Below are 62,003 nucleotides of genomic sequence, written 5' to 3'. Positions count from 1 at the left end.
GGTCATAGAGTCTCAAAACTCCAGCCTGTCGCGTTAGCCACTAGACCAGCTAGCCACAATAAGATTCGTCCAACTAGGTATATTTCTACACCATAGGAAGGTTAGCACAGGCACCACTGAGATCTGTCTATTTGATGCTTTAAAAAACTTATCCCAAAATGATCCTCAGGGATATATGCAGTCAACCCATTTTTTGCATTAATTTGCTCTCATATCACTTAGTACTGCTATGCTTTAACCTTAAACATCACTCTAAATTGGTTATAATGACCTTTTTCTGAAAGCAGAGGAAAAAAAGGGAAAGTAGAGGAAAAAAGGGAGAAGTATTATAATTGAATTTTGTACATGTATTTAGTTTTTCTTAATATTTTTGGATCAATTATATTTACCTCACCTCTGGAATCTGGCAATTTGGTGCCTAAATTTGATACAGTACACTCACAATTTTTTGGTAGTAAAAATGTCAAGAAATGTGGAATTTTTTCCCATTTTATAATGTATAAAAATTATGATTCAATTTTGGATATTTCTTTTCTGAGTTTTTTGTTCAAATTCATTTCTTTTTGTATGTGACCGTTTGGTGAATGTGAAAAATTTGTATGTTTTTTGGTAAATATTAATCAAGAAATGTGGAATTCAGTCTCTCGGAACATATTCCTATTGTTTGTGTGTTATACTGGGTTCACTCTATGTGATTTCATCTTATGTCCCATCAGCCAAGAATCCACGTGTTGCATACAGTGAGGGATTCTTGCACTAGAATGCCAAAGCTTTGATGTTGTCATATGAACTGGGTACATAAAAATGAACATGCTTTCATAATTCATCATTCATATTACAGTATAAACATCTTTATGCAAACAGATTAGCATTAAAACAAGCAGTTAAAATGAATAAGCAATAAGGACTGTTTGCAAAATACCTCTGGAAATGAATCTGAGACATGCATCAACGCTTGTTATTAACACTTATTTCCATATTAGACAAAATGAAGGTTTCAAATAAGGAAAATGCAAAGCTTAATGCAAAATAAAAATGATACACAACAAAAACTTAGTCATGTGCACTTATTGCTAGCAGTCTGGGACTGTATAACTATTTTCATAAATAAGAGCAAAGCAAAGACATGGACAACAACTTCATTAATTTATTAATTTATAAGCATTTTTTCATACAAACTGTATATACAGGTATATTTTTAATATAAAAATATTTTATGATTTTTAACTTTAAAAACTGTATATTAACAAAACAAGGCAAACTGACTCAAAAAGAACAATGTTATTGTTGAAGGATGTAGATGGGTGTAGAGGGTCAAGGGAAGACTACTGTGGGATGTCACATTGTTTCTTGCCACCTCACACCAGTCTTTGTTCAGCTAGTGCAGGGCTTCCCAAACTCAGGGTCAGGAGGGAAACCTGATGGGCCCCTGGATTGAGTGACCATCCATAACGTTTTTCAAAAAATTTCTTAACTATTATGCTATAAATTTACTGCAATTTGTTGGGGTGTTCTGTAGGTCCCATTAACATTTAGATTACATTAAAATAATTTCAAGTTTTGAATCATGGAAAGAAATGCTTGGAAACTACTGATCTAGAGGTAGGTGGGTAGGACTGGGGTGTGTGTATATGTGTCAGCTGAGAAATGTTATGTACAGGAGATTGGCATTCATTTCTTTTGATAATATACCTTTAATTAATTCCCTATGAAATTCAAATGTTGCATATCTTTCTGACTGCTAACATTAATACTTTATTTTAATACTGAGACTTTGCTGGTTTCTGCACACATTTACATCCTATTAAAATTATGTCCAGCAAACGACTTATTTCTATTTATCATAATACTCTTTTGTCTAAATTTTAAGCCCGTAATAATTCCAAACAAAAACCTCTTCTTTCAAGCGGTTTAATTAGTACAGACTGACCACAAAAAAACAAAGCTGTTTTGAAAATTCTCATGGGGAGTATAATTAATAATTACAGATTAAAAATTTTTGTTATTGAGCTCATCAGTAAAGTTTTTAGTGAAAATAAAGATTAAAATCTAGTAAAGCCATTTTGACACTCATTATATGAGCAGCTTACGTAATATTTATGAAATTTAAATGCCTGTGCGTGTTTAATATCAATACCCTGGGCATCACAATGGGGAGAGGGAGTGTACTTAAACTCTTCCTGATGATGAATATGCTCAACATCCGAGTCTCCAAAACAAGCTTGTTCAGTACAGTTATCCCTTTCTAGTCCAAGCTAATTTCAACAACTACTAGCTTTATAATCACAGTATTATAAAATGGATTCCAGAGAGAGAGCACATAATCAATATTCATAAAACACAATAATTTTTTAAATATATGAAGTTACAAGGACAAGGATGTTAAATCTGTGCTGAATCCATAACACAAGCAAACAAAATTCCAAATTTATACACTGTAATATAGTAACCATTGCAGCTGTGTTAATGCTACATTAACAAAAATCTGTATATTACATAATTCTAGTGGATTCAATTTTTCAACTTAAATTACAGTAGTAAAAATATTTTGACTAAAGACCTTAATCTGGGCACAAAGTCAGGGCTTACTGATTTATGTCAGCCATTTCTTTCAAAATGACAAAGACAACAGTTGGTTGAATCTCCAGGAAAATATCAGTATAACTGGGAAATATGCCAAGAACCATTAGTGCAAAATCTTACTTACAGATGTACATCATTAGCACAAATTTCCCAAAATACAGTTTTATAAATATGTGAAAAAGACAACATGTCTCTTTCCTGAATGCATATTGCTTTAGAGTATTTTATTCTTTTTCCCTCTTCCAACACTGTTACACTATATAAAACTTAAAAAAGAAAAAGAACACAGAGAAAGCATACGACTTCTGGATATTTCTGATCCTCGATGGACACAATGGGAATATGTTCTGAGCATTAAGAGCAGTCACAGTATGTCCCATGCATAACCTGAGGTCACTGCCACCAAGCTACTCAATACTGAATCTTAATACTCTCTGATGGTGTACAACAATCAGGCTCCAACTACTGAAATTCTCACTGGGATAAGATTGCTGCTTAATTCTTGTTCCATACCTTTGAAGTTTTTGAATATACAGTAATCTAAAACATTAACTAGTACTTTTGTTCAGGTTTTGACTCATTAAAACACCACTAGTTGTTTGGTGAGGTAGAGGTCAGTGCTTTTGCTCATGACTGTATAAAACCATTATATCTACATATAAAGTTCTACTCAATACCCTATATACAGTTAGAATGTTCACCTGCTGTTTCGCGCCTTCCAGTTTTCAAACTTGGTACTGGCGATCTGAAACATTTCTGTAAGGTGGTCTAAAATGTCACTTTTGCAGTTATAATCATTTACGGCCATTTCCTGAAATAAAAAGAAAATTTAATTCAAATATTTTTTAAATGAACAGAAATTTCGGGTACTTGAATGAACAGCACTTTTTTTGTTGAATGTTAACCTTGAGCCATTCATCACCTTTAAAAAATGCATAATTAATACTACAGCTAGAAAGTTATTTAATATATATATTATGAACCAACCTCTGCAACTTCTGAAGAGAAGTTGCAGAGGTTGGTGGATGAATTTGGTAGGGTATGTAAAAGAAGAAAATTAAAAGTGAATACAGGAAAGAGTAAGGTCATGAGGATAAAAAGATTAGGTGATGAAAGATTGGATATCAAATTGGAGGGAGAGAGTATGGAGGAGGTGAATGTATTCATATATTTGGGAGTGGACGTGTCAGCGGATGGGTCTATGAAAGATGAGGTGAATCATAGAATTGATGAGGGGAAAAGGGTGAGCAGTGCACTTAGGAGTCTGTGGAGACAAAGAACTTTGTCCTTGGAGACAAAGAGGGGAATGTAGGAGAGTATAGTTTTACCAACGCTCTTATATGGGTGTGAAGCGTGGGTGATGAATGTTGCAGCAAGAAGGCTGGAGGCAGTGGAGACGTCATGTCTGAGGGCAATGTGTGGTGTGAATATAATGCAGAGAATTCGTAGTTTGGAAGTTAGGAGGAGGTGCGGGATTGCCAAAACTGTTGTCCAGAGGGCTGAGGAAGGGTTGTTCAGGTGGTTTGGACATGTAGAGAGAATGGAGCAAAACAGAATGACTTCAAGAGTGTATCAGTCTGTAGTGGAAGGAAGGCGGGGTAGGGGTCGGCCTAGGAAAGGTTGGAGGGAGGGGGTAAAGGAGGTTTTGTGTGCGAGGGGGCTTGGACTTCCAGCGGGCATGCGTGAGCGTGTTTGACAGGAGTGAATGGAGACATATGGTTTTTAATACTTGAAGTGCTGTTGGAGTGTGAGCAAAGTAGCATTTGTGAAGAGATTCAGGGAAACCAGCAGGCCGGACTTGAGTCCTGGAGATGGGAAGTACAGTGCCTGCACTCTGAAGGAGGGGTGTTAATATTGCAGTGTAAAAACTGTAGTGTAAAGCACCCTTCTGGCAAGACAGTGATGGAGTGAATGATGGTGAGTTTTTCTTTTTTGGGCCACCCTGCCTTGGTGTGAATCAGCCAGTGTGCTAATAAAAAAAATAATTATGAACTTGGGAACTGACTTTAAAATTCTTTGTGTAAACTTAAAAATGGAGAAAACATTTTGTGAATCCTCAAAATGCAACATTTAGCCAGAAGAGTTCTGTGATAATACTATGGCAGTCTCTCTCACATCTTACAGATCACCTACCTCTAAACAACTTGGGAAACTGACAGCATCTCATTCAGCTTAAATCTATAGCACTTATCTGGAAAAGTCTCATGGTAACATTGAGACACCAGTGCTAACAGCAACCATAAAATTGATACCATTTGTGCTAAGAAAAAATTAGCCTTGGGCTGATTTGAATGCGATTCTCATTATTGTTATATTAATAGAGTAGTCGTAAAACTGTAGAGGTCATGCTGTGCTTGGGGACTACTTATTTGGAATGGTCTCATGGTGGCACTGAGGTATAAAGAGTTTCACTTTACACCTGATCATCTAACTGCTGTGCTAACAGTAACTGTGAAATTAATACTATGTAGGGTAAAAAATCAAGAGTAACTCTGAAATTAACAATCTAGGGTAAAAACTCAACAGTGTGAAATTAACACCAACTTGAATAAAAAATCAATCGGAGGTAGGCTTCATTATGAGAACTTACTTGGAATGGTCTTATAGTAACATTGTGGTATCGACAGAGTGTCTCATGCATCTTGTGAAGCTTCTCTTGTAACTGAGGAGTTCTTGGAGGAAAACATGACCAGAAGTGTCGCAAAAGTTCCCCAGCACTGCTATAAACCTGGCCCAGTTCCTTATGCAAATTTCCTGGTAACTGATCTCCTGAAATTTGTCACAAATACGTATTAACAATACAAGTTTCTGCACCAATAACATGATGATAGTAGTAAAAAATGGAGGATGGAACTCCCCAAAAAAGCATCATAATAAATGTTATTCATAATTACAAAAATGAAATCAGTGATATTGTAACCAGCAGCTCTATTTAAAATACTGGAAGATAAAGTATCTACTACAAAGTGGGAGTCATCACAGCTGCTCTTTGCCTATGACACAGTGCTTTTGGGAGATTCTGAAGAGAAATTGCATGGGTTGGTGGACGAATTTGGGAATGTGTGTAAAGGAAGGAAATTGAAAGTGTACATAGGAAAGAGCATGGTGATGAGGGTAACAAAAAATTTAGGTAATGAAAAACTGGATATCAGATTGGAGGGAGGGGGAATGGAGGAAGTGATTGTGCTCAGATATTTGGGAGTGAACTTGTGAGCAGATGGGTTTATGAAAGAAGAGGTGAACCATAAAATTAACGAGGGGGAGGGGTAAACGTGAGTGGTGCATTGAGGCATCTGTGGAGACAAAGGATGCAATCCCTGGAGGCAAAAAGGGGAATATATGTGAGTATAGTGGTACCAGTGCTCTTATATAGGTGTGAAGCATGGGTTGTGAATGTTGCAGCAATGAGGATGGAGGCAGTAAAGCTGTCATGTCTGAGGGCAATGTATATATGTGTGGTGCAGAGGATTTGTAGCTTGGGGATTAGGAGGAGGTGTGGGGTTACTAAAAGTAATATCCAGAGGGCTGAGGAGGGGGTGTTGAGGTGGTTTGGACATTCATAGAGGATGGAACAAAATAGGATAACTTGGAGGGCATATAAATCTGTAGTAGAGGGAAGGCAGGGAAGGGGTCATCCTAGGAAAAGTTGGAGGGATTGGGTAAAGGAGGTTTTGTATGTGAGGGGCTTGGACATCCAGCAAGCATGTGTATGCATGTTTGAAAACAGTGAATGGAGGCAAGTAGTTTTGTATGAGTTCACAAGGAGTGTGAGGTAAGTAACATTCAGGAAAACTGGTTAGCCAGACTTGAGTCCTGGAGGTGGAAAGTACAGTGCCTACACTATACTTAACCATCACATTTCCAGTCTTACTGAAACTAAAATAATTGTTACCATTCATCAATTAACAGTTTTGTATTGTAACAATAACTGGTGGTTTCTGGATAAATTTAGAACCTGATCCTCTCAATGTGACTTTTTCATTACTTGTTTTCTGAAAAAAAAAAAAAAAAAAAAAAACTTTCTCCTTCAAATTTATCTTAGCCTTTCTAAAGCAATATAGCTTCCAGCCTCACATAATAAATGCTAGATTGTGGCAGTATAGATAAAAAGTAAGCTAACAATCAAAAAGTGTCAATTTACTGTCACCTTCGTTCTTTTAAAAGCACATAATGCATTTAGTACGAGGCCTGGTCACAGACCATGCCGCGGGGGTGGAGACCCCCGAAACCCTCCAGTACACCTCTACGAACCTGTGTTAACCCCTACACTAGATCTTCCTTTACGACACATTTCACTGAAGTGCTGAAGAGACCGATACGCAGCCTCTGGATCCTGGCTGATGTGTAAGTTTGGACACCAAGAGTTTATATTATCTGTCAGTTGCTCATGAAGGACAGTCACCTGAGAAGAAGAGCTTTTTCAGAGATAAGTAGGCCTAAAAAATCACACTGCAATTGTGTATTTAAAACTATATGTTCAAGAAAACCTGCTTAGCATGTAAACAATTACAACAACCCTTAACAGCAATAGTGAATATCGTTCACTAGTGTACTTTGTGTGCAGACATTCCTAAGCACTGCATTGGTCATTAGTAAGAAAAAGAAACTGACACCAAGATATTTAAAAGTCAGATATTCCTCAACACAGCAATGCACATGAAAGAATACATAAGTTTTTTTAGTAATTTCAACAGGGACAACAAGAGACCACAAACATAAATTAAGTCTAGATTAGTCTATGGTCCCTCTTATCCTTCATACATACCCATCCACTAACATGCCCCCTCCCAAATATCTAACTACATTCACTTCCACCATGCTCTCTCTTACCAATCTGATATTCATCCTTGCATTGACCAGACTTACTTTTTTGTTACTCTCGTTACCTTGCTCTTTTCTATGTTCATTTTTAACATCCTTCTTTCACAATGTTCCCAAATTCCTCCACCAACCTTTGAAACTTTTCTTCAGAATTGCCTAAAGGAGTTGCTGCATTTGCAAAGAGCAAATGTTACAACTCCCACTTTGTAGCAAAGGTGACATTACATTCCTGTTTGGAGCAAACTTTTACTGGAAAAGTCCTCTTCCATACTACATACCCTAACCTGAGCCTCAATCTTTACATATAAACTGTTTACTGCTTTTAGTAACCTATTACCTATTCTATACATTTGCAATATATACCACATCCACTATCCAGGGAGCTATCCATGATAACCTTCACCACACTGCTTCCCTATCCACTCCATCGAGTGCTTTTTCTATGACCAGAAGTGCAACAAACAGTTCCTTACCCTTATCTAAGTATTGTTGACATTTATGCTTCAATGTAAATACCCTCCTACCCTCCTAAATCTTCACTATTCCTCTTCCATAATATTCTTTGTCTTACCCATTATACCCTTTTGTTTTACCTATAATTCTTACACCATCTCTTATCCCTTCTTCCTTATACTAAGAGGCTATGAATGCTCTCTGCCAATCCTTAGGTACCCTCCCTTCTTTCATGCACATACTGACCAACACCAATCACTTCAAAACTATATTGCCACCTGCTTTTAGCACCTTGGTCTTATTCCATCTATCCCCACTGCTTTACCTCCTTCATTCTACCCACTGCCTCATTCATTTTTCCCAACATTTTCTGGCTCTTCTTTACTCCAACAAAGTGGTAATCCTCCTGCCCCAATGCATGAAACTGTTGGCCCCTTTATATTATCAACATTTAATAACTCCTGAAAAAATCCTCTCCATCTTTCAGGTACCTCAACCTCCCCATCTAACACCTCCCTTTATTATTTTTAACTTAAAAGTTCATTTGCACCTCAGGCTTTCTTAAATTATTAATCTCTCTATAAAACTGCTTTTCATGCTCAACAAAATTTGCTGATAAAGATTCACTAACTTTCTCACTGGCTCTCCTGCACTTCTTCATCACTCATTTAACTTGTCTTTTCCTCTCTTTATATATTCTGCCTCCCATACATCATTTTTACATTATAAAATCCAGTCATACGCTAACCTCTTCTCCCTTACCATCCTATTTCCATAATCACTACTTTAATCAATTCCTCTTCATACCAGCACCTACCTTCCTATAACCACAGACTTCTGTAGCACACTCTAGCACAGCATTCTTAAATCTACCTCATATCTCTTCAACCTCTTGATTACCTGTCCACTCTCTAGCACACCTTTCTTCCAACAGTTGCTTTTATCTTCCACCGTCTCCTATAGTTTATTCACTTTTGCTTTTCTCCGAGTATAAGCATACATTTATATACATGTATAATGTTGACTGAATGACAAACCTGACGTGGTTGTAAGTTATGAATGGCACTGTATTCTGTGGGTCCTGTTAGATAGCGATCTCTCTGGTGGATAGTTAAAGATGAGGTCTCCACTTTGTTTGAGTTCTCCAGATCCTCATACACTATTTTCTCCTCTAATCTAGCCTGTAATGTTAAAAATACTGGTAATATAAGGGCAAAAAAAGGTCTACATTCAACATTATTATGCTTCAGTTAAATCTGTCATTACTACACAACCCTCCATCAATGTATTATAAAATATTTTTGATAAATCCCTGACTATATATTTGATACTGCATCTGTGGAATAAGTAGAAGCTTGGATTCTCCACTCCATACAATGAAAAATTTTTTTTTTTTTTTTCAACAAGTCGGCCATCTCCCACCGAGGCAGGGTGACCCAAAAAAGAAAGAAAATCCCCAAAAAGAAAATACTTTCATCATCATTCAACACTTTCACCACACTCACACATTATCACTGCTTTTGCAGAGGTGCTCAGAATACAACAGCTTAGAAGCATATATGTATAAAGATACACAACATATCCCTCCAAACTGCCAATATCCCAAACCCCTCCTTTAAAGTGCAGGCATTGTACTTCCCATTTCCAGGACTCAAGTCCGACTATATGAACATAACCGGTTTCCCTGAATCCCTTCACTAAATATTACCCTGCTCACACTCCAACAGATCATCAGGTCCCAAGTATCATTCGCCTCCATTCACTCCTATCTAACATGCTTATGTACGCTTGATGGAAGTCCAAGTTCCTAGCCCACAAAACATCCTTTACCCCCTCTTTCCAACCCTTTCGAGGACGACCCCTACCCCTCCTTCCTTCCCCTATAGATTTATATGCTTTCCATGTCATTCTACTTTGATCCATTCTCTCTAAATAACCAAACCACCTCAACAACCCCTCTTCTGCCCTCTGACTAATGCTTTTATTAACTCCACACCTTCTCCTAATTTCCACACTCCGAATTTTCTGCATAATATTTACACCACACATTGCCCTTAGACAGGACATCTCCACTGCCTCCAACCGTCTCCTCGCTGCTGCATTTACCACCCAAGCTTCACATCCATATAAGAGTGTTGGTACTACTATACTTTCATACATTCCCTTCTTTGCCTCCATAGATAATGTTTTTTGACTCCACATATACCTCAACGCACCACTCACCTTTTTTCCCTCATCAATTCTATGATTAACCTCATCCTTCATAAATCCATCCGCCGACATGTCAACTCCCAAGTATCTGAAAACATTCACTTCTTCCATACTCCTCCTCCCCAATTTGATATCCAATTTTTCTTTATCTAAATCATTTGATACCCTCATCACCTTACTCTTTTCTATGTTCACTTTCAACTTTCTACCTTTACACACATTCTCAAACTCATCCACTAACCTTTGCAATTTTTCTTTAGAATCTCCCATAAGCACAGTATCATCAGCAAAAAGTAACTGTGTCAATTCCCATTTTGAATTTGATTCCCCATAATTTAATCCCACCCCTCTCCCAAACACCCTAGCATTTACTTCTTTTACAACCCCATCTATAAATATATTAAACAACCATGGTGACATTACACATCCCTGTCTAAGACCTACTTTTACTGGGAAGTATTCTCCCTCTCTTCTACACACCCTAACCTGAGCCTCACTATCCTCATAAAAGCTCTTTACAGCATTTAGTAACTAACCACCTATTCCATATACTTGCAACATCTGCCACATTGCTCCTCTATCCACTCTATCATATGCCTTTTCTAAATCCATAAATGCAATAAAAACTTCCCTACCTTTATCTAAATACTGTTCACATATATGCTTCAATGTAAACACTTGATCTACACATCCCCTACCCACTCTGAAGCCTCCCTGCTCATCCGCAATCCTACATTCTGTCTTACCTCTAATTCTTTCAATTATAACCCTACCGTATACTTTTCCTGGTATACTCAGTAAACTTATTCCTCTATAATTTTTACAATTTCTTTTGTCCCCTTTCCCTTTATATAAAGGGACTATACATGCTCTCCGCCAATCCCTAGGTACCTTCCCCTCTTTCATACATTTATTAAACAAAAGTACCAACCACTCCAACACTATATCCCCCCCTGCTTTTAACATTTCTGTCATGATCCCATCAGTTCCAGCTGCTTTACCCCCTTTCATTCTACGTAATGCCTCACGTACCTCCACCACACTTACATTCTGCTCTTCTTCACTCCTAAAAGATGGTATACCTCCCTGGCCAGTGCATGAAATTACCGCCTCCCTTTCTTCCTCAACATTTAAAAGTTCCTCAAAATATTCTCGCCATCTACCTAATACCTCCCTCTCCCCATCTACTAACTCCCCTACTCTGTTTTTAACTGACAAATCCATACTTTCCCTAGGCTTTCTTAACTTGTTTAACTCACTCCAAAATTTTTTCTTATTTTCATTAAAATTTCTTGACAGTGCATCTCCCACTCTTTCATCTGCTCTCCTTTTGCAGTCTCTCACCACTCACTTCACCTTTCTTTTACTCTCCATATACTCTGCTCTTCTTATAACACTTCTTTGTAAAAACCTCTCATAAGCTACCTGTTTCTCTTTTATCACATCCTTTACTTCATCATTCCACCAATCACTCTTCTTTCCTCCAGCACCCACCCTCCTATAACCACAAACTTCTGCCCCACATTCTAATACTGCATTTTTAAAACTATTCCAACCCTCTTCAACCCCCCCCACTACTCATCTTTGCACAAGCCCACCTTTCTGCCAATAGTCGCTTATATCTCACCCGAACTTCCTCCTCCCTTAGTTTATACACTTTCACCTCCCTCTTACTTGTTGTTGCCACCTTCCTCTTTTCCCATCTACCTCTTACTCTAACTGTAGCTACAACTAAATAATGATCCGATATATCAGTTGCCCCTCTATAAACATGTACATCCTGGAGCCTACCCATCAACCTTTTATCCACCAATACATAATCTAACAAACTACTTTCAATACGTGCTACATCATACCTTGTATATTTATTTATCCTCTTTTTCATAAAATATGTATTACTTATTACCAAATTTCTTTCTACACATAGTTCAATTAAAGGCTCCCCATTTACATTTACCCCTGGCATTCCAAATTTACCTACTACTCCCTCTATAACATTTTTACCCACTTTAGCATTGAAATCCCCAACCACCATTACTCTCACACTTGATTCAAAACTCCCCACGCATTCACTCAACATTTCCCAGAATCTCTCTCTCTCCTCTACACTTCTCTCTTCTCCAGGTGCATACACGCTTACTATAACCCACTTTTCACATCCAATCTTTATTTTACTCCACATAATCCTTGAATTTATACATTTGTAGTCCCTCTTTTCCTGCCATAGCTTATCCTTCAACATTATTGCTACTCCTTCTTTAGCTCTAACTCTATTTGAAACCCCTGACCTAATTCTATTTATTCCTCTCCATTGAAACTCTCCCACCCCCTTCAGCTTTGTTTCACTTAAAGCCAGGACATCCAGTTTCTTCTCATTCATAACATCCACAATTATCTCTTTCTTATCATTTGCACAACATCCACGCACATTCAGACTTCCCACTTTGACAATTTTCTTCTTCTTATTCTTTTTAGTAATCTTTACAGGAAAAGGGGTTACTAGCCCAAGAAAAAATATATCACCCACAAAGAAGCTAAACTATAAAACCAAGCACTGTAAAATAAAGCATCCAATGAAATGTAATCATGTTAAGTAACACAACTAGATAAGTGATCACACACAAAAGTTTAATACAAGTGATACAAGTCGTGTATATTTTGAAAAACATGCAAGTAAACACTAGGACATATTTATTAGAAAATATTTCGGTCCTGGGACCTTGATCACTTCTAACCAGGACCGAAATGTTTTCTAATAAATTGTCCTAGTGTTTGCTTATGTGTCTTTCTAAACCAATTTGTCCGTATCTATTACCAATGTTTATACCACAAGAAGTTAAAAACAGAGTAGGGGAGTTAGTAGATGGGGAGAGGGAGGTATTAGGTAGATGGCGAGAATATTTTGAGGAACTTTTAAATGTTAAGGAAGAAAGGGAGGTGGTAATTTCATGCACTGGCCAGGGAGGTATACCATCTTTTAGGAGTGAAGAAGAGCAGAATGTAAGTGTGGTGGAGATACGTGAGGCATTACGTAGAATGAAAGGGGGTAAAGCAGCTGGAACTGATGGGATCATGACAGAAATGTTAAAAGCAGGGGGGGATATAGTGTTGGAGTGGTTGGTACTTTTGTTTAATAAATGTATGAAAGAGGGGAAGGTACCTAGGGATTGGCGGAGAGCATGTATAGTCCCTTTATATAAAGGGAAAGGGGACAAAAGAGATTGTAAAAATTACAGAGGAATAAGTTTACTGAGTATACCAGGAAAAGTATACGGTATGGTTATAATTGAAAGAATTAGAGGTAAGACAGAATGTAGAATTGCGGACGAGCAAGGAGGCTTCAGAGTGGGTAGGGGATGTGTAGATCAAGTGTTTACATTGAAGCATATATGTGAACAGTATTTAGATAAAGGTAGGGAAGTTTTTATTGCATTTATGGATTTAGAAAAGGCATATGATAGAGTGGATAGAGGAGCAATGTGGCAGATGTTGCAAGTATATGGAATAGGTGGTAAGTTACTAAATGCTGTAAAGAGCTTTTATGAGGATAGTGAGGCTCAGGTTAGGGTGTGTAGAAGAGAGGGAGAATACTTCCCGGTAAAAGTAGGTCTTAGACAGGGATGTGTAATGTCACCATGGTTGTTTAATATATTTATAGATGGGGTTGTAAAAGAAATGCTAGGGTGTTCGGGAGAGGGGTGGGATTAAATTATGGGGAATCAAATTCAAAATGGGAATTGACACAGTTACTTTTTGCTGATGATACTGTGCTTATGGGAGATTCTGAAGAAAAATTGCAAAGGTTAGTGGATGAGTTTGAGAATGTGTGTAAAGGTAGAAAGTTGAAAGTGAACATAGAAAAGAGTAAGGTGATGAGGGTATCAAATGATTTAGATAAAGAAAAATTGGATATCAAATTGGGGAGGAGGAGTATGGAAGAAGTGAATGTTTTCAGATACTTGGGAGTTGACGTGTCGGCGGATGGATTTATGAAGGATGAGGTTAATCATAGAATTGATGAGGGAAAAAAGGTGAGTGGTGCGTTGAGGTATATGTGGAGTCAAAAAACGTTATCTATGGAGGCAAAGAAGGGAATGTATGAAAGTATAGTAGTACCAACACTCTTATATGGACGTGAAGCTTGGGTGGTAAATGTAGCAGCGAGGAGACGGTTGGAGGCAGTGGAGATGTCCTGTCTAAGGGCAATGTGTGGTGTAAATATTATGCAGAAAATTCGGAGTGTGGAAATTAGGAGAAGGTGTGGAGTTAATAAAAGCATTAGTCAGAGGGCAGAAGAGGGGTTGTTGAGGTGGTTTGGTCATTTAGAGAGAATTGATCAAAGTAGAATGACATGGAAAGCATATACAGTGGACCCCCGCATAACGATGGCATCACATAGCGATTATTTCGCATACCGCTTACTTTAATTGCAAAAATTTTGCCTCACATACCGCTTAAAAACCCGCTTACCGATTTTCTTCCGAGACGCGCTCACATGTTCCGCCGGTGGCATTGTTTACCAGCCAGCCTCCGCGGTAACATCCAAGCATACAATCGGAATATTTCGTATTATTACAGTGTTTTCGGTGCTTTTTCTGGAAAATAAGTGACCATGGGCCCCAAGAAAGCTTCTAGTGCCAACCCTACAGCAATAAGGGTGAGAATTACAATAGAGATGAAGAAAAAGATCATTGATAAGTATGAAAGTGGAGTGCATGTCTCCGAGCTGGCCAGGTTGTATAATAAACCCCAATCAACCATCGCTACTATTGGTGGTACAGCTGCTGCTGCTGCTGCACTGTCAGCTGCTGCTGCTGCTGCACTGTCAGCTGCTGCTGCTGCTGTAGCACCGTTGTTGGTGTGGCTTATTGAGAATACCAAGAAACAATTAACCCCAGAGGATTTGCCACCCAGGATAACCCAAAAAAGTCAGTGTCATCGAAGACTGTCTAACTTATTTCCATTGGGGTCCTTAATCTTATCTCCCAGGATGCAACCCACACAAGTCGACTAACACCCAGGTGAACAGGGAAAAATGCCTGGAACTAGTGCTCATATTGGTGAATTTAAAGCCAGCAAAGGTTGGTTTGAGAGATTTAAGAATCGTAGTGGCATACACAGTGTGATAAGGCCTGTTCTGGAAGAAAATGCCAAACAGGACCTACAGTACTCAGGAGGAAAAGGCACTCCCAGGACACAGTGTCTCATCAGTCATTGCTGCATCTTCAATAAAGGTAAGTGTCATTTATTCTTCATTTAGTAGACTAGTACATGCACAATATATACTGTGCATGTACTACTCTACTATTGTGCATGTATCCTTCTCTTTGTGTGTGGGAAAATGTATATTTCATGTGGTAAAATTTTTTTTTTCATACTTTTGGGTGTCTTGCACGGATTAATTTTATTTCCATTATTTCTTATGGGGAAAATTCATTCACATAACGATTATTTCGCATAACAATTACCCCTCTTGCACGGATTAAAATCGTTAACCGGGGGTCCACTGTAAATCTATAGGGGAAGGAAAGAGGGGTAGGGGTCATCCTCGAAAGGGTTGGAAAGAGGGGGTAAAGGAGGTTTTGTGGGTGAGGGGCTTGGACTTCCAGCAAGCGTGCATGAGCGTGTTAGATAGGAGTGAATGGAGACGAATGATACTTGGGACCTGACGATCTGTTGGAGTGTGAGCAGGGTAATATTTAGTGAAGGGATTCAGGGAAACCGGTTATTTTCATATAGTCGGACTTGAGTCCTGGAAATGGGAAGTACAATGCCTGCACTTTAAAGGAGGGGTTTGGGATATTGGCAGTTTGGAGGGATATGTTGTGTATCTCTATACGTATATGCTTCTAAACTGTTGTATTCTGAGCACCTCTGCAAAAGCAGTGATAATGTGTGAGTGTGGTGAAAGTGTTGAATGATGATGAAAGTAATTTCTTTTTGGGGATTTTCTTTCTTTTTTTGGGTCACCCTGCCTCGGTGGGAGACGACCGACTTGTTGAAAAAAAAAAAGTGTATAAATGACTATACATACACTCTAAAGTAAGAATGAGGATATTTGCAGTTTGTAGTATCTACACACCTCTGGCAAGACAGTCATAAGAGTGAATGATGGTGAATTTTTTTTTTTTATAGGTCACTCTACTTCAGTGGGATATGGCCAGCGCATTAAAAAAAAAAAATACATACACTACTATCACCCACCTTTTTACTTTTGTGTACTTGTATATCTTGTTTTGCTTCACCATTGGGAATTCCATTCGGGTTTTTGGCAGCTAGTTCATCCAATATTCTCTCCTTTTCTGAATTTGTTTGAGCTTTAATAATGTTGAGGCTGTGTTGGTTGAATCTGGAATATAACAGGAGACAGGTATGTCAATATATGTTACTAGGCTATTAGTAGATGGACATGAGAGAAAAGTGCACTACGATTCTCACATAAAGTGGATCCCTTAAAAATTTTTATTATCACTTTTGAAAATATAATTCATCATTTTTTCAAATTTGCAGTCAAGATAGGTACTAAGGGACAGTGAATATATATTAATAATTAAGAAAACATTATGGAATATATGACTTACCAAATGCAATCAAAAAACTCGAACCAATACTCTTTGTTTATGATACTACTTTTGTTTTCAAATTCTGATCTTAATACCTTAACTTAAAACCTAAAATTATATAATAGCCAACAAAATTAGTTAATCTAAAAAAACACCCACTACATACTGTTTGGCAGTAAAAAAACAGCTAAATAAACATTACGATAAATTACACACTTAATAAAAATACAGGTAAATTCGTAAGTTTACACCTGAACAACAAAATAAATTTACTGCTTATATACATCACATTTAAAATATAAACAATTATCAGAAACTGTCTGAATACATTTAAATATTTGCTGTGATGAATGGTTTGAAAAACCGACAAGTTGAAGATTGAGACACTTATGCAGCATATGGGAATCTTTATTCAGGAAACGTTTCGCCACACAGTGGCTTCATCAGTCCAATACAAAGAGGAAGGCGTAAGGAGAGGAGTATGAGGTAATCAGTCCCTCAGCCTGGAGTCGATGTGTTCAGTCCATCAATCTTGTAGATTGATGTGTTCAGTCCATCAATCTTGTAGATTGATGGACTGAACACATCGACTCCAGGCTGAGGGACTGATTACCTCATACTCCTCTCCTTACGCCTTCCTCTTTGTATTGGACTGATGAAGCCACTGTGTGGCGAAACGTTTCCTGAATAAAGATTCCCATATGCTGCATAAGTGTCTCAATCTTCAAATATTTGCTACCCAATACTACCTGCAAGCCTTTCTCTCTGTATTCTATACATGATATCAGTGCTAATTCTCTAAAATCAGTCATCACATAAGTTAGCCAGCAGATCCACATCATTATATATTACAGTGGAACCTCAAAAATCGAACTGCTCCCAACACAACCAATTATGTAAGTGTATTTTTGTAAGTGCTTTTATAAGTGTATTTTTAAGGGTCTGAAATGGACTAATCTAATTTACATTATTCCTGATGGGAATAAATTAATTTGGTAAAGGCACTCGAACAGACTTCTGGACCGAAGAAAGTTCGATATTTGAGGTTCCACTGTACCCTTATTCAGAACTTTAAACTTACTATACAAGCCATTCACATATTGCACATTGTTTGCTATACATCTTCAGAACCCCAAACTATAGTATTAATCTGCACGTTAGACTTCCTCAAGAGCTGCAACATGACCCACAGACGTCACCCAAAATATACTTCTTTTATATTATCTCTTTGATGTTTCACTTACATTACACACTCTGTATAGACTATCCAAATACAGAGAACCAAAATTTTTAATGGCCAAACAGAATAGTATATCAAAATTATTGTATATTCACTGGGAGGTGCAAAACACAGAGCTTACACATGGGGAAGAAGAAAGCAAAAAACTGTGCAATACTAAAAACATTTAAAACAAATACTAAAATACAAAGAACTTCATGTAAATTAAGCATATTATTATTCTTTTCTTTGAACACACCGGCCGTATCCCACCGAGGCGGGGTGGCCCAAAAGGAAAAACAAAAGTTTCTCCTTTTACATTTAGTAATATATACAGGAGAAGGGGTTACTAGCCCCTTGCTCCTGGCATTTTAGTCGCCTCTTACAACACGCATGGCTTACGGAGGAAGAATTTTGTTCCACTTTCCCATGGAGATAAGAGGAAATAAACAAGAACAAGAACTAGAAAGAAAATAGAAGAAAATCCAGAGGGGTGTGTATATATATGCTTGTACATGTATGTGTAGTGTGACCTAAGTGTAAGTAGAAGTAGCAAGACATACCTGAAATCTTGCATGTTCATGAGACAGAAAAATGGACACCAGCAATCCTACCATCATGTAAAACAATTACAGGCTTTTATTTTTATTATTCTATATAAATCTATCAGATTATTGTTTTTAAATGTCTATTTTTATATTACTGTTATATTTTAAATAAATGACATAAACTAAAAATGTACTCAATACTTACTAGTACTTTTAATGCAAAATTATCATTTTATTCATAAATTTTAATAAAATACAAAGGTGAAGCATATCTTACCTTTTGATCATTAAAGCATGAAAGACGTTACTTCCAGCTTTGACACCAGATGTTCTCAGATCACTTTCAATAGACATGGGTTTTTCTTCATATATATCATTCAAGGCATACAGAGGATCATTTTGTGTTGAGCTTACATCACGGTTCCACTCTGAAAATACAGTACAGTACAGTGTATGGAAAGAAGTACAATACAGAAAATGTAATATTCTGGCAGTATTTTCTGATCAGCAATTTGAGTGTTTATTTTTATTATTATATACGGGAAGAAACATCAAACCCACAGGGGTCATACAGCACCTGGAAAATGGGAGGCAATCAGGTTTGAAGCAAGGAAGAGGACAAATTCAATTCCTTTGATCAAGGGCCCCTCACCAGCATCAAGAAATCTCCCTTGAGAAATATCTGTTTAGGGATTTCTACTATGCACTTCTTCCTTTCTCAAACACTTTTTTCTTGACACAACTTTATAAATGTAAGGTCTGTATAATGACACAGTTATTCAATCTCAAACTTAATCTTATGTTAACCTGTCATCGTCAACAATATATCTTAAAAGAATGCTCACATCACTGACTATTAATGAATAAATAAAGTATATAATAAAGATATACACAGTTTTATAGGTAGTAGGCTGGTAGACAGCAACCACCCAGGGAGGTACTATCATCCTGCCAAGTGAATGTGAAACAAAAGCCTGTAATTGTTTTACATGATGGTAGGGTTACTGGTGGTTTTTGTCTGTCTCATAAATATGCAAGATTACAGGTATGTCTTCCTACTTCTACTTACACTTAGGTCACACTACACATACATGTACACGTTTATTTATACACGCTCATCTGAGTTTTCTTTGATTTTATCTTAATAGTTCTCGGTCTTATTACTTTTCCTTTTATATCCATGGGGAAGTGGAATAAGAATCTTTCCTCCGTAAGCCATGCGTGTTGTAAAAGTCAACTAAAATGCCGGGAACAATGGGCTAGTAACCCCTTTTCCTGTAAAGATTACTAAAAAGAATAAGAAGAAGAAAATTGTCAAAGTGGGAAGTCTGAATGTGAGTGGATATTGTGCAAATGATAAGAAAGAGATGATTGTGGATGTTATGAATGAGAAGAAGCTGGATGTCCTGGCTTTAAGTGAAACAAAGCTGAAGGGGGTGGGAGAGTCAGTGGAGAGGAATAAATGGGATTAGGGCAGGGGTTTCAAATAGAGTTAGAGCTAAAGAAGGAGTAGCAATAATGTTGAAGGATAAGAAAGGGCAGGAAAAGAGGGACTATAAATGTATTAATTCAAGGATTATGTGGAGTAAAATAAAGGTTGGATGTAAAAAGTGGGTTATAGTAAGTGTATATGCACCTGGAGAAGAGAGAAGTGTAGGGGAGAGAGAGAGATTTTGGGAAATGTCGAGTGAATGTGTGGGGAGTTTTGAACCAAGTGTGAAAGTACTTGTGGTTGGGGATTTCAATGCTGAAGTGGGTAAAAATGTTGAGGGAGTAGTAGGTAAATTTGGGGTGCCAGGGGTAAATGTAAAAGGAGAGCCTTTAATTGAGCTAGTTGTAGAAAGAGATTTAGTAATAAGTAATACATATTTTATGAAAAAGAGGATAAATAAATATACAAGGTATGATGTAGCACGTAATGAAAGTAGTTTGTTAGATTATGTATTGGTGGATAAAAGGTTAATGAGTAGGCTCCAGGATGCACATGTTTATAGAGAGGCAACCGATATATCGGATCATTATTTAGTTATAACTACAGTTAGGATAGTGAGGCTCAAGTTAGAGTATGTAGGAAAGAGGGAAATTATTTCCCAGTAAAAGTAGGCCTTAGACAAGGATGTGTGATGTCACCGTGGTTGTTTAATATATTTATAGATGGGGTTGTAAGAGAAGTGAATGCGAGGGTCTTGGCAAGAGGCGTGGAGTTAAAAGATAAAGAATCACACACAAAGTGGGAGTTGTCACAGTTGCTCTTTGCTGATGACACTGTGCTCTTGGGAGATTCTGAAGAGAAGTTGCAGAGATTGGTGGATGAATTTGGTAGGGTGTGCAAAAGAGGAAAATTAAAGGTGAATACAGGAAAGAGTAAGGTTATGAGGACAACAAAAAGATTAGGTGATGAAAGATTGGATATCAGATTGGAGGGAGAGAGTATGGAGGAGGTGAATGTATTCAGATATTTGGGAGTGGACATGTCAGTGGATGGGTCTATGAAAGATGAAGTGAATCATAGAATTGATGAGGGGAAAAGAGTGAGTGGTGCACTTAGGAGTCTGTGGAGACAAAGAACTTTGTCCTTGGAGGCAAAGAGGGGAATGTATGAGAGTATAGTTTTTACCAACGCTCTTATATGGGTGTGAAGCATGGGTGATGAATGTTGCAGCGAGGAGAAGGCTGGAGGCAGTGGAGATGTCATGTCTGAGGGCAATGTGTGGTGTGAATATAATGCAGAGAATTCGTAGTTTGGAAGTTAGGAGGAGGTGCGGGATTACCAAAACTGTTGTCCAGAGGGCTGAGGAAGGGTTGTTGAGGTGGTTCGGACATGTAGAGAGAATGGAGCGAAACAGTGTGACTTCAAGAGTGTATCAGTCTGTAGTGGAAGGAAGGCGGGGTAGGGGTCGGCCTAGGAAAGGTTGGAGGGAGGGGGTAAAGGAGGTTTTGTGTGCGAGGGGCTTGGACTTCCAGCAGGCATGCATGAGCGTGTTTGATAGGAGTGAATGGAGACAAATGGTTTTTAATACTTGACGTGCTGTTGGAGTGTGAGCAAAGTAACATTTATGAAGGGGTTCAGGGAAACCGGCAGGCCGGACTTGAGTCCTGGAGATGGGAAGTACAGTGCCTGCACTCTGAAGGAGGGGTGTAAATGTTGCAGTTTAAAAACTGTAGTGTAAAATACCCTTCTGGCAAGACAGTGATGGAGTGAATGATGGTGAAAGTTTTTCTTTTTCGGGCCACCCTGCCTTGGTGGGAATCGGCCAGTGTGATAATAAAAAAAAATAACTACAGTTAGAGTAAGAGGTAGAAGGGACAAGAGGAAGGTGGCAACAACAAGTAGGAGGGAAGTAAAAGTATAAACTAAGGGAGGAGGAAGTTCAGGTGAGATATAAGCGACTATTGGCAGAAAGGTGGGCTAGTGCAAAGATGAGTAGTGGGGGGGTTGAAGAGGGGAGAAGTTTGTGGTTATAGGATGGTGGGGGCAGGAGGAAAGAGGAGTGATTGGTGGAATGATGAAGTAAAGGGTGTGCTAAAAGAGAAAAAGTTAGCTTATGAGAGGTTTTTACAAAGCAAAAGTGTTATAAGAAGAGCAGAGTATACGGAGAGTAAAAGAAAGGTGAAGAGAGTGATGAGAGAGTGCAAAAGAAGAGCAGATGATAGAGTGGGAGAGGCACTGTCAAGAAATTTTTTATTGAAAATAAGAAAAAATTTTGGAGTGAATTAAACAAGTTAACCCTTTGACTGTTTTCGACGTATAAATACGTCTTACGAGCCAATGTTTCTGACGTATATATACTCAATAATTCTAGCGGCTTCAAATCAAGTGGGAGAAAGCTGGTAGGCCCACATGTGAGAGAATGGGTCTGTGTGGTCAGTGTGCACCACATAAAAAAAATCCTGCAGCACACATTGCGTAATGAGAAAAAAAAAACTCTGATCGTTTTTTTGGAATAAAACTCCGACTTTGAGGTGTATTTTCGTATAGTATTTATCGTTCTATTCGCGTTTTCATGGTCTTAGGTGATAAAATGGAAAACATATTACAGATATAGAGATGATTTTCATTACTTTTACGATGAAAACGACCTTGAAACTGAGCTCAAAGTAGCGGAAATGTTCGATTTTTACCAATGTTCAAGAGTACATAAATCACACCACACGTCCAATACACGTCAACTGGGGAGTCTAATATTCTTTCACTAGTGCACTGATATTATTTATACCATTTTTACAATAATGCAGTCGTCTGCATAACAGTAAATTTTGTATTTTTTTGTATGAATAAAAAATCAAAATAGAAAGCAATAATAATATAAGAGGGGCCTAGAGATGTGACTAATGAACAGAGCATATGTTATTTTAGTGCCACGAATGTCTACCTTGTTTATTCTGGACCCTATTTTGAAATTGGCATCTTTTTTATTTTGCGTGAAATTGGCCAAATTGCCAATTTCTGACCACCATATTGGGTAGTCCAAATTAGTAAATGGGAGGTTTCTTGTACTCAGCTGATAGATAAAATGGAGTTCTAATGAAATAGCTATGAGTTTGGTCAACTGGAACAATGGAATTGGCTGAAAATTGGGCTCAAAGTCGGCGAAATCGCCGATACGCATATGTCGCCGAGACCGCTAACTTCGCGGGAGCATAATTCCACGAGTTTTCGACCAAATTTCGAACTTTTGGTGTCATTACCATCGGGAAAAGATTCTCTATCATTTCATAAGAAAAAATAATTTTTTTTTTTTTCAAAAATTGAGCGACATAGAATGACAGTTTCAGAGAGGGGCCTGAAACAGTCAAAGGGTTAAGAAAGCCTAGGGAACGTATGGATTTGTCAGTTAAAAACAGAGTAGGGGAGTTAGTAGATGGGGAGAGGGAGGTATTAGGTAGATGGCGAGAATATTTTGAGGAACTTTTAAATGTTGAGGAAGAAAGGGAGGTGGTAATTTCATGCACTGGCCAGGGAGGTATACCATCTTTTAGGAGTGAAGAAGAGCAGAATGTAAGTGTGGGGGAGGTACGTGAGGTATTACGTAGAATGAAAGGAGGTAAAGCAGCTGTAACTGATGGGATCATGACAGAAATGTTAAAAGCAGGGGGGGATATAGTGTTGGAGTGGTTGGTACTTTTGTTTAATAAATGTATGAAAGAGGGGAAGGTACCTAGGGATTGGAGGAGAGCATGTATAGTCCCTTCATATAAAGGAAAGGGGGACAAAAAAGATAATTATAGAGGAATAAGTTTATTGAGTATACCAGGAAAAGTGTACGGTAGGGTTATTATTGAAAGAATTAGAGGTAAGACAGAATGTAGGATTGCGGATGAGCAAGGAGGTTTCAGAGTGGGTAGGGGATGTGTAGATCAAGTGTTTACACTGAAGCATATATGTGAACAGTATTTACATAAAGATAGGGAAGTTTTTATTGCATTTATGGATTTAGAAAAGGCATATGACAGAGTGGATAGAGGAGCAATGTGGCAGATGTTGCAAGTATATGGAATAGGTGGTTAGTTACTAAATGCTGTAAAGAGCTTTTATGAGGATAGTGAGGCTCAGGTTAGGGTGTGTAGAAGAGAGGGAGACTACTTCCCGGTAAAAGTAGGTCTTAGACAGGGATGTGTAATGTCACCATGGTTGTTTAATATATTTATTGATGGGGTCGTAAAAGAAGTAAATGCTAGGGTGTTCGGAAGAGGGGTGGGATTAAATTATGGGGAATCAAATACAAAATGGGAATTAACACAGTTACTTTTTGCTGATGATACTGTGCTTATGGGAGAGTCTAAAGAAAAATTGCAAAGGTTAGTGGATGAGTTTGGGAGTGTGTGTAAAGGTAGAAAGTTGAAAGTGAACATAGAGAAGAGTAAGGTGATGAGGGTATCAAATGATTTAGATAAAGAAAAATTGGATATCAAATTGGGTAGGAGTATGGAAGAAGTGAATGTTTTCAGATACTTGGGAGTTGACGTGTCAGCGGATGGATTTATGAAGGATGACGTTAATCATAGAATTGATGAGGGAAAAAAGGTGAGTGGTGCGTTGAGGTATATGTGGAGTCAAAAAACGTTATCTATGGAGTCAAAGAAGGGAATGTATGAAAGTATAGTAGTACCAACACTCTTATATGGGTGTGAATGCAGCAGCGAGGAGGCGGTTGGAGGCAGTGGAGATGTCCTGTCTAAGGGCAATGTGTGGTGTACATATTATGCAGAAAATTTGGAGTGTGGAAATTAGGAGGTGTGGAGTTAATAAAAGTATTAGTCAGAGGGCTGAATTCAGAGGGGTTGTTGAGTTGGTTTGGTCATTTAGAGAGAATGGATCAAAGTAGAATGACAAGGAGAGCATTTAAATCTGTAGGATAAGGAAGGCGGGGTAGGGGTTGTCCTCAAAAAGGTTGGAAGGAAGGGGTAAGGGAGGTTTTGTGGGCGAGGGGCTTGGACTTCCAGCAGGCGTGCATGAGCGTGTTCGATAGGAGTGAAGGGAGACGAATGGTATTTGGGACCTTACGATCTGTTGGAGTGTGAGCAGGGTAATATTTAGTGAAGGGATTCAGGGAAACCGGTTATTTTTATATAGCCGGGCTTGAGTCCTGGAAATGGGAAGTACAATGCCTGCACTCTAAAGGAGGGGTTTTGGGATATTAGCAGTTTGGAGGGATATGTTGTGTATCTTTATAAGTATATGCTTCTAAACTGTTGTGTTCTGAGCACCTCTGCAAAAACCGTGATTATGTGTGAGTGAGGTGAAAGTGTTGAATGATGATGAAAGTATTTTCTTTTTGGGGATTTTCTTTCTTTTTGGGTCACCCTGCCTCGGTGGGAGACAGCCGACTTGTTGAAAAAAAAAAATACAAAAAAATACAGTTTACAAATTTGTGGATGATTTCCAATGAAACTATATATATACCCTTTATTTTTAAAAAAACAAAGAATCATTTAATAGAAACAGTAGATAACTGATGAATATTTTTATAGTCATGAGGAAATGAGAAGCAATCGGATTTGATCTGAGGAAGGAGAGTGCCCTTCGACAGCATCAAGGCACATTCCTTGAAGGGAATTAATGAATAATTAAATTTAACACAGGTAATTAAGGTTTTATCAAGAGCTCTGATAAATAAAAAAAAAAAGGAGAAATCTTACCCTTGTCATCATGTTTTGAGCACTCTGAAAATACATTTTCCATGCTGCTGGTTGTGTGAACACTATAATAGTGGGACTGAAAAAACAGTGTCCAGAACTCTGGTTCAGTCATTCTGTGAGGAACATATTCTGCATGTTTTTTCTTCACAGCAGGATAAGTCTTGAATATAGCAGACATGATTTCAGGAGTCAGGTTGTACTGTACTTTGCCATTGTTACCGTCAGTCTGTGGCTTTATATCAGCCTTGAAAGAAAATAAATTATTTAGGGAATGAACAAAATATTAAACTGCATCTATTAGGCATAATATCTGAACATAAAACAGTGTACTGTCATTGATTGTATAAAATTACAGCATTATCCCTCTTTCATTTTAAAGGTAAAGTCCATTTGCTCTCCAGGCCTCCTCGCATTATAACTACACACATTTCATTTCATTCCATCCACCCATTCATCCATCCTGCACTGTATTCAGTATACAATATACCAGTATATTTTTTAACACTGTCTCACATCAAGGGAAGGCAACATAAAACAGGAAGCATTTACTATCATTTATTCAATAGCTCCCTTCCCAGAAGTGGACATTTACCATAATTCAAAAGACCCTACAAACTGTGACATTCACTTCTTACAAAAAGAAAAATTATTTACCAATCTTGTCTAATTTTATCAATGACTCAAAGTCTTGAAAGCCTTTAATGTGCAACAATGCCCATATTAAAAAATACAGTACTGTTTTATCATTCTACTCTTAATAGAAAATTTTAATTGCCAGGGTGACTTTTTAGCCATATGTTTATCACCAACCACCAACAGTCAGCCACCAGGCCCTGTGGCCTGGTGGCTAAAGCTCTCACTTCACATGGCGAGGGGCCGGGTTTGATTCCAGGCAAGGGTAGAAACATTGAGTGTTTTTCCTTACACCAGTTTTCTATGTTCATCCATCAGTAAATTGGGCACCTGGGTGTTAGTTGACTGGTGTGGGTTGCATACTGGGACAAGACTGACCGAAATGCTCTGCATAACAAGCGGCTTTCTATATAGTAGTGCAGTGGTATGTCACTGATGTCAGCTAGGCCTGTATACCTTGTATATATACTTGTAGAAATAGAAATATTATTATTATTATTATTATTATTATTATTATTATTATTATTATTGATATTGACTGTTATTTATTCCCCAACATATTCTACATTTTAGTACTTCAAGCTAATATCTATGAAAGAATTCAGGAATATCAAGTAGTTAGATTTTGAGCTCTGGTAGTCGAGATGTACAGTTCCTGCACTTTGAATGAGGGCAGGAGGGGGGACATTGCAAAACTGGACAATGATGACTCACTGAGCCAAATCCCCACCACTTTCATAATGCAGGTACGTACTGTACTTCCTGTTTCCAAAACTAGAGTCTGACAAACCAATTTTCCTGAACTCTTCCACTGTATTACCATACTGACATTAGCAACACATGAAGTTCTATGGACTACTCGTCTCCACTTGCTCTGCATCAACATGATCACATATGCCACTTCCTCTCAGGAAAAGGAAAGATGAAACATGATGCTCACCAGGAAAGCCCCAGACACACCAAGTTCTTGTTGTGGCCCCATGTTTTGTTTATATTGCCCAGCAATCTCCTTCCAAAATTCATCGACAGATATTATTGATGTGGGAACCAGTGCACGGTACAGATGGTGCAGTTGCTCATTCTCGTCTAACATTCGCTTCTTTTCCATCAGTTCATCTGGGGGTTGCCTCCTGTTTTGGGTCATCAACTGACTAAGGCGCTCCTGCTCAGAAAAAAAAAAGCCCTTTTGTGTTGTAATAGTAATCATTATACCGATATAGTGGGTAACTTTGACAAACCATTTCACTAAACTGAAGTATAGTATAAACTAAATAGCAAAAAATTAAGAAAAAGTGACAATAATGTCAGTTCTATTTGTCAATCACTGCCGCCAACAGCGGTACTTACAACCTCATAATTAACATGCCTGGGGCAGTCCCAGACACACCAGTCCCAAAGGACTGTCTACTGTACTGTGGTTGCAAAATTTTAAGAAAATGCATTAATGTATATTTTAAGACAGAAGGCTAAAGAAATATATAACAGGCTCTTCTTCCTCTATGACATGAATGAGTTATGCACAACTGTAAGTAAACAATATAGGGTGAACCAATATTATTATGAACTCAAAAACAGAGGGCAAGATTCATCCTCTGATCTATAATTAAAGCCAGTGTGTGACTGCATGTGCAGAAATGTTATTAAAGTATGAGGGTACAGAGAAGTGCTCATGGACAGATATACATGCTGTGTGTCATATATATGCTGTGTGTCAAGGAACATCTTACTTTGACCTGGTTCCGTTCAGCAATCTGTTTATCTCTGCCCTCTGGTGTGCAGAAGTGGAATGTGAAGTTGGAAATATCATGGAGAACTATTTGTAGCTGAACTTTGGGTTTGCCCTCAGGTGAAATTTTTTGAGCTGCAAAAAGAGCCATGAAGAATAAATGTAACAACCAGTGTAGCAAAGCTTAAAAACACAGATGATATGATATTGTAATTGCAAAGATACCAGTTTGGTACCCATTTCTCCTTACACAATTTTTTACTTTCACAAAAAGACATCTCTTATTTCAACAAAAAGTACTCAAGTTTTTTTTTTTTTACAGAATTTTAATGACCAAAAATTTAGCACCGTTTTAATCATTGCAAGCACGGTATGAATTATTTATCATCCAATATTGGTGTAGCTCATGATCAATACCCACTTCTGATGTCATTGTAGGGGACACTGACTGTGAACGTGTCTGACTCATCCATCATCCAGCCTACTCTTGTTTGAGACAGGTACAACTGACCATTGTTTTTCTTGTAGCGAACGTGGTTCACCTGAAGCAGGATGTCTTCCCGTTCTCCACTCATCCTGAAAAATATTAAGTGAATATAGGCAGGGGCCCCTCATATACAGCAGGTTAGGCTCTGGGCTACTGCTATAAAGTGAAACATATCCTATTTTCACTTTCAAATTCATTAAAAAACCTGATAACATGTTTACACTATCATATATAAAGTGAGCAACAGAGCTAGGTCTAAAAAATGCAAATACCATACACACATTACTTACCCTAAAATATCTGAGTCCTTAGCTTATAGTGAGTGGTGTGGTGAATACTATACAGTGGAACCTCAAATATCGAACTTTCTTCGGTCCAGAAGGCTGTTCGAGTGCCTTTACAGAATGAATTTATTCCCATCAGGAATAATGTAAATTAGATTAGTCCATTTCAGACCCTCAAAAATACACTTATAAAAGCACTTACAAAAATACACTTACATAATTGGTTGTGTTGGGAGCAGTTCGATTTTTGAGGTTCCACTGTATTTATTGTAGGAAGTCTGAATAAATGAAGAATGGGTATAACTGAAAACCGTTGCAATGCGAAGTGTTGTAAAGCAGGGCCCTCCTGTATACAAAGGAAACAACATTATACAGCATAATGCTGCTATTTATCACAGCCCAATTCTCTTAGATATCATTTACATTATCTTATGTTTCATTCAACATTACATTTAGTACTGAACTGTACATGGATGAATTTCACATACACTCAATAGCTGCCTTATTAGGTGCACCTCGTTAATCCAAATACATATTTAATCAGCCTATCACATGGCAATACCTCAATGCCTAAGAGCATGTAGACACAGCCAAGAGGTTCAGTTGTTGTTGCTCAAATCAAACATCAGAATGGGAAAGTAATGTGATCTAAGTGATTTTGAATATAGAATGATTGCTGGTGCCCAACAGGGTGATCTGAGTATCTCAGAAGCTGCTGATCTCATGGGATTTTCATGCACAAGAGTCTCTAGAGCTTACAAAGAATGGTGTGAAAAGCACAAAACATTCAGTGAGTGGCAGTTCTGAGGATAAAAACACCTTGTTAATGAGAGTGGTCTGAGAAGAATGGACAGGCTGGCTCAAGCTGACAGGAAGGCGACAGTATGCAGAAGAGCATCTCTGAATGCACAACACTCTGAACCTTGAAGTGGATGAGCTATGGCAGCAGAAGCCTATACCAGGTTTTATTCCTGTCAGCTAAGAACAGGAAAACTGAGGCTACAGTGGGAACAGGTTCACCAAAATTGGACAGCTGAAGATTGTATAAACGTCATCAGGTCTGATGAATCGCAATTTCTGCTGTGACACGCAGACAGTAGGGTCAGAATTTAGCATAAACAACATGAATCTATGGATGCATCCTGCCCTGTGTCAATGGCTCAGGCTGGTGGTGGTGGTGATGGTGGTGGTGTAATGGTGTGGAGAATGTTTTCCTAGAACACATTAAGCATTGTTTACATGCCACAGCTTACATGAGTGTTGTTGCTGACAATGTGCATCCCTTCATGGCCACAGTCTACCCATCTTCATTTGGCTACTTCCAGCAGGATAATGCTCTGTCACAAAGCACATGTCATCTCAAGCTGGCTCCAAGAACATGATAATGAGTTCAGTGTACACCAATGGCCTCCACAGTCACCAGATTGGGATGTAGTGGAATGCAAGATTTGTAGCAAGAATGTGCATCTGACAAATCTGCAACAACTGTGTGATGATATAAGTCAACATAGACCAGAATCTCTAAGGAATGTTTTCAGCATTTTGTTGAATCCATGCCAAAAAGAATTCAGGCTGTTCTTTGGGTGTACCTAATTACGTGGCCACTAAGTGTACATACATATGTATACAAACTTGCATACAGTACATATATACAGAGAAAAAGAGGTGGGAAGAAGGGTTGGAGAGGGGAAGGTAGGAGAGATTGGATGACAGGGGGAAGGAATGAAGAAGAGGGAGGGGAGAGTGTTAAGGAGGAGAGGGGGAGAAAGAGGGTAAGAAAGAGCAGGAGAAAGTGGGGGAGGGAAGAGGAGGAGGAAAAGGGGGGAAAAAGGGGAGAGGGGGAGAAAAGGGGGAAGAGAAGGAAGAAAGGGGGAGAAAATGGAGGGGAGGGGAGGGGAGGGGAGGGGAGGGGAGGGGAGGGGAGAGAAGGGTAGAGAGACAAGGGAGAGAGATCTGAATTATGTATACAGTATACAACATGTTTAAGCAATACAACTCGTAATACTCTGAGAAATAAATACTAATGCAGGTACTGTGCAATACTGATGGTACACCCTGAGTACTGCACTGGATCACAAAAGAATATTCATAAACAATCTGTTTGAATGCTCTAATCTCTCTCTCTATTGTGCACCTACATAAGTCTTTATTAATACTGTAGTAATGCAAATTTGTATATGCAGAGAACTGCTGTATCTCCTATTTGTAATTTACTAATTGATGGTTCTAGGAATCACTGCCCAGGTGCACTGGTCTCAGACCAGGTATTGCAGATAATGGCCTAGCCAGCCAGGCTATTAGTGTTCACTGCATGCAGTGAAATGTAGGGATCACATTATTATTATTACTGTACATTGCTAGTGAACAGCACTATTCCAGTGCAAGTGGCTTCAATAGTATCATTACTGTCTGTTATTTATTAATATATTAATTTATGGCATATGCTAAGCTGACTCTTCTCTCATTTACCCACTCTACTTGTTAATTTGTCTAACCTATTTTGAAACTGCTCTAAGTGTTCACTTGAATGATACTACAGTATGACCCCTGTATCCACTGATTCAGTATCTGCTGTTTCAGTTATCCACAGTTTACTGTGACCCAAAATTATCTCTTAATTTTGCATTATAACAGCCCCAAAGTGCAAAAGCAGAGAAGTTGGCTGTTCTTTAAAGCCTAAGAGAAGCCATGACATGCTTCCCATTAGTGAAAGAGTGATAATTCTCCACTTACTGTGCATAATTTATCCATTAAACTTTATAATAGGTATGTATATGACTTATATATATGGGGTTTGCTACTATCCACGGCAGATCCTTGGAACATATCCCCTGTGGATATGGGAGTCCTACTGTACTTGGAATTTTTTTTCTACTGTACTCATCCACAAATCAACAGCCAAACCAGTCCCTTCCTATACCCTTTCTAAACCTAAATTTATCCAAACTGAATCCATTGTTGCAAGTTCTGTCTTCAGTAAATATTGCAAGCACCTCATTTATATCCCCTTTATTTATTCCTATTTTTCACTTGTACACTTCAATCATGCATTCCTTAACTCTACATCTTTTTGCAGATCAGGTTCATTATATGTAACCTATCTTTAATAATAATATAATAATAATAATATCTTTATTTACTACAAGTACATGTACATGGTATACAGGCCTAGCTGACATCAATGACATACTACTATATAGAAAGTCCCTTGTTATGTATAGCATTTCGGGCAAATTAAGTCAGTTTTGTCCCAGGATGCTACCCACACCAGCCGACCAATACCCAGGTACCCACTTTACTAATGGGTGAACATAGACGACCGGTGTAAAGAAACACACCAATGTTTCTACCCGTGCTGGGAATAGAACGCAGACCCTTGCCGTGTGAAGCGAGAGCTTTAGCCACCACTCCATGGGGCACCGTTGTCAGAAAGATGTCTGAAGCAGGGGTAACTTTGTCATCTTCTATATATATTCTCCTGCATATTTATGTACACTTTATAACAGTGACCAAAACCAGGTTACATGACCTAAATGGGGCATTACTGACAATATCTTGTATATAATGATATCAAAGGAAACTAGCCTTGAGATTTTTGTAACTTGTACTCCTAGATGAAGAAAACTATAACTGTACCTCATTGTTTTAAAGTTTCTTGTAATCCAGCCCATGATTATCCCTGCCCATGTAGTAGGATTATGTTCCTCAAATTAAATTGTAAAGACTTTATTCACCAGAGGATTAACAATCCAGGAAAACCCAAGAAAGCCCAGCAGTATGACTTACCTATTTTCACTGGTCTTTATTTTTAAGTCCTCTCAGGATGAGACCAAATGTCAGCTAATGCCTAGGTACCTATTTACACATAAATGGAAGCAGGTGCTAGGAGACATACCTATACGTACATCCCACCTCATCCAAGGTACAACCCTAGGTCCTCATTGTAAGCCAAGCATGCTACTATTCAGATATAAGGTACTACTAAACAACCGAACTCACTACAATATTAGTGACACCGGTGCAGAATTTTGTTATTAGACCAATCAACCAATTCAAGTCTCTTCTCAAAGATCACTTACTCACCCAAAACCAAATAAATACTGAATAACTGAACCTTATAAATTGTATATCTTAAATGTTCCTCACAATTATATCACATTAATGTTAAACCTAAGACCCAATCTAACTTTGTTATTTTTTAAATACACTACCTAACAGAATACTCCATTCTACTGAATGTACAGCAATGCATGCAAACATATGACCTGTCTTTGTAATACTCATTTGTGCTTTATTGTTATCTGTTTACAATAATGTTTTTTCACTGATTACATCATTGCTTAGTTAATCTTAAGTTAATTTTAAGCCTGCCCGTAATGCTATGCATACAAGTGGCTTTGGCATGCTGCTCTTACCTGTATTTTTTTGTACCTCTGTATGTATGTTCAAATTATTAAGTAAATAAATAAATAAATAAATCATCCTTGTGGATGGTGATGCAAATCAAATATGAAAAACTTCACTTACAAATTATTGTAGCCTTAAATGATAATTTACAGAAAAATTACAAAGTAAATTTTACCTGCAGCTCCTCTGAATCTAAACTGAACTTAATTTAATTTAACATTCTCTTATACCACATTTTCAGCCTTGGTTGAAAAAGCCACTGCTAAACCAGAATCTACTTCTTATATGTTACTTAATCCTTATCTATTTCAAACTCATCAAAATATTCCTGACAAATTTATCAAATTTGAATCACAACAACCAATCACTAAAAGAAGTATGATTTTTATGTTAATTCTCTGGTAATAAATGTGCAGTATAATGGATATAGTATATTATATATATTCAGTGCCTCCAAGAAAAGAACTTTCCCCATTGGGAAGTGGAAAAGAATTCTTCCTCCACAAGCCATGCATGTCATAAGAGGCAACTAAAATGACAGGAGCAAGGGGCTAGTAACCCCTTCTCCTGTATAAATTACTAAATTTAAAGAGAACAACTTTTGTTCTTCTCTTGAGGCCACCCTGCCTCAGTGGAATACAACTGGTGAATTGAAAAAAACTTTTTTTAATAAATTCTAACCTAATGTTGCCCAACCTAATGTAGCTGACAATTTTACAGCTGGTCTGGGTTAGGTTGGATTTGGTTGAGTTGAATTAGGTTAGGTTAGGTTAGGCTAGGTGTGGTTAGGTTAGGTTAGGTGTGGTTAGGTTAGGTGTGGTTAGGTTAGGTTTGGTTAGGCTGGGTTATAATACCAGAATTTTCAAAGTTAAATTTTTTTCTATTCATCTAAAATATAACAAACTACAATGCACAATCCATGTAATTACAAAAAAATCACATAATAAATAAAGTTTATATTTTGCTTTTTTATCACCCAAATAAACAATGTCAGCAATAACTTTTTTCCCCAATCAATAGATAATATGTTTGTTATTTATAATATAAAATGTGAATGGATTTCTGTCATAGGAAAAATGTACATAATGACCAAACAGCAGATATCTTTTTTGTTTCCAGATGGAGCATTGTGTATAGGCCTTAAGCCTACATTATGGTGTACTATGTAATAGCTGTTCAGTCAAGCTTTTTATTACTATATTCTGTATCTAAGGTGCATTATACTTTAAAGTTAGATTATGATATTACAGCTTAATTCACATTACTTTAGGTCAAATTAGGTTATGATGCCAGACTTCAATTGAAATAAATCAGAGCTTGTCTTTAGAGAAGATTAGTTTAGGTTACTCAAGGTTAGATAAGGTTGGGTTACTTTGGGTCAGGTTAGGTTTGGCTAGGTTTGCAATTTTACCTGCATCATTATAGCAGATACGAAACATGTACTGTATATTGGTTACAAATAATGCCTTACTATCCACATCAACCTTATATTCTGAGTTTTAACTTAATAAGATACACAATTTAAACATGTCTTTATACATGTTTTCCAAAGATTTACCGCCATACATGCTCCATGAAATTGAGTGAGCATTTGTCTTTATCTGAGACACTTGCAGGTTAATGAAGTTAAATTTCACCTTGAAAACTCACTTTCACTCAGCTATCCACCTCCAGCTCATTTTAAACTGCTCATTTATGAAAAACTACAATATTAAGATGATCATAAATCTACAGCCCCAAATGCAGTATTATTATTTTATTTATGGGGAAACACTAAACTTGTAAGGGCCAAACAGCACCTTGGGAAGGGGAGGCAATCAGGTATGATTTATGTCAAGGGAAAGGCAACTCCAATTATTTTAATTAAAAGCCCATGGCTTGGTTGGCAATGCACTCGGCACACACACAGCATCCATGGTTCAATCCTCGGCATGGGTGGAAATGTTGGGCATGTTTCCTTACACCTGCTGCCCCTGTTCACCTGTTGTGGGTTGCATCCTGGAGGACAAGATTTAAAAACCCCATTGGAAATAAGACACACAATCCACCATGATGCACTGGCTTTATTGGGTTATCCTGGGTGGCTAACCCTCCTCAGGTTAAAAATCCAAAACAAAATGTTATCTTAGCCCTTCACCAGCAACAAGGCACCTCGGGACCATATGAGTGAAGATCATGGCATAATCGTTTTTTTTTGTTATATGGTGAAAAATTTGTGAGGTGTAACTGAGGGAGCCTCGACCCCCCCCTCACATGTGACTTTGGACTAGAATATTTTTTCACAAGAATGAAGGAACACTGAAGCAGGCCTACTGCCCCATTCTAGGTAGGCCCAATTCACACCTACCTACACTCACTCATGTACCTGTTCAACCTGGTTTTAAAGATATGCAAGGTTCTTGTCTGGATCAGTGAGGACTTACTGAGGAGTCTACATCATAATAAGAAACATGTAAACTCTCTCACCACATGGCTCACTACCTGCCCTTACTTTAGCTAATACGCATCTCTCCCTCATCTAACACTGCTTGCCACTATCAACCCATCACCTGAGGTCTCACTACATTCATCTCAGGGGTGGGAAACCCCCCTAATGAGTGGCAGCGATAAGATAAGGTACATAATTTCCGGATAATACTGACAGCAAACATGAAATATCACAATGTAGAGTCCTCGAGTACGTTAGCATGCTTAAGTTTAAGGCTTTCCCAGCGTTCTGACCACACGAGGGTGTTCTCATAGCATTCATGGATACCCAGTAGGTGGTTCATAACTCCTAGTAACTCCCTTGGGGGGCAAATTTACCTTTAAAATTGGGAGTTGTTAATTTTGTCGGCTTCTCCTTGACCTGTAGTGGCTAAACCAAAACATGTGTGGGTGGCCGGAGCCATCTGTCGGGCGCACCCTCAACCTGGCCATCACCATGGCAACCACAGACGCTATACACAAACACACACACAGACACACCAACACTCAACACACACCCAAACACACGGAGAAGCATACAAACACACAAGCACAAAAATAAACACGCAAATATACAAACACACACCGACCGAGTAGCGGTCAGTGAATTATTATTATAATAAAAAAGAAGCGCTAAGCCACAAGGGCTATACAGCAGCGGCCAGTGAAGAGGTAGGGTCAGATGTGAATCAACCCCTGCAACCACAAATAGGTGAATACACACACAAACATACACAGCGAATAGGCGGGGCCAGGAGCTGTGAATCGATCCCTGCGACCTCAAACAGATAAATAAACAATTAGTGTTGGTATGTGATGAGGTGTCAGAGTGGAGTTCCACAAGGGTCAGTCCTGGGTCTGATGCTGTTTCCTGTATATGTGAATGATATGATGCAAGGAACAAATTCAGAGGTGTCCCTGTTAGCTGATGATATGAAGATAATACAAACGGACGAGAATCAGGTAAGATTACAAGGGGAGTTGGACAGGCTGCAAGCCTGGTCCGATAAATGGCTCCTGGAGTTTAACTCTACCAAGTACAATTATTATTATTATTATTATAATCAAGGGGGAAGCACTCCCGTAGGCGCCTATGTGGAAGGCATTCAGGCTTAATTCATGGAACTGGAGCACAGATCCAATTCCCTAGATCAAGAGCCCCTCACCAGCATCAAGGAGCCTTCCTTGAGGGGTACCAAGTACAAGACACTAGAGGACAGGAGGGATAGGGGGACCATGAAAACAACGTGTAAAATACTAAGAGGAATTGACAAGGTGGAAAGGGCTAGAATGTTTCAGAGATGGGACACAACCGGAAGTTGAAAACTCAGAAGAGTAATAGGGAAGTTAGGAAGTATTTCTTTAGCCTTAGATTTGTCAGGATGTGGAACAAGCTGGAGTGTGAAGTAGTGGAGACAGGGTCCATACACAGCTTTAGGAAGAAATATGAAAAGGCTCTTGGAGTGAGAGGGGGTGATTTAGTATCGACTAACGAAAAGGCGAGGCCAGGAGCTGTGAATCGACCCCTGCAACCACATAAAGGTGAGCGTGTAACGAGTGGGGTTCCACAAGGATCAGTCCTAGGACCGGTGCTAGTCTTGTATAGGAGAGTGACATAGCAAAAGGGATAGAGTCAGAGGCATTCCTGTTCACAGACGGCGTGAGACTAATGAGAATACAAGCGGACGAGGACTAGGAAATGTTACAATGTGATCTAAACAGGCTACAAGCCTATTCCGACAAATGGCTTCTGGACTAAATGCAAAGTTATGATGAAGCTTGGAGAAGGAAGAAGAGGAATATATTTAAATATTTAGCCCAGAGAGTTTAGTATAACCTAAGGAAACCATGTTAACAGTGTGACTTATTTCCACTGAGATCCTGTGGATATGGTCAATAACAGTCGGGAAACATTCCGGCACCTATTTACTGGCCTGGTAGGCAAAGATCTCACTTCACACGCCGAGGGTCCGGGTTTGATTCCAGGCAAGGTGGGAAACATTGGACGTACTCGCCTAATTGTGGTTGCAGGGGTCGAGACTCAGTTCCTGGCCCCGCCTCTTCACTGAGTGCTACTAGGTCCTCTCTCTCCCTGCTCCATGAGCTTTATCATACCTCATCTTAAAGCTATGTATGGTTCCTGCCTCTACTACCTCACTTGCAAGGCTATTCCATTTCCTGACTACTCTATGACTGAAGAAATACTTCCTAACGTGTTTCCTTACACCTGTTGTCTCTGTTCACCCATCAGTAAAATGGGTACCTGGGTGATAGTCGACTGGTGTAGGTCGCATCCTGGGACAATCTTGACCTAATTTGCCCGAAAAGCTCTGCATTATGTAACAAGGGGCTTTCTATATAGTAGTATGTCATTGATGTCAGCTAGGCCTGTATACCTTATACATGTACTTGTAGAAATAAAATTATTATTATTATTATTATTATTATTATTATTATTATTATTATTATTATTATTATTATTATTATTATTATTATTATAATTATAGGCGAGTAGAGGCAACAGGTGTACCTAACACCACCAATCCCAGAACCGACCCCAGACTCATCAATTATGAACAAAGGCGCTACTAATGAGCCATAAGCTAAGAAGGGATGCAGAAAAAATGGAACGTGGTAAAGAAATGAGGCAGCGGGTCCAACCAAGCCTATACATTGATTCAAAAATAAGATATAAGAACTTTCACAGGGACAGGGATACTGAGAAAAGGCACAATGGGAATTTGGTAATTATCTTAGTATATAAACCACCGTCAGCAACTGCTGAAGGATTCACAAATCAGTTAAGAAAGATAGATAACAACATGGATAGGCTAGAAAATCCCACACCAAATATTACCCTTCTTGGAGATTTTAATCTCCCACATGTAAAATGGAAGATGGCCTAACACGTTATACCAGAAATATCTCCTGGAAGCACCCTGGCTCAACAGGTACATACCAGGGAACTAATGAAACTTTACGAAAAGTACTCATTGAACCAACAGATAACTAAGCCCATTATAAATTAAAATAACTGGAAAATACTGTGTATATTTTCCGGAAATACGGTAATTTATAGGTAAATAGATGGCCTATATTGTATATAATAAAAATTATGTTATCGAAAATGGGAAGAAGCTGCGCCTGCGCAGAAGAGACTCGCCATTGTTGTTTTGAATTTGGATTAGAAACGTTAGTGTAATGTGAAGAATTTTCGTGCTCTAGAGGTTAAAATTGGGCTGACACCTCTCAAATAGGAGGCGAAATTGTTGGATGTGCATTCCTGCATAACTTGAGATATCAGGCGACTGGACAACACAGCTCCAGGAACCTCAGATAAGTCTATGTTTGTAGCTCTGGCCAGTGTTATTTTAATGTATAGACAGTGAGGTTTTCTGAGTATGATACACCTTAATCTCCAGTCAAATTGGTGAGTGATATTAAGATATATTCTCCTTCTGTTGTATAAATGTGTGTATAAATATCGTTAATTTTAATATACAGTCCACCAATTTATATATTTACCAGAATTCCTGGTGATGCATAGTTCATTTGTAATTAATAGGTCTAGAGCAACTTGTGGATATGACAGTGGTAGGTATCGAAGGGGGACATTTTTTGTGACCTAGGTGTCCCAAATTCCTACTTGTCTATGTAACTCTGATAAATAATAATTATCTTTGTTATTTACTGTTATGTACATAATGAGTTACATTCAGATAAATGTAATTTTCCACAATAATCTGGATTTGATATTCAAACATCGAGGAACTAATCAGAGACATAATCACAAAAACAGCATACTGACAACATCAAAGACGTATAAACGAGTATAAACTCAGGGTTAGGGAACCACAGCGCTAATGTAAGAGAAGGTATGTTTAGTAAGTTTAACTTCAACTACCATAGGATTGACTGGGACAAAATAAACCAAGAACATCAGACATCCTGGCAAACAGACGTGAGCACTCTAAACCCTCACCAGTGCCTGGAGAAGCTGAATACAGAAGCATACAGGGTGTGTATAAAATATATATCATTGAGGAAACCAAAAAGAGGATTAGATATGGAGAACATAGGAGATGGTACAAAAGAAAACGGGTTACCGAAGTGCTTAATAACACAAACATGTCACATCTTAGCCGAGAGATCATTGATTTAGAGCAAAAACTTACGATATCATACCAAACAGAAGAAGCACAAAGGGAACAAAAGGCCATCCAGGATATTGCAAAAACCCAAAATATTTTTATTCATATGCAAAATCCAAGCTAAGAACTACCTGTAGAATGATTCATTAATGAGAGGAGACTCATATACTGATGATGAACAGGAAATGAGTGAAATTCTAAAGGAACAGTATGAGTCAGAGTTCAGTAATCCACTAATGACGGCAAGTTAGAGAATGCAGAAACATTTTTCACGCCAGTGGAAGGCCGCGCAGACCACTAACTAACGTCAGTACCAATCCCATAGATTTCGAAAAAAAAAACTGAAATCATGGACACTTACTCAGCACCTGGACCAGATTCATGGAATGCCTTATAAAAAAATGTGCAAAGTACTACTAGCAAAAGCCCTCAGTATTCTCTGGAGAAAGAACCTAGACATAGGTGGAATACCAGAGACCTTAAAGAGGTCAGACATAACTCCTTTGCATAAAGGAGGTAGTAGAGCACTAGCTAAAAATTATTGACCAGTAGCCTTAACTTCCCACATCATAAAAATCTTCGAAAGAGTGATGAGACGGCAGATTACAAAGTTCATGGAACAGCACAATCGGCATAACCAAATCCAGCATGACTTCAGAGCAGGACGATCATGCCTGTCACAGCTGCTGAACCATTATGACAGAATTACGGGGCTTTGGAAGATGTGATATACACAGATGTGATATACACAGACTTAGCAAAGGCGTTTGACAAATGTGATCATGGGGTGACTGCACACAAAGGCATTACGGGGAGGTAGACAGATGGATTTTCGGGTTCCTAACACACAGAACACAAAAAGCAGTAGTAAACGGAACAAAATCCAGCATCAGCGAGGTACAAAGTTCAGTTCCCCAAGGCACTGTACTGGCACCTCTGCTGTTTCTCATTCTCATAGCAAACATAGATAAATACACCCGTCACAGTTTTGTATCACCATTTGCAGATAACACTAAAATAAGCATGAAAGTCACTTCGGTAGAAAATACTGAATAATTACAGGAAGATTTCAGCAGTTTTCCAGTGAGAAGTGGAGAACAACATGACGTTCGATGATGGCAAGTTCAAGCTGCTTAGGTATGGAAAGAAGGAAGACCTTAAAAGGGACATCATTTACCAAACTCAAGAGGATCATCAAATAAAACGAAAGGAACATGTGAAAGACTTGGAAATAATTATGCCAGCTGACCTTTCTTTCAAAGAACATAAGTCAAGGGTCATGACAGCCAGGAGAATGACGAGGTGGGTATTGAGAACCTTCAAAACAAGGGAAATAATGCTAGTGGTGGCACTTCAAATCGCTAGCACTCCCGTATTCGGAATATTGCTCAGTGCTGACGGCCCCGTTCAGGGGAGGAGAAATATCAGACCTGAAACAAATACAGAGATAGTTTAAGACCCACATAAAGCCAGTAAAGCATTTAAATTGAATATGTACTCACTGGAGCTCAGGAGAGAGAGAGATACATGATAATCTACACCTGGGAAGTACCAGAGGGCCTCGTCCCAAACCTGCACACTGCCATAATAATATACTGAAGCGAGAGATATGGGAGGAAGTGTAAAATAAACCTAGTGAAAATCAGGATGCAGTGGGCACAATAGGGGAACACTGTATCAACATCCGTGGCTCCAGTTTATTCAACATCTTACCAGAAAACATCAAAAACACTGCTCGAACAAGTGTAGAAGTCTTCAAGAGGAAACTGGACATGTATCCTCACCAGGTGCCAGAGCAACCAGGCTGTGATGGATATGTGGGGCAGCAAGCCTCCAGCAGCAACAGCCTGGTTGACCAAAATAGCATCAGACGAGCCTGGCCATTGACCGGGCTTCGGGAGTAGAAAAACTCTCGAAACTCATCAAAGGTATATATCAAAGATACTGGACAGGCACCTAAAGTCAGTACCTGACCAGCCAGGCTGTGGTTCGTACGTCAGTTTGCGTGCGGCCAGCAGTTACAGCCTGGTTGATCAGACTCTGATCTACCACGAGGCCTGGTCTCGGACCGGGCCGCGGGGGCCCTCTCCAGGTATACCGTGACTGAAACAATACACAAATAACCCTCACATAGAAGAAACTTGTAAATGGTCCAAGTCGGACCGAAACGTTGTCATAAGGATGGATAATGAGAACCTTCAAAACTAGGGAGGCCAAGCCCATGATGACACTCTTCAGGTCACTTGTTCTATCTAGGCTGGAATATTGCTGCACACTAACAGCACCTTTCAAGGCAGGTGAAATTGCTGACCTAGAAAATGTACAGAGAACCTTCACTGCGCGCATAACGGAGATAAAACACCTCAATTACTGGGAGCGCTTGAGGTTCCTGAACCTGTATTCCCTGGAACGCAGGCGGGAGATACATGATTATATACACCTGGAAAATCCTAGAGGGACTAGTACCGAACTTGCACATGAAAATCACTCACTACGAAAGCAAAAGACTTGGCAGACGATGCACCATCCCCCCAATGAAAAGCAGGGGTGTCACTAGCACGTTAAGAGACCATACAATAAGTGTCAGGGGCCCGAGACTGTTCAACTGCCTCCCAGCACACATAAGGGGGATTACCAACAGACCCCTGGCAGTCTTCAAGCTGGCACTGGACAAGCACCTAAAGTCGGTTCCTGATCAGCCGGGCTGTGGGTCGTACGTTGGTTTGCGTGCAGCCAGCAGCAACAGCCTGGTTGATCAGGCTCTGATCCACCAGGAGGCCTGGTCACAGACCGGGCCGCGGGGGCGTTGACCCCCGGAACTCTCTCCAGGTAAACTCCAGGTAAGCTTCTCTTTCCTATGTGCGAGTTATTTGTGTATTCTGGAAACGTCAAAAGGCAGGGGCCAGAAGCTGGAGCTCAACCTCAGCAAGCCATGACAGACAGGTAAACAGACACAAGGGAGAATCATCATAACAGACCGACCTTGGTGCTTACATTACTGTAACAATTCTAGCCAGTAACAAGGATGGTTCCTGCTACCACCGGCGGATTTATTGTAAAAAATCACGAGGGGGAAATCCCTTTCTGTCTCAGCTCCCACGTTAGTGTTCTTGTACGTCTCAGCTCCCACGTTAGTGTTCTTGTACGTCTCAGCTCCCACGTTAGTGTTCTTGTACGTCTCAGCTCCCACGTTAGTGTTCTTGTACGTCTCAGCTCCCACGTTAGTGTTCTTGTACGTCTCAGCTCCCACGTTAGTGTTCTTGTACGTCTCAGCTCCCACGTTAGTGTTCTTGTACGTCTCAGCTCCCACGTTAGTGTTCTTGTACGTCTCAGCTCCCACGTTAGTGTTCTTGTACGTCTCAGCTCCCACGTTAGTGTTCTTGTACGTCTCAGCTCCCACGTTAGTGTTCTTGTACGTCTCAGCTCCCACGTTAGTGTTCTTGTACGTCTCAGCTCCCACGTTAGTGTTCTTGTACGTCTCAGCTCCCACGTTAGTGTTCTTGTACGTCTCAGATCCCACGTTAGTGTTCTTGTACGTCTCAGCTCCCACGTTAGTGTTCTTGTACGTCTCAGCTCCCACGTTAGTGTTCTTGTACGTCTCAGCTCCCACGTTAGTGTTCTTGTGCGTCTCAGCTCCCACGTTAGTGTTCTTGTACGTCTGAGCTCCCACGTTAGTGTTCTTGTACGTCTCAGCTCCCACGTTAGTGTTCTTGTACGTCTGAGCTCCCACGTTAGTGTTCTTGTACGTCTGAGCTCCCACGTTAGTGTTCTTGTACGTCTGAGCTCCCACGTTAGTGTTCTTGTACGTCTCAGCTCCCACGTTAGTGTTCTTGTACGTCTCAGCTCCCACGTTAGTGTTCTTGTACGTCTCAGCTCCCACGTTAGTGTTCTTGTACGTCTCAGCTCCCACGTTATTTATTTATTTATTTATTTATTTAGTAATTTTAGCATACATACAGAGGTACAAAAAAATACAGGTAAGAGCAGCATGCCAAAGCCACTTATATGCATAGCATTACGGGCTGGCTTAAAATTAACTTAAGATTAACTAAGCAATGATGTAATCAGTGATAAAACATTATTGTAAACAGATAACAATAAAGCACAAATGAGTATTACACAGACAGGTCATATGGTTGCTTGCATTGCTGTACATTCAGTAGAATGGAGTATTCTGTTAGGTAGTGTATTTAAAAAAATAACAAAGTTAGATTGGGTCCTAGGTTTAACATTTGTGTGATATAATTGTGAGTAACATTTAGGATATACAATTTATAAGGTTCAGTTATTCAGTATTTATTTGGTTTTGAGTGAGTAAGTGATCTTTGAGAAGAGACTTGAATTTATAAACAGGTAGTGTTTCTTTTATATTTACAGGTAATGAATTCCAGATTTTAGGGCCTTGTATGTGCATTGAGTTTTTGCATAGCGTGAGATGGACACGAGGAACATCAAAGAGTGATCTGTGCCTTGTGTTATGGTCATGTGTTCTGTTGAGGTTGGCAAGGAGATGTTTGAGGGGAGGGTTAATATCAGAGTTAAGTGTTCTATGTATGTAATAGGTGCAGTAATAAGTATGGATGTTTTGTATGGTGAGTAGGTAGAGTGTTTTGATTATTGGTGGAGTGTGCTGCCTGTAGTGAGAATTTGTTATCATTCTAACTGCAGCCTTTTGTTGGGTAATTAGTGGTCTGAGATGGTTAATTGTTGTTGAGCCCCATGCACAAATTCCATAGGTGAGATAGGGGTAAATAAGAGAGTGATAAAGGGCCAGGAGGGCTGACTGTGGAACATAGTACCGTATCTTCGATAGTATGCCTACAGTCTTGGAAATTTTCTTAGAAATTTGTTGTATATGTGTATGAAATTTGAGTCTATTATCGAGGTGGATTCCTAGGAATTTTCCCTCTGTTAGCTTTGTGATAGGTGATCCGTTTATCATTATGTTAAGAGGGACATCTGTAGCTCTGTTACCAAACTGAATGAAGTAGGTTTTGTCAATGTTTAGTGTAAGTTTGTTAGTCCTCATCCAGGTAGATATTTTCTGTAATTCGGTGTTTACAGTATTGGCTAGCGTGACTGGGCTCGGGTGAGAGAAGACGTATGTAGTGTCATCTGCAAAAAGTGTGGGCTTGAGTAACTGCGAAGCATTTGGTAGGTCATTTATGTATAGGAGAAAGAGAAGAGGGCCAAGGACACTTCCCTGTGGGACACCAACTGTAATTGGTTAGTGTTCTTGTACGTCTCAGCTCCCACGTTAGTGTTTTTGTACGTCTCAGCTCCCACGTTAGTGTTATTGTACGTCTCAGCTCTCACGTTAGTGTTCTTGTACGTCTCAGCTCCCACATTAGTGTTCTTGTACGTCTCAGCTCCCATGTTAGTGTTCTTGTACGTCTCAGCTCCCACGTTAGTGGTGTTCTTGTACGCCTCAGCTCCCACGTTAGTGTTCTTGTACGTCTCAGCTCCCACGCTAGTGTTCTTGTACGTCTCAGCTCCCACGTTAGTGTTCTTGTACGTCTCAGCTCCCACGTTAGTGGTGTTCTTGTACGTCTCAGCTCCCACGTTAGTGTTCTTGTACGTCTAAGCTCCCACGTTAGTGGTGTTCTTGTACGTCTCAGCTCCCACGTTAGTGTTCTTGTACGTCTCAGCTCCCACGTTTGTGGTGTTCTTGTACGTCTCAGCTCCCACGTTAGTGTTCTTGTACGTCTCAGCTCCCACGTTAGTGGTGTTCTTGTACGTCTCAGCTCCCACGTTAGTGTTCTTGTACGTCTAAGCTCCCACGTTAGTGGTGTTCTTGTACGTCTCAGCTCCCACGTTAGTGTTCTTGTACGTCTCAGCTCCCACGTTAGTGTTCTTGTACGTCTCAGCTCCCACGTTAGTATCCTTGTACGTCTCAGCTCCCAAGTTAGTGTTATTGTACGTCTCAGCTCCCACGTTAGTGTTCTTGTACGTCTCAGCTCCCACATTAGTGTTCTTGTACGTCTCAGCTCCCATGTTAGTGTTCTTGTACGTCTCAGCACCCACGTTAGTGGTGCTCTTGTACATCTCAGCTCCCACGTTAGTGTCCTTGTACGTCTCAGCTCCCACGTTAGTGTTCTTGTACGTCTCAGCTCCCACGTTAGTGGTGTTCTTGTACGTCTCAGCTCCCACGTTAGTGTTCTTGTACGTCTCAGCTCCCACGTTAGTGGTGTTCTTGTACGTCTCAGCTCCCACGTTAGTGTTCTTGTACGTCTCAGCTCCCACGTTAGTGTCCTTATACGTCTCAACTCCCACGTTAGTGTTCTTGTACGTCTCAGCTCCCACGTTAGTGTTCTAGTATGTCTCAGCTCCCACGCTAGTGTTCTTGTACGTCTCAGCTCCCACGTTAGTGTTCTTGTATGTCTCAGCTCCCACGTTAGTGGTGTTCTTGTACGCCTCAGCTCCCACGTTAGTGTTCTTGTACGTCTCAGCTCCCACGCTAGTGTTCTTGTACGTCTCAGCTCCCACGTTAGTGTTCTTGTACGTCTCAGCTCCCACGTTAGTGTTCTTGTACGTCTAAGCTCCCACGTTAGTGGTGTTCTTGTACGTCTCAGCTCCCACATTAGTGTTCTTGTACGTCTCAGCTCCCACGTTAGTGGTGTTCTTGTACGTCTCAGCTCCCACGTTAGTGTTCTTGTACGTCTAAGCTCCCACGTTAGTGGTGTTCTTGTACGTCTCAGCTCCCACGTTAGTGTTCTTGTACGTCTCAGCTCCCACGTTAGTGGTGTTCTTGTACGTCTCAGCTCCCACGTTAGTGTTCTTGTACGTCTCAGCTCCCACGTTAGTGTTCTTGTACGTCTCAGCTCCCACGTTAGTGTCCTTGTACGTCTCAGCTCCCAAGTTAGTGTTACTGTACGTCTCAGCTCCCACGTTAGTGTTCTTGTACGTCTCAGCTCCCACATTAGTGTTCTTGTACGTCTCAGCTCCCATGTTAGTGTTCTTGTATGTCTCAGCACCCACGTTAGTGGTGTTCTTGTACATCTCAGCTCCCACGTTAGTGTCCTTGTACGTCTCAGCTCCCACGTTAGTGTTCTTGTACGTCTCAGCTCCCACGTTAGTGGTGTTCTTGTACGTCTCAGCTCCCACGTTAGTGTTCTTGTACGTCTAAGCTCCCACGTTAGTGTTCTTGTACGTCTAAGCTCCCACGTTAGTGGTGTTCTTGTACGTCTCAGCTCCCACATTAGTGTTCTTGTACGTCTCAGCTCCCACGTTAGTGGTGTTCTTGTACGTCTCAGCTCCCACGTTAGTGTTCTTGTACGTCTAAGCTCCCACGTTAGTGGTGTTCTTGTACGTCTCAGCTCCCACGTTAGTGTTCTTGTACGTCTCAGCTCCCACGTTAGTGGTGTTCTTGTACGTCTCAGCTCCCACGTTAGTGTTCTTGTACGTCTCAGCTCCCACGTTAGTGTTCTTGTACGTCTCAGCTCCCACGTTAGTGTCCTTGTACGTCTCAGCTCCCAAGTTAGTGTTACTGTACGTCTCAGCTCCCACGTTAGTGTTCTTGTACGTCTCAGCTCCCACATTAGTGTTCTTGTACGTCTCAGCTCCCATGTTAGTGTTCTTGTATGTCTCAGCACCCACGTTAGTGGTGTTCTTGTACATCTCAGCTCCCACGTTAGTGTCCTTGTACGTCTCAGCTCCCACGTTAGTGTTCTTGTACGTCTCAGCTCCCACGTTAGTGGTGTTCTTGTACGTCTCAGCTCCCACGTTAGTGTTCTTGTACGTCTCAGCTCCCACGTTAGTGGTGTTCTTGTACGTCTCAGCTCCCACGTTAGTGTTCTTGTACGTCTCAGCTCCCACGTTAGTGTTCTTGTGCGTCTCAGCTCCCACGTTAGTGGTGTTCTTGTACGTCTCAGCTCCTACGTTAATGTTCTTGTACGTCTCAGCTCCCACGTTAGTGTTCTTGTACGTCTCAGCTCCCACATTAGTGTTCTTGTACGTCTCAGCTCCCATGTTAGTGTTCTTGTATGTCTCAGCACCCACGTTAGTGGTGTTCTTGTACATCTCAGCTCCCACGTTAGTGTCCTTGTACGTCTAAGCTCCCACGTTAGTGTTCTTGTACGTCTCAGCTCCCACGTTAGTGGTGTTCTTGTACGTCTCAGCTCCCACGTTAGTGTTCTTGTACGTCTCAGCTCCCACGTTAGTGGTGTTCTTGTACGTCTCAGCTCCCACGTTAGTGTTCTTGTACGTCTCAGCTCCCACGTTAGTGTTCTTGTGCGTCTCAGCTCCCACGTTAGTGGTGTTCTTGTACGTCTCAGCTCCTACGTTAATGTTCTTGTACGTCTCAGCTCCCACGTTAGTGTTCTTGTACGTCTCAGCTCCCACTTTAGTGTCCTTATGCGTCTCAACTCCCACGTTAGTGTTCTTGTACTTCTCAGCTCCCACGTTAGTGTTCTTGTATGTCTCGGCTCCCACGTTAGTGTTCTTGTACGTCTCAGCTCCCACGTTAGTGTCCTTGTACGTCTCAGCTCCCACGTTAGTGGTGTTCTTGTACGTCTCACCTCCCACGTTAGTGTTCGTGTACGTCTAAGCTCCCACGTTAGTGGTGTTCTTGTACGTCTCAGCTTCCACGTTAGTGTTCTTGTACGTCTCAGCTCCCACGTTAGTGGTGTTCTTGTACGTTTCAGCTCCCACGTTAGTGTTCTTGTACGTCTCAGCTCCCACGTTAGTGTTCTTGTACGTCTCAGCTCCCACGTTAGTGTCCTTGTACGTCTCAGCTCCCAAGTTAGTGTTACTGTACGTCTCAGCTCCCACGTTAGTGTTCGTGTACGTCTCAGCTTCCATATTAGTGTTCTTGTACGTCTCAGCTCCCATGTTAGTGTTCTTGTACGTCTCAGCACCCACGTTAGTGGTGTTCTTGTACATCTCAGCTCCCACGTTAGTGTCCTTGTACGTCTCAGCTCCCACGTTAGTGTTCTTGTACGTCTCAGCTCTCACGTTAGTGGTGTTCTTGTACGTCTCAGCTCCCACGTTAGTGTTCTTGTACGTCTCAGCTCCCACGTTAGTGGTGTTCTTGTACGTCTCAGCTCCCACGTTAGTGTTCTTGTACGTCTCAGCTCCCACGTTAATGGTGTTCTTGTACGTCTCAGCTCCCACGTTAGTGTTCTTGTACGTCTCAGCTCCCACGTTAGTGGTGTTCTTGTACATCTCAGCTCCCACGTTATTGTTCTTGTACGTCTCAGCTCCCACGTTAGTGGTCTTGTACGTCTCAGCTCCCACGTTAGTGTCCTTATGCGTCTCAACTCCCACGTTAGTGTTCTTGTACGTCTCAGCTTCCACGTTAGTGTTCTTGTATGTCTCAGCTCCCACGTTAGTGTTCTTGTACGTCTCAGCTCCCACGTTAGTGTTCTTGTATGTCTCAGCTCCCACGTTAGTGGTGTTCTTGTACGCCTCAGCTCCCACGTTAGTGTTCTTGTACGTCTCAGCTCCCACGCTAGTGTTCTTGTACGTCTCAGCTCCCACGTTAGTGTTCTTGTACGTCTCAGCTCCCACGTTAGTGGTGTTCTTGTACGTCTCAGCTCCCACGTTAGTGTTCTTGTACGTCTAAGCTCCCACGTTAGTGGTGTTCTTGTACGTCTCAGCTCCCACGTTAGTGTTCTTGTACGTCTCAGTTCCCACGTTAGCGGTGTTCTTGTACGTCTCAGCTCCCACGTTAGTGTTCTTGTACGTCTCAGCTCCCACGTTAGTGTTCTTGTACGTCTCAGCTCCCACGTTAGTGTCCTTGTACGTCTCAGCTCCCACGTTAGTGTCCTTATACGTCTCAGCTCCCACGTTAGTGTTCTTGTACGTCTCAGCTCCCACGTTAGTGTTCTTGTACGTCTCAGCTCCCACGTTAGTGTTCTTGTACGTCTCAGCTCCCACGTTAGTGTTCTTGTACGTCTCAGCTCCCACGTTAGTGTTCTTGTACGTCTCAGCTCCCACGTTAGTGGTGTTCTTGTACGCCTCAGCTCCCACGTTAGTGTTCTTGTACGTCTCAGCTCCCACGCTAGTGTTCTTGTACGTCTCAGCTCCCACGTTAGTGTTCTTGTACGTCTCAGCTCCCACGTTAGTGGTGTTCTTGTACGCCTCAGCTCCCACGTTAGTGTTCTTGTACGTCTCAGCTCCCACGCTAGTGTTCTTGTACGTCTCAGCTCCCACGTTAGTGTCCTTATACGTCTCAACTCCCACATTAGTGTTCTTGTACGTCTCAGCTCCCACGTTAGTGTTCTTGTACGTCTCATCTCCCACGTTAGTGTTCTTGTACGTCTCAGCTCCCACGTTAGTGCTCTTGTACGTCTCAGCTCCCACGTTAGTGGTGTTCTTGTACGCCTCAGCTCCCACGTTAGTGTTCTTGTACGTCTTAGCTCCCACGCTAGTGTTCTTGTACGTCTCAGCTCCCACGTTAGTGTTCTTGCACGTCTCAGCTCCCACGTTAGTGGTGTTCTTGTACGTCTCAGCTCCCACGTTAGTGTTCTTGTACGTCTCAGCTCCCACGTTAGTGGTGTTCTTGTACGTCTCAGCTCCCACGTTAGTGTTCTTGTACGTCTCAGCTCCCACGTTAGTGTTCTTGTACGTCTCAGCTCCCACGTTAGTGTTCTTGTACGTCTCAGCTCCCACGTTAGTGGTGTTCTTGTACGCCTCAGCTCCCACGTTAGTGTTCTTGTACGTCTCAGCTCCCACGCTAGTGTTCTTGTACGTCTCAGCTCCCACGTTAGTGTTCTTGTACGTCTCAGCTCCCACGTTAGTGGTGTTCTTGTACGCCTCAGCTCCCACGTTAGTGTTCTTGTACGTCTCAGCTCCCACGCTAGTGTTCTTGTACGTCTCAGCTCCCACGTTAGTGTCCTTATACGTCTCAACTCCCACATTAGTGTTCTTGTACGTCTCAGCTCCCACGTTAGTGTTCTTGTACGTCTCATCTCCCACGTTAGTGTTCTTGTACGTCTCAGCTCCCACGTTAGTGCTCTTGTACGTCTCAGCTCCCACGTTAGTGGTGTTCTTGTACGCCTCAGCTCCCACGTTAGTGTTCTTGTACGTCTTAGCTCCCACGCTAGTGTTCTTGTACGTCTCAGCTCCCACGTTAGTGTTCTTGCACGTCTCAGCTCCCACGTTAGTTGTGTTCTTGTACGTCTCAGCTCCCACGTTAGTGTTCTTGTACGTCTCAGCTCCCACGTTAGTGGTGTTCTTGTACGTCTCAGCTCCCACGTTAGTGTTCTTGTACGTCTCAGCTCCTACGTTAGTGTTCTTGTACGCCTCAGCTCCCACGTTAGTGTTCTTGTACGTCTCAGCTCCCACGTTAGTGTTCTTGTACGTCTCAGCTCCCACATTAGTGTTCTTGTACGTCTCAGCTCCCACGTTAATGCTCTTGTACGTCTCAGCTCCCACGTTAGTGTTCTTGTACGTCTCAGCTCCCACGTTAGTGTTCTTGTACGTCTCAGCTCCCACGTTAGTGTTCTTGTACGTCTCAGCTCCCACGTTAGTGTTCTTGTACGTCTCAGCTCCCACGTTAGTGTTCTTGTACGTCTCAGCTCCCACGTTAGTGTCCTTGCACGTCTCAGCTCCTACGTTAGTGGGAGTTATCATTATTCTCAGAGGAACGCACTAAACTCGCAGGGGTCATACATCATCTGCGGACCAGGACGAAATCAGATTTGATCGGAAGGGGAAAAAAAAAAGCTTAACTCCAAATCTTTGGATCAAGAGCTCTTCACTTGCATCAAGGTACCCTTCCTCTTGCAGAGAAAGAATGGTGGAGGTTCGATCCACCGTCCATTCACCGCTGTAAACTACTCGCTGAAGCTTCGCCAAGGCCAATCTTATATCAGAATGACAGAGTGCATCCCGCCATTGTTCATGCAAGTGTCAATTTATTTTAATAGTGTTTCCTGCGCAAGCAGGTGCGAGGTGTCTGCAGCCCCGCCAGCCACAGCAAGACTGAGACTACTGTATATCAGTCTTAATCCCAGCCATCCTTTATCATATATCTTATTTACACGTATATGTTGTACACATGTTTCTTGTGCATGAGTGTACATATATCTCTCACCTGGATTCAGGTGGTGTACTAAACGTGGTGAAGGACAAGACACAGGTTTCCAGAGCAGGTTTTGTCGAGACACGTTTTGTTGTGTTGAGTTTTATCATGATATATAATGTTTAGCTCTGTTGAGAGTTATGACTTGATGAAGCTAGACACCCAGCCACACCTCGCCCCAATATGTATGTCCGGAACATGTGTCCTCACTGCTACTGCAGAAACACGTATTACTTTCTGTAAAACAAATTGTCGATTTTCTTGAAGGATACTGGAAAATAACTTCACAAATTTAAAATATTAACTTCACAAACAATACAGTCGGTTTTCTTGACTCTTCTTATTAGTGATGTCTTAATTAAAGAGGATCCCCGTGTTTTTATTATTTTCAAAGATTCCTGGAGACAGACAAAAAACAGTGGCCAATATAAAATAAAATCTACTATATTCAGAAAATCTACACAAGTTACAGAGAGTAGCAGAAGTCTGTACAATAATCCTGATGCCACATGTACAGCATGCGTACATTTATGGTGCATGTAAATTTGACCCATATGGATCATTCAGCACTTTGGGAATGGGAGGCAATCGGGTTCGATCAAGGAAAGGGGCTCTTGGATCAAGAGCCCCTTACCAGTATCAAGGTAAGTTCCTTAAGTGGGAGAGTAAAGGCAACAACTGTGACTTATTTTAACTGGGCTTCTCAAACTTAAACTGTTCAGAGTTTTCAGGATTTTTTAGTACATGCTTCGAGTAAATATTTTGACCCGTGAGGAAATCTGCTGATTCACCATAGTTGTAAATTATATGTTATTGACTGTCAGTTTTAAATCCAAATCCAAAGATTTCAAGAGATATTTTAATTTCGGTATGATATTTATGCGATCTCGAGATATGAACAGCAAGACATGACCCAAAATTATTTCTCCCTTAACCAAATACGATTCATCTGATTTGTTTTGAACAATACCAGTCATTGATAGCTGCGCAATATACAGCTAACATGGCATTTATGCTAGGGCTGGGGTGCACCCTGCTAGGGCTAGGGCGCTAGGTAACAGGGGCAACAGCTCTTACGTTTCTCCGTGCCTAGGATTCAACGTGGATCCTTAAGGTTGTGTGTCGAACACGTTTCCACCCTCACCAAGGGTGTTGGCGCACGTTGTGCTCATTATCTGCCTCTGTAATCTTTTTTGACTTCCGCCAACAGGATGGGTTCGGGGTGAATACTAATATTATCACGCTTACGTTGCGCTATCGTCTCCACCCAGCTAGTTAGGAGGGAACTTCCACCCAGGAACGTGAGAGCATCGCAAAAGTGACGCTTAGGACAACACAGGTCTGGATACAAAGATAGGTGTTTCCGACAAGTAGTGGAAAAAGACACCAAATGCAATCCCTTCAGTACATGTTTGGTAGAAACGTTTCGTCCAAGTAACCTTTTTTCATCACAGTCCATAGTGACACCCAACAGGTCTCGTCTCCGAGATTAACCTCAGGGAACCCGAAAACTTGCTCTTCCAATGCCACTGTGATGCTACCAGAGCCAACGCTACGGCCGTCACCAATCGTACAGGAGTGCACCGGAGATATCTGGAGTGTGTAGTCTCTTGCACTCAATCTCAACATGCATAAGCCAATAAAAACAAAATCAACCCACAAAGGGGAAAAAAACGTTCCTTGTACAAGAAAACACATTATGCGTTGAGTTGACCTACCATGTCAGGCAGGAAAGGTATATATAGGGAGAGACATAAATGATCTCACCCAGAGGTTGAAAGGCCAGCCTCACCACACCTTTTGACATGGGCACACAAAAACCAGAGGATCATCACGGAGGACTTCCCCGAACACCCGGGGCAGCTGAGGAGCTAACAACGACCATCACAATACGACTTGTGATTGAACACGCCTTTTAATCTTTGTAAGTGATCACGAAGGAGCACGTCCTGAGCGTCAACACACCTGTGGCCATCACACGACTCTCCAGCAACACCCAGAACGCACGAGTTCGTGAGGAACCATCCAAGAAAGATACCTCAAATCTCCAAAGAAGGTCCTGGAAAGCATGTCTTTTCAGCAAAACTATCCTCATTTCACAATCCACAATATCATTTTTTTGAAATACTACTTAGTATCAGTTTCTCGAAACTTCCAGTTTTTTTTTAATCTGTTTTTTAAATAAACTAGGCAACGTTGAAATATGACCGGTGATCCCTGGTGGCGTGAGAAGTCTGCCTCCACACACTACGTAAGCTGGAAACCAGCCAACCAATGATCGCACATTTTTTATATTTTATGTGAAGCGCTAAGTCTGTGTGAGTCACTCAGCACACTGTGGTAAAGGCTTGAGCCTCCGTCTGTTAAGTTCGACACGTTAATGTCGTAGACCATCAACCTCACCCGAAATTTTGAACCGACCGAAACTACTACAAAACAGGTCAAGACTATGATGGATTAGATATATATATATATATATATATATATATATATATATATATATATATATATATATATATATATATATATATATATATATATATATATATATATATACAGCACTTGGGCATCTTTATTTTGAAGACGTTTCCCCAACCAGTGACATTTCAATTTAATGGTTAGAGAAACGTCATGAAAGTTATATCCTTGTTGTACATGTGTCTTACCCATTAACTTGTTAGCACTGTGTATCACTGATGTAAAGTTAAGACGAGAACGCGGGATCCCTACTAGATTATATATTATATTAAGTGATAAATCCTTGCGAATGTTGTAGCTCACAATGGTGGAAGTTGAATCCTCCGTTCGCGGAACAGCCGCTCTACCCAACTGTACTCAACATAAGACAAAAGCACCACCAGGGCGAATCCTAGAGATAGACCAGGCCTACTGTACTATGACCCAGCAGGCCTACTGTAAGGCTTTTTTCTTTTCTAAGGTTCTTAAAAAGCACAATATTAGCAGTCAGTGCTCGCTTATGGAGCGGACATCAAACAGAACACCCAGTTGCAACACGACAACATATTACGTAAATGGTCACGTACTTTAAGACACTGATCAATAAGACATTTCGCCCACCAGGGGATTTATCAATCTAAACAGCATCAACAGCGATAACAGTCTGCTATGTAAACGTGGGCACGCAAATGAAACAACATACAAAAGATGACTCACGAAATCGTAATGACACGATTGCAAACAAACCATACCCCGGCCGGGATTGAACCCGCGGTCAGAGAGTCTCAAAACTCCAGCCCGTCGCGTTAGCCACTAGACCAGCTAGCCACAATAAGATTCGTCCAACTAGGTGGCTAGTGGCTACGCGACGGGCTGGAGTTTTGAGACTCTGACCGCGGGTTCAATCCCGGCCGGGGTATGGTTTATACAAAAGATGCAGTGAAGCGGAGCCAGATATGGAGGTCCTATATAGCAAAGCAGCAGAACACTGAATGTTCTCCAGTAGAACACACTGCATTATGATAAACTTATCACAGTGCAGTCATCACCAACAAAGCTGATATCATCGCTTTTTTTTTCTAGATCAGTAACAAGCAAAAAACAAACACTCAGGATGGCAGGGTAGCAACAACGTCGGCTTGACACAGGAGGTGGGAGCACCATGAGGAGGTACGATGTTTGGCTAGCCCCAGCGCTCAGGATGACTGGGTAGTAACAACATGACTGACACAGGAGGCATGATGCTTGGGCCTGGCCCCCAACACTCAGGAGGGCTGGGTAGCAACAACATAGGCGAGCCGGGAGGATCAAGGGGATGCACTATACTTGGAGATAACTTATATCTCAAGTTAATGGGTCAGCAACCCAGTCTGTTGTGGGGACGAGGCAGAGCTTCTCTTGCTAGCTTACTTCTTGCAGCTGAATTGTTATAGGAATAACCCGCACATAAGAGAGAGGAGCTTACGAAGACGTTGGACCGACTTTGTAAATGGTCCAAGTCGGACCGAAACGTCTTCGTAAGCTCCTCACTCCTATGTGCGAGTTATTTGTGTATTGTTCCAGTCATGATATTGTGCCTTTTTGTTATTTATTAACTGAACCTTTACTTGTACATATGTAGCCTAAAATATGAAACTGAAACTGAGTAGTTTCCCCTTGCCTTGCATGAACTACTGATCACGGGTAGCAAGCTACTACTGAATGTTGGTAGCAGGCTACTACTGAATGTTGGTAGCAGGCTGCTACTGAATGTTGGTAGCAAGCTACTAATGAATGTTGGTAGCAGGCTGCTACTGAATGTTGGTAGCAGGCTGCTACTGAATGTTGGTAGCAGGCTACTACTGAATGTTAGTAGCAGGCTGCTACTGAATGTTGGTAGCAGGCTGCTACTCAATGTTGGTAGCAGGCTACTACTGAATGATGGTTGCAGGCTACTACTGATCACTGGCAGCAGGCTAGGATTAAGGATACATTTTCAGAAGTCGAAAACTATGAAAATTGTGGCAAAATCCTGAGACAGATGCATACACACGTAAGAATATGAGAGTGCATGACATCAGAATATGTGTGTCTGGTTACACCAGAAACTCACGTTCGATAAATACATTTCTTTGCTTATGGTCTTGTGTACACCTGATATATGTTCCTGTCTCCTGTATATACACATAAGTGGGTGAAAATTATAAATATTTGTCTCGAAATTAGATATTAAAGGTGAAGTAACTGGTCATCTGCTTATTAGCCAAAATATTCACGTGCCAGCGAGAAAACAGCATTAGAAATATCGCTAAACGAGATAGTAGAATACAGGAGAGCAACAAGTGGCTGCATAATCAGCTCACATCATTAACAAATTACAACTACCATGGCCTGGCTGGCAAAGCTCTTGCTTCACACGCGGAGGGCCCGGGTTCGATTCCCGGCGGGGTGGAAACATTTCGACGTGTTTCCTTACACCTGTTGTCCCGTTCACCTAGCAGCAAATAGGTACCTGGGTGTTAGTAGACTGGTGTGGATCGCATCCTGGGGGACAAGACTGAGGACCACAGTGGAAATGAGACAGACAGACCTCGATGACGCAATGCCTTTCTTGGGTTGTCCTGGGTGGCTAACCCTCCGGGGTTAAAAATTCGAACGAAATCTTATCATATGGGTCAGTAAGTCTACTGCAGTGGTCCTCCATTCCTGTGTTCTTATGCCCGTCAGGAAGAGGACTGGTAGCTAATGTTAAGTAACGTGATCACAGCCTCATTTAGACTAGGCACCTTAAGAGATTCCAGGAAGAAAAACACAGCTGGAACAATACCACCTGGGGAACATGCCAATAAATAGCACAACGAACCTAAATTAACGAGCTTCCATGCCTAACACGATCAAATAGAATCTAATCTAAGATAACTAGCATCCATATCTAACATGATCTAACGGAATCTAACTTAAGATAACCAGCAGCCATACCTAACAATAACATAATCTAACCAGCAGGTATTAACGTAACCTAATCTAACCAGCACGATATTAACATAACTTAACCTAACCTAACATAACCAGTACCCATCAATTTTGTAAATAAACATAAGCACCGAAATAATGTGCCATTTTTCATACCTCACACTAGCGCCATTTTTGCCTGTGCCCTTTTTTGTGCCATTTTTTTAATCAGTGCCATTCGTACATTGAGCCGAAGCCTTCGCCACAGCAGGTAGTGGGATTTATTACACAGGTGGATCAATTAACCAGTACCTACTCTTGTAAATATTGTTGCTTGCAGACTGTAACGACTGAATTATAACGATGCACAAGGATAACCTGTAACCATAAACACAGAAATATAACACGCTACCACACTCACAAATGTGTTCCTCATCTTGGAAAGGCGTAAAAGCAGCGCTGTATGACCCTTGTGGGTTGAATGCTTAGTTCTGATAATAATAATAAAAGAGGATCACGCAAATGGGTCACGTTAGGAAAGTGTTATTCACAACACTAGCTTATTGTCATTCATGAAGGATCCAATCCAGTTATAATTCTACCACAGTGTCTGCTTCAGTGACTATGGCTGACAAGTTTGTTCCACACACATTCACAACTCTACTGTCAAACTGGTGCGTTCCTATAGCTTTTCTAAATCTGAACTTATCCAATTTGACTAGATGTTTTAGTTCCTTGTTTGTATCTTCGTTATTTATGTCTGTCTCCAATCTATACACTTCATCCACATTCCTGTTTATTCTACCAGTTTTACGAACCTAAGTTCGGTTCTTTCAGTCCAGCTTCATAAGGGGAAAATTCCTGATACAAAGGATTAACTTTATCATTCTTCTTTGTATATTTTCCAGTGCATTGATGCCCATTCTGTATTATGGAAACCAGAACTGTGCCACAGTCTCATAGAGGTCTTACCAGTGAAGCATAGAGTTGTGGCATAACCTAGTGACCTTGTTATTTATACTTCTTAATATCAAGCCAAGAAGGCTAATAGACTTACTGGGAGAACTTATGCACTTTTGCTCTGGGTTCAGATTTCTGTTAACAGGATATCTCACAACTTTTCTGCATTCGATATGATCAAATTTCACGCTATGTAGTTATCGGTGCCAGGGCTAATTTGTTTCCCCGGGATTAACACCTTACACTTGTCCAGAATGAACTGCATCTATCACTTTACATACATCATTATCATATTCAAAGAACCACAAAACTTCCTGGTGTCCTCAGAATTTATTTGCTGAATTCTTTTTATGTCATCAAATTCAATTTTATCGGTATATGTTACTCGTAGTATATAGATTGTTAATGTAAATTACGAACAACGAGGACCCCGGCAATGATTCTTGCGGAATACCACTTGCACTCACCTAGTTCTAGCAAAGGTCGAGTCATAGCTCCTGGTTGGGTGTGAGTAAGACCTGCCTAGCGTGAGTTAAATGTTAGAAAAGTGCTCATTTTACCTTACGTTCTCTTATTCAGTAATAACGAGGCATGACGCTTATATTCTCAGAGATATGACCCCCCCATACTATATCCTCAAGCCATGAGCATCAGGAAGACATGAGTCCATGCCTTGCTGACCTCTGGTAAGACATGACTCCAAAATATGTTTTGAGACACGAGTCTCCTGACTCCAACACTTGACAGCTCTCCCCCGGCCCTGCCCACCTTGGCAATACTGGCTCAAGGATCTCCTCTTTTTTCACCCACACGTGTAAATGTGACACATCTGAGGTAGTATACGTGTAACACACCTAAGATCTTATACTAACATGTGACAAACACGAGATATTATACATGTGACACACCTCAGGTATTATACATGTGACACACATGAGATCTTATATAGGTGATGTCACATCACCTGTGACACAGGTTGCTGTTCTTCCTATTATAACCAACACAACCAGGTTGTTGAGCCCTGGATTCTCTCTCTCTCTCTCTCTCTCTCTCTCTCTCTCTCTCTCTCTCTCTCTCTCTCTCTCTCTCTCTCTCTCTCTCTCTCTCTCTCTCTCTCTCTCTCTCTCTCTCTCTCTCTCTCTCTCTCTCTCTCTCTCTCTCTCTCTCCCTCTCTCTCTCTCTCATTAATATTAAGGATTGAAATATTATAGTAAGATTTTGCAAACAATAACACGAGCACCTTACGAGTCAGGATATCAGCGTATGTTACTGTTATCATTACCAAAATTTCTAAAGATGTGGACCGGTAAGCCAGCGGAAGGCCTCAGTCAGATGACCAAAAGCTCCAGCTGCGAGTCATCATATGACTAAGACCAGCGTCAGGAAACACCCGTCCTGTTTCCTGACAAACCTGACCTAACCTAACCTGTGAGCGTCCCTGTATTACCCCTGCCAGTAGAGTAGTACACATCCATTACTCTGGGCGACAAGAAAATATTTTAGTGAAAACTTACAATGGTGAAAGCCTCGCCAAACACTGTCTAGAAAAAATAATTCAGTTTCTCTTGAAATTTTCAACCACGGCTTTTGACAGGGGATATACACACTATACTTACACGGTGTATATACCCTATGTATATACACAATTTGTATGCATCCTATGCATATGCACAGTTTGGTATATCCTCTGCATATTTTGTATATATCCTATGAATATACAGTTTGATACGCCCTATGCATATACAATTTTATATATCCTATGCATATACAGAGTCTGGTGTCAATTTTTAGGACTATGGTTCCTTACTTCCTGTTTTGGAAGTGTATATACATAACAGTCGAAAAAAAAATATGAAAACATGAGATAAGTTTACGAAAAAAATTAGCCTTGTAATCTGACAATATTTTGGTATTTTTTCGCGTTAATTTACAGGTGATAATATCCTTAATGACCCTTGTACAGTTAATTGTCCTTAGTAATAAAATTTATTTTAAATGAGCAAAAGTGGAAAAAATATATCATTATATTATTAATATAATTATTTATATTGTCATGTTTGATCCGGTGAAGGGGAGGACAGGTTCAAATCCTTGCATCAAGAGCCCTCCCCCTCTCCCCCCCTCACCGGTATCAAGGACCCTCCCTGAAGAAGCATCCTTGAGATTAACCCGAAGTAATCACTAAGACTCCCAGGAGACCTTCAAGACCACACTGTGAGGACCACATTGTTGTTAGTCTTCTTGGCTGTAAACAACCGTCCTTACTGTTTTTATTCTATCACCAAGTATGTCAATATTTATTATTACGGTAACTTTCTTAGCTAACAAAATTTTAGGGGTCTAGTCCCAGGATCTTTCATGTGCTAGTTATATATATATATATATATATATATATATATATATATATATATATATATATATATATATATATATATATATATATATATATATATATATATATATATATATATATATATATATATATATATATATATATATATATATATATATATATATATATATATATATATATATATATATATATATATATATATATATATATATATATATATATATATATATATATATGCAATAAGATCACAGTAAACAGGTGATTTCAGAATATGCAAAACAACCACTCTGAAAGAATAGAGAAATTCCAAACGCTTTCGTGACTACTCACATTATCATTAAACTTATTAAACTTTGCATTGTTGATGCAAAATTTGTATTTAATGATAAGTTTTACACTCAGAAGTTTGGTATGGCAATGGGAAATCCTCTTTCACCTGTTCTTAGTAACCTATACATGGATTTTTTTGAAACAAGGTTACTTAACACAATCCTCCCTAATAGAGTTAAATGGTTCAGATATGTTGATGATATTTTGTGTCTTATGCCCAAAAATGTAGATATACACCATTTCCTAGGAAAATTAAATAGCTTAGCCCATTCTATAAACTTTACTGTTGAGTTTAAAGAAAATAACTCATTGCCTTTTCTAGATGTTTTAATTATTAAGGGTAATAATGAATTCAAATTTAAAATTTACAGAAAACCTACAAATAACTGTTCCTATGTCCACTATTATTCCTCGCATCAAGATAGAGTCAAACTGTCTGTTTTCTCATCAATGTTTTTGAGAGCTTTACGAATTTGTAGTCCTGAGTTCATAGATGAGGAAATATCCAAAATTTATGAAATAGGTAATGATTTAAAATACCCAAGAAATGTAATTGATAAATCTTTTAAAGTTGCTAGAAATACTTTTACAATCCAAAAAGGGACAACCAGCCTTATTCAACTAAAAATATGTTGGTTCTCCCTTACCATGAAAACTTGGTTGATATGCCTTCTCTTCTTAAGACTTTTAATATCAAAGTTGTATTTAAAAATCTTGATACAGTAAAAAAAAATTTTTGATAAAGAATTCCCCCAAAATGCTGATGGATGTGACTATAAGATTCCTTGTAAAATTTGCGATAAAGTTTATTGCAGACAAACTGTTAAAAGTCTCGAACTAAGATTAAAACAACATAAATATAGCATTAGAACTGGACTAGATTCCAATGCTCTATTTATTCATGTAAGAGATTTTAACCATCCAATTGATTTTCAAAAAGTTGAGAAAGTAGTATCAAGCAAGTCCATGGTCGACAGGAATATAATTGAATCTTGTTTCATAAAAAGCAGTTTTGACAATAATATGAATATTTCCTTTGGTTTATATAAATTAGATCCATTTATAATTAATAGAATTTGGGAAGAATTTAATAATACACTGGATAAATAATAATTTTTAAATTTTCTTGGGTAGAATAGTTTGTGGGGTGAGTTGTGCAAAGGACCTATCCAAGTTGGGTCGGCGCGCGTCAGGTGTTTAACCGTTGTGGGATCTGATAGTGAGGTGCTGGCCGGACCCCTTATATAGCTTCCTT

The 62,003-nt window shown here is 40.1% G+C and overlaps 1 protein-coding gene across 3 annotated transcripts; it reads right to left on the bottom strand.

Moving 5' to 3' along the window:
- Positions 1 to 3,284: 3,284 nt before the first annotated feature.
- Tfb1 (transcription factor B1) lies at positions 3,285 to 35,997 on the bottom strand (the record flags this gene model as incomplete). 3 transcript variants are annotated; one of them, XM_070086105.1, is given in 11 exon segments in its annotated part: positions 3,285 to 3,394; positions 5,174 to 5,352; positions 6,835 to 6,985; positions 8,895 to 9,038; positions 16,273 to 16,417; positions 18,676 to 18,826; positions 25,539 to 25,782; positions 27,112 to 27,333; positions 27,899 to 28,032; positions 28,319 to 28,473; positions 35,881 to 35,997. In XM_070086105.1, coding segments are annotated over 10 exon segments (1,634 nt in total), but the record flags the coding sequence as incomplete, so codon positions are not given.
- Between the last annotated feature and the right edge of the window lie 26,006 nt (positions 35,998 to 62,003).

This window comes from Cherax quadricarinatus, chromosome 18, assembly GCF_038502225.1.
Source record: "Cherax quadricarinatus isolate ZL_2023a chromosome 18, ASM3850222v1, whole genome shotgun sequence".
Classification (NCBI taxonomy): Eukaryota; Metazoa; Arthropoda; class Malacostraca; order Decapoda; family Parastacidae; genus Cherax; species Cherax quadricarinatus.
The sequence above is the reverse complement of the archived record's forward strand: the minus strand, read 5'-3'. Positions and strand labels throughout refer to the sequence as shown.